The 72,089-nt window shown below is 38.1% G+C and overlaps 1 pseudogene; it reads right to left on the bottom strand.

The window, feature by feature from the left end:
- Positions 1–48,096: 48,096 nt before the first annotated feature.
- LOC114892666 lies at positions 48,097–63,306 on the bottom strand (annotated as a pseudogene).
- Between the last annotated feature and the right edge of the window lie 8,783 nt (positions 63,307–72,089).

Below are 72,089 nucleotides of genomic sequence, written 5' to 3'. Positions count from 1 at the left end.
GTGATAATGGCTCCTCTGTCTTGAAGACTATCCAACAGGGCCCCCTGAGGCTCCTGACTCTTACCCTCCATGGGTTGAGACTGCAGGTGGGAAGATTGATAGGGTTAGCTATGAGGTGGGCAATGGAGCTGGGGAAAGCAGGGGCATTAAAGAAAAGAGAGCTAAAAACAAACAGAAAATCACACAATGCATGGGTATCAGAGACCAGCTCTTGGGAAGGCAAGTTGGTCCTCCTCTGGTGGGCATATGAATATATATACACTGAACAACCCTTACTGTGAGAAGGTTAAGGGAGGGGACAGCATAGTGAAAAACAACCAAATAAATAAAAGTCAACAAAATAAAGAGTCATAAATATTTTCTGAATTTCTTATAGTCTCCACACTATTGTTTCCTTGAAAAATTGAATTATGATTCTTGAAAATCACAACCTTATTGTATTTTTCCATGGCCTTGCCTCAATGGATGATGAATCATTAAGTAGCACATCACAAAAAAAAAGCTCCTTTGCCGTCACAGCCCATTTTCATCCTGCTCACTGCAATTAAACCCTTATTTTTCTTCCCAATTGATCTCATTAGCACAGATTCAGAAAATAACAACACAAAGTTTCACATTTGCATATAAAGACTTAAAAATGTACCTTTCCTGATGTGGAAATAGGAATTTGTGAGTGGGAAGAATATGATTCATGAAATCAGAAGGCCTGGATTTCAGGGCCATCCCTGCCGCTCTGGTTTGGTTTGGTTTCTTTAACTTGAACAACTGGATTGCCTTGTCCACTTCTGCAAAATGGAGTTAATATTAACCAGGTCACAGTGTTGCAAGAGTAAAATAAAATACATGAACATTCTCCTAGTATCTGAACCACACAGTTGCACACACAGTGCTTACATATACCATTCATGTGATGTTTTGAAGATTCCTCTAGTGGCAGATACTCAGTGTCTCCTGCATCTCTTTGGTGTGCTTGCTATCAGTTCTCAGTCAGTACTAAGTTTTATGATTTCAGACTCAGCTAGTTCCATGATCCAAAAGGACATCACATAGCCCTGTACTACTAAGAAGGCAGCCTCCCAGAAGTCACCTTAATCTCTCTTCTACCCCTGGAAACTCAAACTCAACAACTCCAAGTTACTCTCACTGAATCTCCGCTTCTAACATAATACGCCTCTGCTGAAAAAACTTCCATTACTTCCTATTTTCTATAGCTTAAGGTTCAGACAGAGATCTCAGTCCTTCCATGAAATTATCTCGAATACCCCACACACATATTATTTTATTAGACTCTGACTTCATATTTGTACGACTCCTGTGATGCTATCACACTTTCTTCTTTACTCTAGCTGTGTCTTCCTGTGTAGTTTTCTTGGGGAGCTAGAAGGGAAGAAGAGCGTTTGTGTCTTTCTCTCATGCATCTCGACAGCACCTACTCTATTGCTCTGCCAAAAAAAATTCCTCTCCCATTTTTATTGATGTTAATATTAATGATAATTTCATGGAAATCTGAAACTACACCTAGCTCTGTGCACCTGTCTCAGGTGCTTAATTAATCCTATGATATCACTGAATGAGTCATTTAGGTAGATTGTCCATAGAGCAAACACAGATCATTTTCTTTTACTTCCAAACATAGTTTCGTAGGTACTTTACATTTATTTCAGAGAGACAGAGATAGAAAAAGATATAGATGTATATATAATGATACACGTATGTATATATGTATATATATATATATATAGAGAGAGAGAGAGAGAGAGAGAGAGAGAGAGAGGGAGAGAGAGAGAGAAAGGCAGACACAAAGAAACAGAGACAGAAAGAAAGAGAGAAAGAGAGAGGAGAGAGAGAGAGACTATACCTTAACAAAGTTTCCTGCTGTGCTGGCCTTATCATCTGTAAAATGAAGGGATACCATTTCAGCTAATAAAGGTTTTTCTTTTTTAATTTAGTGTCATCGTTACCAGCTTATACTCTGTAAGACTTTCTTATTCACAGCGAAATGAGGGAAACAGGTAACCAATGATCTCTCAAACCCACATACATCGATGCCTAAAATTTTCCACCCTGGAATCAGCAAAATGGTCTGAATATATAACCCAAAAAGGTCAAATTGCCCAAGAATATAATTGGACCCACCATCACATTGTAATTAAAGCCACAGAAGGTTCTTACATGCCACCTTTCTGTCTCTCAAATGCAGAGAGAAACACAAGCTTCACAGACCACAGGAAAATGCACTGATTAATTACACAGTGATGTGATATTATTCCTGCCAGGATAGTCCCTCTGAAATGTCAGAAGGATTAGAAGTGCCACATCTTCCTCCTAGACTCTAATCTTAAAGGGCCCTAGGATGAAAACACAGCAATTACGTTCATAGACTGTGTCAATTTTACAATAGAAAAAAGAGTGTTCCCAACAGCAAATAATTATAGCACTGCTTAATGATTGATTTAACATAGAAAACCCATCTAATTCCTTTTGTCATTACAATCTACAATACTAACAATCTAACAATGCTGCCTTCGTGGATAGACATTACATTAGCATTAAGAATAATGCTAATACAACACGCAGTTTAGCTTGTTATATTGTGAGTCGGCACTGCTACCCTATACACAATTATTAGTGTAGCACACCTTCTGAATGAAACCGACCAGCTGAGAATTTGCTTTTCAGCATCTGTGCTAATGCAAAAGAGTATTGTAACCTAAAGTCGTCTCCTGCATATTTCATACAGCAGGAGAGAATGTGTTCTCTGTTTTCCTAGGATTCCAAAGTCTGAAAAAAGCATGAGCTCCAGCAAATAGGTTCATGATGATTCTAAATGGATCCCTATGTGGATGATATGCAAATGCAACTCTTACAAAAGATTACCTATGGAAATCTAGCTAGTCTACAAGTTAATAAGCACACTATAGTCTAAAAAAAAACACAACAAACAAAACAATCCTAGGAGCTCTGAGGTTTTCTTGTGCTGAGCAATAGTTGACAATAAGATCATTTCAGAACACTTAGAATAAAATTAGGAAAAATAAAGAGAAGAGAATATGGAAAGTTAGCTTTCTTTATGATATTTCACAGGAAATTATATGGGTGATTAAGGAGTTTCCAAACCCCTTTTCTGTCACTACTTCAGGGAATAGCTTCACGTACACTCAGCTACCTAAAGATTTGATTCAGTCAGTGGCATTACTGATTCATCTACTCCAGAAACTACAAATATTTCCTGAAGGCCTACTTGTGCTAGGTGATGGACAAAGACAGACACAAGAAACAGGCTTCCTGTTTGACAAGACAGCAATGGTGAGTGGGCACGTGTCCAGTGGACACTGATACACACATCATTGTGTTGGCTCTGCAAGAAATATCTCAACTTGGAACATACAAGAAGATGTGGAGTTCCAGGTTTCATTTTGTCAAGTAGAGGCTCAGTTTCTCAGTTGGTAGAAAGATGAGTGTTCATGTAGAATGTTTAGGTAGCCAGACTATCTACGTTTAAATCCAGGCTCACCCACCTATTAGATGTGTCTCATTCCACAAGTGAGCTATCTCTTTATACCTCATTTACCCATGTGTAAAATGGGGATAACGATTGAGCTCCCAAGTGGGCTGTTTATGAAATATAAGTGAGTTAGTTCACGGAAAGACCTTAGACAAGTGTCTAGCACACTCAGTACTCACTGCTATTCCTATCACCCTTGGTAAGTCTAATCTGGTAGTGATTTAATGTACTTGAATCTATTTATTCTGACTTTATTTAGCAAGAGTCTCTGACTTTCAGTATATCAATTCTTTATCTTTCCTTTGAGAAGAGAATGAATAGATGTATAAATGTATTTACTGATTCCATTAGACTTACAACTTTTATTGAAAGTATATAATTCAGAATTCTCTTTTCCATTTTGTGTTTCAGTAAAAATAGTTTGTGATAGTCTGTTCCAAATAAATTGATAGTCTCTGGATGTATCCAGATTTGAATCTCTTGAATATGGAACATGAATACAGACCTATCAAGTCATGACCACTGAAAAAGAGTGACTCGGTTTTCAACAAAATCTCTTAGTGCTACTCTCAAATTACAACCTCACCTTTAGTATTGTTAATAAAAATAGAAATAATAACTTATGTTTAAGTATGTGGGCTCATTGAGGTAGGGCCTTCCTCTCCTGTCTCGGGGGAACTCCTTGGTAGCTTGGGGAGGTATTGCTGATGGAATCTGGAAATCAAACCCTCCTCAGGCTGCCTTATGTTAAGCAGTTATCTCAGACTGCAGAAATCCACATGGGTTTATCTTCTTTATTTTACCTGCCTGTCTGTCTATCTGTCTCTTTCTCTTTCCCTCTTTCAATTTCTCTTTCTTTTTCACATGAACATTTTTTCTGAATCAACACAATCTCCTCCTGAGAAATTTCATATCTTCTCACAGGGGAGGAGGGAGCTAGTTCTTAGGTACGTCTCTGTATCTTAAAAACTTGGTCTCAAATTTTTGTAAAAAACTAATGGAGCAATTTGGAAGATTGTGGAATTAGGCTCTGTATCCTGGAGATTCTTATGCAGGAGAGTGGTGTAGACGTTACAATGTCAGCTTTGTCTCTACATAAGAAAAATCAATGGGTTATTTAATTTACTCAAGATGTAAGCATTGCTTTTTTTCCTCAGAATATATTATATTTGATTTAAATATAGTCACCTATTAACATAATTTTTCTATTGCCCCTTTCAATAAATTAAGAAAGATAAGAAAAAAAAAAGAACTCCATGATATGGAGAATTTGACTCTTTGTGTCTTTAAAGCTAGTTTTATTTTCCCTCTATGAGTGGTGATGCCACTTTGATTACCTTATATTATTTAGAAACCAAAATTCTCTCATTTCCTTGAAGAGAACTAGGAGTACGATTCCCAGTTCATGCTCTTATTCTTTCTACATTGAAATTTGTAATGTAATTTCACACATATAATTATATTGTAATACTTACCTCAATCCTGTAACAGAGTTTGGACAGGGCTAGTTACTGTCATTTTATGGAACCTACCTCCCATTTCCACCTTCACCATCTTAGTTGGATTATTTTGAAAATTGTTGTATTAGATTTTAGGCCAGATAGAACTAGAATAGGGACCAAGGGAGTTTTCTGATTGGTAACCTTCTCTTCCCTCTATGCACACATGCTGTGTCAACCCTGTGAGACACAGCTATCAACTAATGATGTGGATTGTGGGATTATGTGGAGATTTTCAGAATGAACTATGCACTTGTGCCTGTTTCTGGTCTAGAACAATTCTGTTGTTAAGATGGGGGTAATAATCTGACTGTCTAGAGTATTACCTTACCATGTGATTTTTCTTTCCTCTCTAATCTAATACTCTAACTGGAGTATTAGTTTCCAAGTTTGGCCATCTGTACTTGGTCCCAAGTCTGTGTAAACAAAGGTGACTTTCTTTGTCTCTCCCCTCCCACCATCCAAATAAGCTAGTTACTTTCCCAAGGTTTATTCAGATGACAAGATGAGATAATGCACTGACAACCCTTTGAGAGAGTAAAGGTGCTACATGTATCATTATCAACAATTATTATTAATAATACCATCATTATGTCACTTCAGATCACTGAGGTAAAGGCAAAGTGAGCACAAAGTCAACTTCAGAGAAGATTCTGATAAGATAAATGCAGGATTTCAATGGGAAAAGTACCAAATCTAAGGAGATCTTCTACAATATGACTCTGACCTCTTATAAATGTACCTCTTGTTCACCTCAACCATGAATTCTCCAGCGAGGCAATTCTCCAAGTCTATCTCACTGATTGATTTCCACATGTGTGACCTGCTTCCTTGGTTCTGTTCACCTGGAAAGCCCTCCTCATCCTCTTACCAGTTAACCAAGTGATACCCATCTTTCAAGGCCCAGTATACACATCCACTTTCATTCTTGAAGACTTGCACTGCATCTCTTCTTATTGCTACCACTACAGTGCCTAACACACTACCTGGAGCATGGAATTATAACACATTCTCCTCAAATAGATGAAGAAAAACCTAGTTTCCAAGGCTCTTGGTATCTTGGAGTACACGAAGAACTTATTTTTCATACTGTCCATTTAATGATTAATTTAGTTATTTTATTATGTTCAAGTCTTCTTTCCTGAACTATAGTATGTGCATTAATTCATCAAGATATGAAAATATGGATGTTGTTCTGAGACTTTCCAGGATTTTTTATTGAAAATCTTTGCCTAAAATGTTCAAGGATGGAATTTCATAGATTGCTAGTTTTTTTTTTTAAATTTCCTACTTCAATTTAAAGTTAGTATAAATTAAAGATTAAGTATTTCCAGAGGAATTGAGGAATAGTAGTGTGTATGTATGTGTGTGTGTGTGTTTATGTATGACTTGAAGACTAGTCCCTTAGATACCATCTGTATGCCTAAGTTGCTCATTTCTTCAATTTATTCTTGTGATAGGAAATGTCTAAGAAATATTTGATTCTTTCTGTGCTTTGTCAATCACTCCATTTCACTTATAAAGCAGCCAAAACTTTCAGGAGAGTTAGGCTGTAGTTGTTGTATACAGATTTGATTATTTCAAAAACTTCAATCTAGTCGGAACATACTTTAGCTGTATTTCTCAGACATAACACTCTGCATACAGGCTAAGCATAGAGGTGCAAAATCATGAGGTTTTATATCTCAGCATGGCCAGAAGGCTTGGCTTGTTTTTTTTCCTGAAGTTGCTACTACTTCCTATTTCACACAGCAACTTGGGTATTTGGCTCTTGACAGCACAATTGTATTTTTGCTGAATTTTATGCTTCAGGAGGGACACTAAGTAGTACATATTCCCCTGGGCTGAACCCTTCTACAGACTCAAATTTACTGTAAACTTTAGGAACATGGGAACCCCATAACAAAACTTGTAATCAATTCTACTTTTTCTGTCAGTACATGGCCATATACATTTTGGTAATGAATTATCCTTAAAAGATGTTAATATCAAAAAGAATTTCTGTGATGAGAAACACAAAGTCATTTCAATGAAAAGGGAGAGAGAATAGGAGAAGAGAGGGAGGAAACAAAGGAAGCTTTCAGTCAGGACCACGCCCAACTATGGGAAGAGAACTATTTCCTAAGAGGACTGAATTCCAAGGTGTGCACATTGTTAGATCCCAGGGCAAATGTGGCCCACGACCAACAAAATGTCATTTTGATTTGTTTTTGTGTTTATAATGGACTGTGTGTACTAAAATGAGGGGCTCCCACTCTTCACTCCATCCCCTGTCTTTTATATTTTGAGAAACACATTTACATCACTTGGCTGGCCCTGTTGGCTAAGGCCTGTACTCCAGTAACCTGTTAGGGATGGAAGTGAAATGGGAAATCTGAAGGTGGTTCAGTACAAAGAGTCTAAGCATAGTCTCCAAGTTCTTGTCCCAGGTTTCTATTAATAGAGTCAATTTAGGTTAAACTCCTCGAGCTTTACTTTCTTCTTCTGATACACAGTATGTATTTAATAAATGTCTAGGATTGAGTTACTATCCCATCTGACAAAGAGAGAGTCTGGGGCCTGCCTGACTCATATGGATCTCTCTTCATACACTAAATACACGGGCTTCCTAGGTTAGGTCCAGTTATGTTACCTCTTAGTTGACAACGTTTTTCTGTGAATCAATAGGAGAAAGGATTAAGACTGCTCTTTGAGGTCACTGCTATGGGGCTAACTTGAACGGTGTCCATATGTTTCAATCAGAGATAGTCATCAAATTCAGGGTAACTAAGTTTCTTTTTTACATTTAACTGTCTTAGCCAGTGGAAATAGATGAAAGGTGCTCATTACTTTAATCAAAGGCCAGCTAAGAACAATTTTCTCTTATCTTTAATATCTCAATGTGTTTTAAATAAAGCAAATTTTGCATGAGAAAAAACAGTTAACATGAAAATTATAACTGGGAAAGGTGCTATGAAACCATCCGATCTATTCATCTCCACAGCGATCTCTTTCAAAAGTGCTTATCTCTGCTGCTATTATTACAATTGCAGAACATCACAGCAGCTGCCAATCAGAGATAAAACCCAAGGCTTCAGAGGCAGCTGGAATAACACAGCTTATAGTGTCACGGTCTCTATCCACTTTCCCCTGGCCTAGCATCATCCAGCTCTAGAAAACATTGCGAGCAGAGAAAATTATGTTTGCTTTTGGTTTCTCTTTCCATTCTTTCATATTCCTCAATGCCACCTTTCAGCCCCTAGCTCCCTTCTGCCCAGTGATCGTAGATTCAGTTTCCTCCTCTCCATCAGAATCCACATCCTTCCTATTACACGCAGGATAACATCTGCATTGTAAGTATCATAGGTAGTGTTTTGAATGCTACATGCTTTACTCCTTATTTGCACTGGATATTTTCCATTTATCCTTCTTATCTACTCTCTTTCACTTTTCTCTGTCCAGGGCTCCCTTGCCTACTGGTTTCTAGTGGGTTATACCAGTGGGAGGCACCAGCAAAAGATCAGAGCATAAAAAAAAAAAGGACGGGATGTCTGTTTGTTCCCTGGCTCCCTTCTTGCTGTGTTACTAGCTGGCAATAGTTCCATCCTTGTACCGAAGGCCATGACCCCTTAAACAGCAGTCCCCTTTCTTTCCCAGTTTTAATAATTTCTCCCCTTCCTAGACCCTGCAGATCTGAGGGTGGTGTGGCTTCTGCTGTTACCTATCCTGTGGTAGTCAATGCCTTGTTGACTGTCATTAATCTATTCTACACATTTATTAACAGTGTCTTCATTGAAACAGCTTTCAGTACACTTTTAAGGATGTCATGTTCTTCCTGCCAGGATAATGACACATATAACTTCACATCTCTTAACTGGTTCTGAATTTGGATGGGGTGAAAATTCGTGTATGCTAGGCTCTCTTGAATACCAGAAATTGGTGCCCCCTTTTTATTCAGTTCTTTGCACAAATGTCGCTTCCTCTGAGGAGGCATCTCTGACCACCCTCACCAGTTCTTATCTACTCACCCTGCTGTGGTTTCCTTGTAGCACTTACTATCAACTGTCTCCCACTAGCAGACACAACACAAGAGGGCAATTCTGTGTCCGCTTGCTGTTCATCTTCAGTGTCTGAAACAAGATCCAGAATACAGTAAGCACTTAATTATGAACTTCTGGTGCTTCCTTCTTCCACAAGCAATATTTACTCCCTTGAAAATCACCCTTTTCAAGAGAAGCAAGTATTGTCTAAGTGGGGCAGTGCCATGCTTCTGGCCGTGCTGGGTAAAAGCTGGTGTCCTAGCATCCCAGCTCCATGTATACAACTCCCAGACCTGGGACTGTCACTTCCTATAAATGCTACAACCTTAACCTCCACAATCCTGAAGAAAATCAGTTTTCCATTAATTCACCTTGAAATTGACTCTTCAAAATGAATGTGAGTGTAAAATGGGAAAGAAAAAACAATTCAAATATATTTCAAAAAGTAAGGTGGGAAGTGGCAGTGTTTCACATGTAGTCACCTTTACTGAGACTGGTTCACTCTCCCCTGTCCCCAAATCCTCTTACATTGTCATATGTATCACCAGAGCTACCCATTTGCCTTCATTGTCTTCTCTTCTGCCTCTGACTCCTCCCCCACCTTGCCCCTCTTGACCCACCTTCTACTCCTCATAAATGTGATTCTTCCTTTGCCTGTCGTAAGCTGTGTGAGGCTAATGGTAGGTCTCCTACGTTTTATTTCCTTCTGGCTTTTTCTTATATTTCCTATGCAGTCAGAGAAAGAACAGTAAAGTCTGTAATCTGAGAACAATATCCTCAAGGTAAGGCAGGGACACGTCTAGATAATAGCCCTGTGAGTGACCAGAGGCAGTGTCTGTGTATTGATAAGAGTCCCATGTATTTTTAACCAGAAGACATCAGGTCTATAATCACATTTTTCTAGGGGCTGTACTCAGCTCTGTGCCAGCCACACTAAAAAGCTCATAAATAACTTGGATCAGAGGAAATCGGAAAATGATGACTACAAAAATACAAAGAAAATTTTTATGTTTTCCAAAACCCAGATGGCATTGACAGTTATTTTCTCCTTGGCCATAAGCGAGCTATTTGAAATTTCTGATGGGAGTAAGAGTCATCAGATTTGGGTAGGGCAAGTCTTACATAGCAGACCAAAGAGATGCAATTTCTTTTGCCTCTCCTTTATCTCTTTTTTGCAGTACGCGGGCCGCTCACTGTTGTGGCCTCTCGCGTTGCGGAGCACAGGCTCCGGACACGCAGGCTCAGCGGCCATGGCTCACGGGCCCAGGCGCTCCGTGGCATGTGGGATCTTCCCGGATCGGGGAACGAACCCGTGTCCCCTGCATCGGCAGGCGGACTCTCAACCACTGCGCCACCAGGGAAGCCCTATCTCATTTTTAATTCTCCTCTTATAAGCCAACATTTTTCTCCCCCACCCTTCAGTTCTTTGATGCTAAGTTCTCTTGGCCTGCAGGAGGGCTCTGTCCGTGGACTTCACCCTGGCATACCTGGGTGGCATCCAGAAGTGTCGAAGTATTCAAAGTAAATTCTCTTTCCTGATTCCACCAGCAATGCACTAATTGCTTCCCTGGTATTTAACAAACAGGTGATCAGGTGAATTCTCAGTATGATTACAGTGACTAATGGATGCCCTGCGTCAGCCTACAAAGGTTAATGATTTAAAAGTCAGCCTAGTAAAACAAATACATCTCTAATTCACATTTCATGCAGGTAGAAAGAGTGAAATGTATGCTTTTAGGAAGAAGGAAATGTTCCCATGAGGGAGTGTATTTGACATCATGAAGGCAGGCACCTATTTCCCTCCATGTGCTGGAGGGATGATGTTACAATGTGCATGTAAAAAATGATGAACGGTCCCAGTGGATGGAATTCCTGATTTGGTGGAGGTTGAAGAATTCAGAAATATATTCCTTAAAATGGAGAAACCAGCCATTTTGAAAACAAACCAACAGATATGGGCTCTGGAGCCCTTAGCTGGATCATGTTTTCTCCCCCTCACCTCACCCCATACTAACTTTGTCATTGCAAGCATCCTGACCAATGGCTACAAATGACAGAACCATCTTATCATGTGGTTTCAAATATTTTGAAAACAACATTAGGGCAGTCCTTTGAATAGAGATTCTTTTTTTCTTTCTCATAGATTTATAGGAGCTCCATGAATATTTAGCATATTAACCTGTTTGTCATCTGTGTTTTTCCTAAACTGATATTTGTATTTTGCTGTCATTTATGGTATATTGGAATACACAGAAATTTTAGTTGTTATTTAGTCCAATGTGTTATTTTTCTTCCTTATAGTTTTGGGTTCACTTTCTGTGTCAGAGTTTCAATCCATCTAGATATTACTTTTATAATGACCTTCTCTCTATTAAAATTTGGAATTATTTAAGTTGTTAAGTACTTTTGTGAGACTTTCCTTTTCTACTTTGTAGTGTTTACCTCTTTTAGTAGCTGTTACCAGACCAAATGTGTGCTGAGAATGAATGAATTAATAAAGGAAGGAATGAATGCACTACTGAAAACATGGTAGGGGATCCATGGAGACGTAGGGACTAAAACCAGGACACTGACATTTATCTGTGGTAATTTTTTAAGGTATATGATGAAAAGTTTGACAGTTTCCTCTGTTAAGAACACTATACTTTCTTTGTTCCAGAAAAAAAGCTAAAAAGCCAGGATTAACCTCAGTCAAAATTGTTTCTTTAAATTTTGAAACAAAATGAGTGCAGTCATGTGTGACTAAATCTGAGCGATATTCTCAGGATTAAACATATTCATTAATATTGGGAAAAAGGCTTCCTTGCATAAGAATGAATTAGTGCCCCATCCTGAGATGTAGAGCCTGCCTTCTGTAATATGCCTTTTATATAGTCTAACGCTGCTCAAAGCTGGGGCGAGGCTATGATTTCTGAACAACCACATTCTCGAATCACACTTAAAACTGCTTTCAAGTAGGGATTAAAAATAAATCAATCTTAGATACTGGATCCATTAGTAAACTTAAATACCAACAGAATATGTTATAATTTGATGACCCCTCCCCCCAGAAAAAGAAAAACTCAAAAAACAAAAACTTCAATCTCCAGCCCCCCAAGCTTTCTAAGGTGTTTGGAATTCCACTATTAAAATACAGTATTTGGGGGTCCAAGAACTGAAATCCTTTTAACTTCCCTTGAACGATGCCACATTTTACACCAGTATCATTTAATAAAAATAATAATGATAGCTAACATTTATTGAGGGCTTAAGATGTGCAAGAAACTCTACTAAGCATTAGCATTGTCTCCTTTAATCCTTACAATAGCCGAACGAGGTAGGTAATACTATCATCCTATTTTATAGATAAGGAAATGGAAATTTTCTTCTTGTGGTTCAGTAACTGCCCAGTGTCACAGCTGGAGTGTGATGGAGCAAGGACTCTGTCCTGACGTTTTACTCACTTAAATGCCTATGTTGGTATAACCAAGAGTTCATTCTGTGGGCATAGTATAGTGGGCACTCTTAACCTGCTCAACATGGGCCAACTGTGAAAGCAGAGGCTGAAGAGAGGTCATAGCCAGGAAGTGGAGCCCAGATGAAAGACTCTGGGCAGTTCCAGGTCCAGAAATGGAAGAGATGGGGATACAAAACATGGTTTCTACCATCTGGTTGGTTTTATTCCGACATAGCCTTAGCAGGTCCAGCAGAATCTCCAGAAGGTATGTCTCATCTATAGCTGTCTCTTGCACATATTACTTTTCATCTCCTTAAATACTCAGGATTTTCTCTGCAGCTCTTTGTTCTGCCCACAGGAGACAAAGGGTGTTCATTAGTGGGAAACTGCACTTTTTCTTCCCCCTGTTTTTGGTTTTAAATTTGGGTCATGGTGACGACCTCAGAGCCTTTCCAGCTTGGAGAATGTTCTAGGCTGTGCAAGCAACTTTTCTGTCAAGCAAGATGGCACTGGTTATGTATCAAAGTATCAGTGACTTCAGACCTCAGGAGCCACAAAGAGATTAGAATGTAGCCAAATGGGTCTAGTTGATTTGCCCTCAGAAATTTTAGAAAAATAGCTAAAAAATAATTTTGGGAAAAAATAGTTAACGAAGTTCATTTTCATAGCATTTTCTCTCCTCGTCTCTGTGGATAAAGCAACTTGCATGGCTTATTTTCTCCTTCATTGCAGAATGAGGTGGAGGTGGGGGTCCTGCAGGGTGGAGGCTGGTGTTTCCCAGGCTGGACTTGGGCAAGACCCACAGACCTGTCCCTGATCCCGGTGCAGCTGTGCAGCTGGTATTTCCTGAGAGGACACAGCTCCTGGTCAAGCACACCAGAACCTGGCCTCAAGATTTATATTAAGTGCCAATTATTTTGTTGGTAGTGGTAAAAGAACTCCTAGGTTTTCTATGGGCTTGACAAGTTTACAGAAGGAGGTATCAGCAAGGACTTGAAGGTCATCCTAAAAAATTTCCTGATGGAGCAAAAAGAATCCTTCATAATTGATTGTTAGAGAGAGAGAAGGGGGCGGCATTGCATCAAAGGAAACCTCTGACCTCACAGGGATAGGAAGGGATGTAGAAGTTGAGTACCAGAGAGTCCTGGGCACTCAAACTCCCACATTGAGGGGGTCAGTCTAGAGTATAGGTATAATTGGGGCTAGGTCCTAAGAGCAAAGCTTGTGTCACCTTCTACTACTTGGTACAGTGTATGGAAGTTGTGTCTTATTGCTTTTGTTCAGGTGTGGAGTAATATAGAAAAACAAGGAAAGAGTTTGCCTATGACTTGATTTATGTGCTGTCTGCATCCAAAACATGGCCCAGATTAGTTGGCAGTTAAGAGCATATCCTATAGTCAAATACATTCTTTTGTTTGCACAGAGAAACAGAAGCTTGAAATGACTCATTAAAATAGCTCAGGGCTTCAGGAGCCCTAAACAACTCCCACCAAACAACAATTTGATGGGTTAAGGGTAAATGAATCTACGATGAATAGATTATATTGCCCCTAAAGAAGATGCAAGTTTACAGAAGTTCACTGGGCAGTGATGTTTTGGGGCACCCCTAAGCCCTGGAATCAGGATATTTAGAAATAAAAAGCTTATCTAAGTGTCTGCAGCAGCCATGCAAAGAAGCCCTTCTTTTGTTTGGAGGGCCTTGGATGTGAAGACTGGAGTCTGTTTATTATATTTTGCTATTTGCCATGTCTATCCAATGACCCAATTGCTCCATTTCATGCCATTTAATCTCAGACCAAATGCCGTTAGCTATCTGAGAATGACTTCTGATTTTTCCACAGTTTCCAATTGAAACTATAATAGCTCCTTATTCTAAGTCTCTGACCAGGTACTGTGAGAAATCACCAGGCTTCACTGTGGGAGAGAGAATTGAGGGAAGGGCTGAAGCAGTGAAACTTAGAAACTTCCATCAATGAAAAGAGATGATAAAAATGAGCAGTAATGGGAACAGCATAAAATGCATTAGAAAAGAAACAGTGGTCATTGCAATTCAATAGCCAAACCCATAGAAAAAAAGGAGAATAACGAAAAGCTTATCTTCAGTGTTCAGAGCGAGTTTCTTTATGGCTTTGTAGATGACTTCTCCCTTAGAACATTCCAACACACAACAAAGCCCAAATTCAGGACTATGTGTGTGCTGGGCTCTACTGTAAAGGGACTGACTTTTATTTTAGGGAAATGAAGTTACTGATGATAACGTAAAAGAAGATTTTATGATTTCTATTTGCTCTGAGTGACTTTAAAGCTACATCAGGAAATTAAACAGTCAAACAAAATAAAAAGGGTCATCAGGTTTTTTGTGTTTTGTTTTGTTTTTTATTTTTTTTCATTTGAAGAGGAATTTATGGTTTTACAAACAATAGGAAGGTCACAGGTCCCAAGCAATTGGAAACCAAGGATGCAGTTTTCAGAGAGTAATATATAATATCAACAATTTAGCATGGTCCTCTGTACAAATCTCAAGATGGGTGATGTTATTTGTTACTGGCTCCTGCATGTGGGTCCATTCACCCACATAGGGATAAGAAAGGTTGAGTGGTGAGCTAGACCTCCTGACTCTTGACTTGTTCTAAATAAACATCTGCTTGATGCTCAGGATCAGCTATGGAATCTTACTTTCCCAAAGCTGCCCAAACTCCTTTTTCTTATTTCTGGCTTAGATGCAGTAGGCCACTGCATTAAAGGTAAGATCTGGTTGTCCCTCCTCCTCTTCCCTCCTCATAGTCAGCTCAGTGGTCCCCCAGTGATTAGCTTGACCTCTTACAGCTTGAGATTCTACCCAAAATAGGACTTGACTAGCTACATAGAGATACAACTGTCTTCCTACCCCAACTCTTGGTGACATTAGAACACAGAGAATATGAGTAGCTGAATAAATTCCTTACTTTACCCAAAACTGACAGGGTCATCTATGGTCAACTCAGGTAGAGGTGAGTCCTAAGGTATGTCTAACCATATATGTAAGTTTTCCACTTCATACGCTAGAGACCTCAGCCATTGCAACTCTTCTTTGCCATGGAGCTCCCAGTAATTCTGAAGCTCCCAAGGTGTTCATGGATAGAACTAAATTTCAAAGATAACAGATTTCCTTGGTAATTCTATACATTTATTTCAGGCATTTTGAGGCATTATTTTGAGAAGAGGTCACAGACTGCCAGAGGATGAATGCTGAGACTCGACATGGGCCTTCCTGGTTTGGGGTCTGCTGGACAGCTTTTCCATGGAAGCTGCTGCATGAGGTCATGCGGTGCAAGGTGTAGGGGACTTTGCTTCTGCCCCAGTGAAGCTGATGAATCCCTGTGTTGGAAAAACCCTGGTGGCTGGACTGTGAGCTGGGTTATACAAGGCATCCAAAGAATCAGCTGTAATTCTGATTATTAAGGGGCCTTTCTCAGAAGTAAAACGGTGTCTTGTCATTGCTTGACTGTGCTGACCTCTAGAGACAGGGACTTCTGCTTCCTCCTGTTGGTAGATTCTTCCATGGACTGTAGACTCTCGTCTCATTGTATAACTAACTACGTTTGTGGAGGGAAACTGGCTATGTGTCAAGTTCACCTGTCTTTCAGGAGCCAGAAGAGCAGGTCCAAGGTAAGGCTTAAGCCTGGGGTGAGTGTTTGCAAATACAGCATCAGAGCCTCTTCCTAGTCTCTGCTAGCATCCCTCAGCCCTGAGCTCAGGTGTTCTAACATCACCTCTTTCAGCCATTCTCTTTTTCCATTCTTTGAATATCTGAGTTGTTGCAGTCTATACAGTTCAACTGTTGTTTGCCTCATGGACTACCTGTGTTGTTTTGCATTCTCCTCAACCTCAAGTGCTACATTGGAACTCAGCAAGCAAATAATAACCGGAGAGGAAGAAAAGCTCCACTTGGTGTTTCTTATTGTGATATGAACTCCCAAACTCCATCACCTCTGAGATACAAGGGGCTCACACTAACCTTTAATTGGGTTGAGGGTTCAAAATCCCTTATATAATTTCCTGTTTACAAACATTTTTACAAATCTTAGAGGCAACAGAAATGTTTGATCAATTTTTAATTGATCTTCAAGTCTCTGTTTTTCTTGTATTATTTCAGAAGCCTAATGTGTTTATCAAGGCTGGCTCACCCAAGCAAGTATGGTCTTTGTAGAGACAACATTCTATAATGTTGTGAATCTGAACCCAGCTGACCATGTTGGGTACATTATTAGAAACATACATGGAGCTTCTTCAAACTTTATTTCTTGCCCTGATTCCATCATTTCCCCTTTTTTGTGGTAGATAATAGATTTGTAAGACATTGAGAAGGTCTGATCACCAGGACAGGTGGTCAGGGGAACATAGGTAAAAGGGAGAGAGAGAAATGAGGGTGACACTCAGGTGTCTGATTGGGGAGCTATATGAAAGATAATGCCAGTGACTGAGATATGGAAAGCTGAAGAGGAAGCCAGCTCCAGGGCACATGTATGAAAGGGTTTGGTAGTGTCCACCTGAAGAATATTCAAGTTCATCTGCCAGTTGGGCAGTCTGTTTACTTTCTTATGTCTGAGCTGATATACTCAGCAGGGACAGTCTCATTCAGTTAGTAATCATTGAAATGTCCATTCCCTCATTCAGAAAATGTGTTTCTGGTACCATTTCTACTCCTAACTGCTACTATGTAGCTCCCAGTAACACTGGCACTCCAGGCTGTGACCTTTTTGAAACACACTTCAAATAACAATTCAATCTGCAAATTATAAAGTGATGAGGATGTTGAACAGGTCAAGGCCAAGGGCAGAACTCATTGTCAGGCCACTAGAGATATACCTTCAGGTTAATGCTGATATGTTGATTAGCTGCCCTTGTGTGTGGTCATTTAGCTGGCTACAAGCCAGTTCACATTTATACAAAATAATCTAAGAAGTCTAGCCAAATACTGAGTTGAAATCCAGGTACTGTGTGTTTAAAACATCCCCCTTTTGATATACCTATCTAGTATCTATGTCCAAAACCACATCACAGGGCAGTATTTCAGGCTAAAATAGGATTTTCATGGCAAAGGCAAAATGACAGGGAAGTTGGAGAGGCATGGGAGGATATGAAGCTGAAACCAAGCGTAGTGTACATGTTTCTGTAGCATCGAGAATAAGAGAGGCAGGAAGTTCCCTGAAACACCCCTCTAGGAACCGAATACAAGCACATTGGGGTAGTGAAGGAACTGACAGTGATCAGGGGAGTTCATGCTGAGTCCACAGTGGAAAGTGGAAGTCTCATTTCCCTAGACTCCTAATCAGTGTCAGTCAAACCACACCAGGATTGAACTTTCCTGTGTGAGGCGCACTGTGAGCATCGCTGTGGAGAGAAGAGTCTTGTTCTCAGCACTTCCTGTCCAACCAGTGGAGGAGAAGGAAGGCCACTGTTCCCTGACATGCGGGAAGTCTACATGCATGAGTGCCTGGGAAAAATTTCATTAGAGCCTCTCTAATGGGGAAGGGGTTCATGGGATGTCCTGCCTAGAGAAGGGACACTTTCAATGGGCAAGTTAAGAGACAGGGCAGATGAAACAAATTGTGGTTTTCTTCAATCTATTGACTAATTAAATCCTATTAAATTTCTATGTCTTTCCCCAATCCACAAATATTTCAAATATGATTACAAAGATGCAGTATAAAAAAATCGAAAGGCTGGAAACAATGTCCCCAGGGACCTTCTAGTCCCATGTACTCCCTTGAGTAAGTTGCTAAACTTCTTTGAACTCAAGTTTCCTTATTTGTCAATAGGTGTACTGGGTCCCACCATGTTTATATAAAAGGAATGTTAGTGCTATCCAGCTTCTTATTTAATTGGTAGCGCCACACAAAGTTGAAAGTATGTATGATTACAAAGTATTTGATCATCCCTCTTAGCTGCCTGAAATTCCGCAATTTCCAATGAATATACAGCTCCTGTGTTTAGATTCATAGGCAAGCACTGAATGTTACTATTTTCTTACCAAGGATCCCGCAAAAAATTCTGTCTCCCAATGGACTATCTAAAAGCATCTACGTAACTTCACTTCTTGCAATTGCTTCCTGTTTGCACATTCAAAAAAAAAACATTTGTTGATGCCTCATGAACTGAGAGGTCTCTAAGGATTTGGTAATACTTTTAAACCTCTCTGCCATTCATGGGAAAATCTGAGGTGTGTGTGTGCATGTGTGTGTGCACATGTGTGACAGAGAGAGAGAGAGGTTTATTGTTCAATATAGTAGAAGATACATTTTCATTTGCTTTTCTTCTATTCTGGAAACATTTGGTATCTGCTATTGTTCCAATCCTTGGTTAAAGTGGGGATGGGAAAGAATATAAAAGGGACAGTTACAGAGATATTCACACTAAAGGAAAAATGACTGAACCAGTGATGTGCTGATGAAACCTCAGAATTGGTTCAATATGTAAAACAAGTAGGTTAAACAAAGCAAATTAAAAAAAAAAATACAACAAATAAGTAAACAAATCAGATGCCAGCCTTTCTTCCATTAGAAGCTATCATCTGAAACTGTGCTGTCCAGTAGAGTAGCAATGGGCCCCAAGAGGCTGTGGACCACATGGAAAGAAGAAGGTCCCAAGTATAAGTGTAAAAGAACGCTTGATTTTGAAGACTTTGTATTAAAAAGAATGTAATATCTTTCACTGATTTTTCTTTTTACTAATTACACATTGACATTAAAATATTTTATATATACCGAACTGAATAAGATATATTAACATTAATTTTACCTTTTGTTACTTTTTAAATGTGGCTATGAGAAAACGTGAAATTACATATAGGGCTGACTTTATATTACTATTGAGCAGAGCTGATCTAAAACATCCTAAATATGACCTTCAAAGCTCGAATAGTACAAATGACCTTCTTATTACAAGTGAGATACAAAGGTCAGAGATGTGACCTCAAATCACTAGCTGCTTTAAAAACCTTGCAGGCAGAGCTGGGGCCTTGAAGAATAAAGGTAGTTTAGTAGTAAAGAAAAACTATGCAAAACTACTAAAAGAGCCATTTCAAAAAACCACTTCGTCATGAGATATAGTATGATGGAGGACACTTTTACATATAGGGTGAAATTTTAAATTTTATAAAAAAATAAGTGTGCTTGCCTTGGAGAATTGAAACACTCTTTTTTTTATAATAGAAGTTAAAATTATATTTTAAATTGCATCATTATTTTTACTTTCTAAAATAGAACTGGTAAGATAAACAGCTATTTTAATTGCATTCTGCTCCAGTGACATCCAGGACTTAAATATATATATATATTTTTTTCTTTTTTTTTAAAGGCATAGCTCTAGCATTTTTATTGGTCTGACTAGTGAAAAATGATGTTTCTGCTGTTTGCAGGAATATCTTGGGCAGAGCAATAATGATCAATCCCTGATGAATATAACAATGGCTCCAGGCGGTTACTGGGGAATGGCAAGAACCTCATTTTTATAACTATGTTTAAACACAATGTAGGAGGTTTTGTTTGTTTGTCAGCTTTTCATAAAAATAACTCCAGTAAGCCTAATGAAAAATTGGGGCAGATTCATCAAATGTGTATTTCAGACTGAGGGTCAGGATACTATGGCCCTTATTTTCTATGAAACTTCCTCGTCCACTAACTCAACAAAAATTTCTTGAACACCTCTCTGTCTGGCTTATACTAGATAGGGAAGACATCAAAGTGCAGAAGTTATGGACTGTAAATTTTAGGAAGAGTGAATTTCTATCCCTAAACAAATTTAAGGACCTTAAAAAACATGTCTAATTTTATTACCTTACTTTACCTATGGAAGAGCAGAGATCCAGAGTGTGAAATGACTTGCTCGGGGTCTCAGAGGTTGTTTTAGGAAAAGCCAGTGCTAGAAGCCATGTATTTTTGATTCCCAGTCTAACACTCGTCTATTAAAATATGTTGCTTTATTTTAGAAAATCACTTCTACAAACACCAGCTTTCTTTTCTTTTCTTTCTTTCTTTTTTTTTCTATCTCATGCTCTTTTGATGCATATCACTTACTTTTTTTTCCAAGAAATGCCTCTTTGCAGTGAAGGCAATAGTTGTATTTGGAGGAATACTCTAAACAGGACAAATCCAAGCAGAGAGCAGCCCTGGGCCCTCTCCATAGATCACAGCTTATGGCAGCTCCCCCAGGGAACACAGAAGTGCTTGGACCAGCTTTAAGTTTAAGTGCATGTCACCATGATGTACGGTGTCTTTGGTGTTCGTATATCATGGAGTGGAAGGGGTGTCACCCATGGACGGAGAGCATCCATTCTCCTCTCCTGACACTGTGCCTTTTCCCCAAACAAGACATATCTGTGCGATTATAATCTTATCCAGGCTGGCTTTCCCTCTCCAGAGCTCATCTGCCGTGAGGAGCAGAGTCAGTCAGCAGTTGGTGGAGATAAGTTTTAGGGGGCATGCTTTGGGAAACAATGAAAGAGAGGTAGCACTGAGGATATAGAAGGGCCTCCTGTGTGCATCACTTTCAGCTTCTTGTTAGCAACCCAAATGGCCTAGTTTTTATGTGCAAAGGAATGTAGCAATTAAAAGCAAGTCCTCAAAAGTCATTCTTCTCTGGGTTCAAATCCCTGATCAACCACTTAGGTGTGTGACTCAGGCAAGTTACTGAACACTTCTTTGCTTTAGTTTCCCTACTGTAAAAATGGGGATTAGATGAAAATATTACTTACCTTGTGTAATTATTGGGAAGAATAAGTGAATATATACAAATGAAACCCTAGTCTAGAGCATGGAAATTGCATTGCCATCAATACATGGTAATTGTCATTATCGTAATTTCTTCCTTAGGACTTGGTCTAAGATATCTTCAGTAAAGGCATAAAGTTGAAGAATTATCCTTTAGGTAACTAAAGAGCTTTTTAAGCAAGAGGTACTTCAGGACTCCCATTTCCATATTAACTGGAGAAGAGAGAGTGAAGTTCTGAAAGAGACAATCCATGAAGAAGTTAATCCATTTAGTCCTTTTTCCCATCCATACATCCATACATCTATCCATATAGCCATCCATCCATCTACCAATTGTTTTACTGCCTTGGAGTTTAATTGAATGTGTTTTAGGTCATCCTGTTTTGTTGACCTAATAATAGATTTGCTTCTTCCTCATGGTCAAGGCTTAAAGGCAAAGGCAAGGCTGGCTTGTTCCCAAAGGTATAACTTGTGAATGAGCAGCCTAAGTGCTGAGTGGGCATCTGAACTGAACTTGTGTTTCATCTAACCTTTACTGTATTATACATACATGTATATATATATATATATATATATATATATATATATATATATATAGTATAATTTTATACGTACATAATATAATTATAGCCTGTATGGGTCTTGCTTTCACCCAGGAAGAGTATAATCATGTGGATATCAAAGTGTTTGAAGGATAGTTCAGGACAGAAGGGGATCTCTTCTCCAGCCATGCCAGGTTTCAGAAGGAGCACCTTGAACACTACCCTAAGTTTCCTGCAAAGGTCTCAGAAAGTTTGACACTGTCTCCTCTCCACTGTCCCTTTGTCAAACAAAGCCTTTGACAATATGGCTGTTGCCCAGAAACAACCATGTAAGACTTCTTGGGGGGGCTCTAAGTGAACAAAGCCCTTGAGTCCCCTCTCCTCTCTGGTTTGCCACAATGAGACTTTCTGAAGATAAGGTATCATCCTCTCTCGGCAGTGGGACAGACACATCTTAGATGACCCTGGTCCTTCTTTCTTTATACAATGTTCAAAATCACAATATTTATGATTTCTATACCACTCTGAATGGAACAATACTCTTCAGCTATAGTGGTCTTCTCTGCCTGGCAGGAACTGTAAATCCCAAGGTTGGAATACTACTTCTTCCTAATTTTCTGTTTAATCAAATGACTAGCACAGACTGAGTATACAATAGAGATTTACTCAATGGTAGGTGAATAGATTAAATGTTGAAGTCAGAAATTTTTAAAAGTTGGAAAAGCTTACTGATTCTTTATCCTAGGTCCAATTTATATGGTGTAACTATGATTCTCATTCCCAAAATAATCAGCACAACAGCCTCTCCTCCTAGCATGTGGAAATGGTACTCTGTGGTGGAATCTGCCAGTGCCTTTCTTGGAGATTACTAAATCACTTCCTTGTGACTTCATCCACCTGCAAACATTCTGAATAACAAATACAGCACATAAACCTAAGCTACCACATATAGTAAAATGCCAACTGTTCTCTGCAGGATAGACTCAAGGGAGTGAACCAACAATTACTGATGCTATAAAGTCACCCAAACAATCCTTCAACTACTTTGCTCCTTTTGTAAGAGAGAGAAAAAAGATGGTTCCTCTCAACATGCTGATGCTGAAAAGAGCACTGATGTTTGTCTTCTGAATGTTGTCTGACTGTGAGTGCTCAACAATTAGAAATATTTAATGCAGGCAAACATCAGCAAGTTAAAATTGTTTTCTGCTTAAGTCTTGTCATTTGCCAGAAAAGAAATGATATGTTAGGCATGTTGCACTCATTCTCAGTATGATAACAACTAAAGTGGCTTAAAATTGGATTCATTTAGAAAGCTGGACACTATTAATATCATTCCCTGCATGATAGTAATTCATTTTACTCTACTTTGTCTCAGAAGCAGTAGGGGCTCCATTCCTTATATCCAGTTTGCAGTGTTAATTAAGTATCCATTATAGAATACATATTTTTTTTCATTTAGGACTGAATATCAAACATTTATGTGCTTTATTATACTTGTTTACTATTAGGTCAATGTAGTGAGGTGTTGCACGTCTACTAGTTATACGTCTTCAACCTGTAAAATTAAGCTTGGAAGGAACTCTGTTGCAGCAACGTTGTGTCTCTCTCAGGGTACTTACTTCACTGGCATTGCACCAATAAGCTGAAAACGTAACTAAATGTAACTACTGGTCCCCCGATTGAGAATAAAAAGATGTTCCATGGATTCAGTGTAAAGTTGCCATGATACATGCAGAAATTTCATGTGAGATTTTGTAGGACCATGGTCCTGCAAACTTTTACTATTGGCAGTTGAAGGGGTTAGACACCAAAAGAGAAAAATAGTACGGAGAGGTTTAATTGAATAAAATTAAGCCAAATAAAATATAACGAGTTAGAAACTGTCATCTAGTGAGATCTGTTAAATTGTGGTGGCATGTTATAAAATAACTGTTGTAGCAAAAAGCGAGTTTACAACCATCATAATCTAACCCTTGACTTGATAAGCAATGGAATATACATACATAATAACAGTGCAAATATGGCATTTACATTATGCTTTCTCTTTGGAGCTCAAATGACCCTAGATAATTTGCTTTATTCAAAATCACATTCTCATTATAAGTAGGGAGAACTACCACTTTCAAAGGCATAGTTTAAAATGTCCACATAAATTAAAACAACCACAGCCACGAACAAATGATCAAATCAGGATCACTCAAAAACTGTGATTCTCCTTCAAATTCATATGGAAATGGCCCAGATGAAATCAGGATGGGAACTTGATCCCATAACACTTCTTAATCAATTGTCAGTTATTTCCCGAGTGTCCATTATGTACAAAGCTCTTTGTTTGTAGTTGTGAATAAAGAAGGAGGAGGGAAAGGAGGAAAAGAAGTAGTCATTCTTAGTTTTAAGTTAATCATAATCTTATTGGAGGGATAAGTTATAAACATAAGGTTAATTAAATAATAATAGAGGATGTCTGTATATGATTCCACAAGGCAAGGTGTGTTCCATTGGTAAGGACAATGGTTCATATAGTTCCATTGGTGGAAGAGATTACAGTTATCGAGAGTGAACTGAGAGAGCTGCTTAGAAGAAGGGAGTTATTTGCCTGGGCCTTAAGGATTAGTTGAAATGAGAGCAAATGCATTTAGGCAAGAAAGGTAAGTTTGAAGAAAGGAAGGGCAGTAAAATAATGCAGTGATTGTTGGGGCACCAAATCTAGATTGGCTTGCTAGCTGCAAAGGGCACAAGACAAGTAAAGGGAAGATGGGTTCATTGATTGTAGAACATGCTAGAATTTATCTTCTAGGACACAAAAAGAAATTGATAGTTTTGCAACCAGAATTAAAGTGTTATACTCAAAAGACTTAGCTTGCTGCAGATGTAATTAATTTGATAAGGAAGCGATGGAAGGAAAGGAGATGCAAGACTACTGCTGTAGCACTGAATGGGATGGTGAGGTCCAAGGTGAATTTGTGGCAAAGCGAAAAGAAAGAACCAGTGCATTACAGAGAAGGAGTAACCTACTGGGCTTAGAGACCTAAGAAGTTCTGATGGGTCAAGACACCAAAAGTCCCAAACTGATACTCAAAGGACAATAATTGGGCAATATGTATTTATTTACATTTTTAATAAAATGTTTATTGACATAGTTTTTCCAATTAGAATATATCATGTGGCCAATATATGGGGCTAAAAATATGAATACTTCCACACCAAATCTTATAGTTTTCCTATTGACTAATAACTGAGCATAGTCATTGAAAATTCCCGGTATGTGTGAGTGTATATATATATATATATATATATATATATATATATATATATATACACTCATATAGATAAATAGATAGATAGATAGATAGATAGATAGATACCAATTTACCAAATTAATCCATGTAGCACAGCAAGGTTTCTATGTCTGAAAACGCTTTTTATAGTTGGGGTCATCTACTTTAGGACTTCTAACATTCCTTTCCTCTCTCCAGAATTGAGTAAATATACAGATATTTCAAAGGCTTGCAATATCTTCTAATGGGACTTTTTATTATTTTAGTTTGTTTGTTTCAAGGTTTCTGATTTTCTTCTAGCTTTAAAATATTTTAAAATTTTAAATGAGTAAATATGGGTCATTGCAGAAGTATCTCATATGAACAACTGTTTGACATCACATATGTTGCCAAGTAACTATCTTAGAAAGCCTCTTCCTCTCTTGGTCATGTAAGAAATTCTCCTGTTTAATTCATGGAATATTCCACAAAACTTCCTAGAAAGTCCCTCTGGCATCAGTGACTATCCTGCCCTATTTTTCACCTTTGGAGGTCTTTACACACATCAGCTAAATTCATTCTCCAGGGCCTCTGTGAATATGGTGACTTTACAAATTCCTCCTTTGACAAATTCCTCCCCACTCAGAATGTGGAGCCGAAGAGTTTGGAAGATCAGCAGTGCCTTTTAGTGTAGAGATTTACTTAAGATTCAACAGCAAATGGTTAGCTAATGTTTACAGGAGGGATACACAATTAATAAATGCAAAAACTGTGCATCACTTCTATTTCCAAAGTGACTAGCATGTTTGTCAAAGCAAGAAACTTTGCTTTGACTATAAGCTACAGATAGTGAAAATGTGTTTGTGTTTCACAAATACATTTGATTTTAGTGGATTTTATTTCCCATCAGGGAATCAGGTTCAGTAAATATTTTCACAACCTAACTCCTCAAATCAGGCAGAAGGTTTTAGTGGCTTAGAAATACAATAAGCTTAGAGAATAGAGATTTGAACAGAAACTAAGTAATAGACTTTATAATTGTTCTTCACTGGAATTTATAAGGGCCCAGCATTAGGTTGCTAACTGTAGAATATGCATATCACCTACATTTAGGGGGATAATTTCATGAAAATATAATCTCTATCTCCTTTTAACCTTCTTAACATATCATAGTAATTTCTCTAAAGTTATCAGCCCTTTATATCAGTCATGAGTGACCCATATTAAAATATTTTGTATTAAAAATATAAACTGCAAATAGAATGCATATATATAGAATAGGGAGGGCTTAGAACATGTTTTTAGGAACAGAGGCTCTGCAAAGGAATTATAGCTAGAAATTCAGGCACATAGGAGTTAAAGGCTTGTTACTCAGCCCCTTGGAGCATATCTTTCTACAGAGTCAAGAAGAAATTGGCTACCAGAACTAGCAAGATATATTTTACCCTTGATCAGGGGAGTGAGATGAATTTTCCAGGGTTAGTTTCCAGAATGAGCTAAAATATCCTGCTTATATAAACCAGAGAGAGAGAGGGTCTGCCTGGAAGAAGGCTGAATAAAAATGAGGGCTACTTTTTCAGCAAAGGCAAGGTGTGTTACAGGCAAAATTTAGCACTAATGGTCAGTCTTAATATATGACAATCTGATACTGAATATTCTCACATTGTGAAGGTTGTAATTAAAACAAAGAAAGCAGAAACATTATTGTATATTTTGATTATCTCATTGCTTTTTAAAACTTTCCTTGAACTGATTCATTAAAGAAGAAGGAATAAGCTAGAAAGCAAAACTCCTAGTAGTACTTTCTCTCAACCATAAAGTGATTGAGGGGATGATAACAGATGATAAACTGGGTTGGTTGATGTACACTGAGCTTAAGTCTGAGGAATGTTTCTCTTCTGCTTCCTTTGCTGTTGCTTATTTGTTCTCCTGGTCCTGTTAAGCAGAATTGTAATAAATTTCTCCACTTCTTATGAAATTTCAGCTCAACTTTGTACTTGACCAGAGAAAGTTGTCTAAGATTTTGATTTACGAATTCTCAAATAAATAAATAAATAAATAAGCTCAATTGAAAAAAAAAAAAAAAAAGAAGGAAGCTGTTTGTCCACTTGCTTCTCACACATGCTGCTTTGTCAACACCTGAAGATCGTGCCTCGTAACTGACACAAAAAACACCTCATTTCCTTTATAAGTATAAGTGCAGTCAGGGATCTTGAGTAAATTCTGTCTTTATTAATGTGTTGGGACAAAGAAGGAACAATTTCTGTTAATCCATGTCTCTCCCCTGAGACTCCCAGATTCATAGGCTGTTTGCTTATAAGCTGTTGCTTATCAGCATTATTATTCATATATTCTCATAAAACATAGTCTGAAAGGTTGAAAGACATGGTTTTCTATAATTTTTACTCGTTACCTCAAAGGTATTTCTTCCTAAATCTCTGTCTTTCTCTTCTTATATTGCTCTGCCAAAACTAATGTATTATTTATTCCTACGTATTCTTTCAACTTTTCTCTTTTCTGGATTCCCGTATTCCATGGTTGGATACAATCATTTCTTGAATTTCGTTCCCATGACTATTTTAAGACCCTTCCCAAATTCTCTAACAGTTTTATTATTTTAATCCAGAGCATGGATCATTGCAGGTACCTTCCAAATACGTGTTGCAAAAGTTAATCTTCCTTGAACTCATCTTGGCTCTAAAGAAGGAGACAATGGTGCCTGCCATTCAGGAGACCTGAGAGCACTAGTCTAGAAGCTTTCCCAGAACTTGCTGTTGATAGTTAATTCCTTCTCCATTCACCAGGCAAAGTGGAATTCTGGAAATATTTGTCAAAAAAAAAAAAAAAAAAAGCACAAACAGGACAGTTTAGTAGAGTCTCTCTCCCTCATTAGTATACTGGAAGCATAGGACTCTGAGACAGTAGCATCTCATGCTGCTTCTCAGAGTCTATATTTGGGGAGAAACCACTCAGGAGGGCCTCTAAACCAACATTTACCATCTACCTATGAAGTAAGTGAGAAATAAGCTTTTACTGTGTTAAATGTGTGTTGATTTGTTATCACAGCAAAGCCTAGCCCAGCCTCACTAATACAGATTTTAAATGAATGGTTGGAAACTGGGAAATGTTTCTAAAACATGATATGTTGTCTATGTATAGATGAATATATGTGTGTCTATGTGTGTGTATGTGTGTGCTTACACACCACTGACCTACACTTTGACCCCTTCCCACAGTCTCAGTATCTTCATCTCTAAGATAAGGGTGGGGTTAGAAGTTTCTTTAGCTTGAAATTTCTTTGGAAGATTGCCCGATGCTTATCCAAAACAGTCTTGCATTTATTCATGTCTTAACATTTTCTGAAGTCTTTTTAACCCAAGAACAAAGCTCAGGGCTTGGACAGACTCTGATTTTAAGTTCATCCAAACCATCTCTTTGCTGCCTTTGCCCCCTTTAAGAAAATTCCAGATGAAAGCATAAATCTGCCACATGAACTGATTTGCTGCACAGCAAGATAATTCTTTTAAGTAGTTTCTATTATAGGAAAATTAATTTCAAGACACTTCATACAGTTCTGGTAAAATCCTTCCACTCCATGGGGGTCCATGAGCAACATTAACTGTGTAGCATTTGCTGTATGCCTCGTTATGACTTGGTGCAGTGAAGGATGTTTTTAAAATTTCTTTTTTTTTAAGTTGAGCTCTTTGCAAATGCATTATTTTTGTTCTTGTCCCTGCATGAACATTTAAAGAAAACTAGAATTTGAGATATTTTTAACAAGGACAAAATATTTTTTCCTGTTTCATGTACGGGAACAGAAATAAATTCTCCTGATAAAATTTTGTATCTTATTTATTTTTATTTTGGTATTGTTGTGAGAGTGTGGTATAACACTGATTCATTTGAGGAGGTTATGAAAAACAAATACAGACTCCCATGTGCCAATGAGCACACTTAAAGTTTGAATTGTTGAGAACAAAGAACATCATCATCATCCAGCTCTCACTTGTCCAGCTTCGTTCATTCTGTCAGAGAACTACATACATTGTCTGCACACAAGTTTCTGTCTCAGAGTCTGTTTCCTGGAGAATCTGACCTAGGAGATGTAACATGCAAAATCATATGGCATGCAAAGGGTTTTGTGGACTGGTCCCTTTAGATTTATTCTCCATTCCAGCATCCTGCTTAACTCACTCTCATCCAAATGCTTTTGGCTCCACCTCCTCCTGTCCTTCTTGCTTTTCTCACAATATTCCCTCAGCTCAAAGCATCCTCCTTTGACTCTTCCTCTAGCTCACAGGTAGAACTGTGAACTGCATCTCCATCTTTCAAGGACCAGTTAATATCCCATATGTTATGTTTCCTATCTCCAGGATAACTTCTTATCATATCAACTCTGAATCCTATTAGAACTGGTATTGGTATTATTTCACTTTATCTTAAGTTGCCTGTGGTACGGACTATAACTCCTTAGAGCAGAGTCTCTGAACTTTTTCTTGTTTTTCTCCCCCACAACAACTTTCAGAGTGCTGAAATATAGTGACATTTCAATACATGGTTTTGCTTGTGTCCACAGGGCTTATTAAACTCTGCCGTAGCTCATGAGGTGCTATACTTTCATTAAATGACCAAAGTCAGATGTAGTTTTCAGTGAGAGGTAATTATAATGGGCATATGTGAACAGAAGATACATTCCCATATTGTGCATTATTTACATTAACAAGCCATGTATTTATGTTCTACAAACCAATTAATACACTATAAATACTGCAGTAATGTTTACACAGTCGATGGCATTAGACATTCAACAACAGTCCCCTGTTGTGCTGAATCTCCCAGTGAAGTTATGTAATCTCAGGTGGCCTTCCATAGGCTATGGTGCCTGGAAGATGTGAGATTTTACACCTCTAGACTTCTTTAATATCAAATCCAAATCTCTATGGGATACACTGATTTTACTTTCTTATGAAATATGAAGTAATAGTAAATATTTGATTAAAAATATAGCATTTAGAAAGTACTTCCACAATCTTTTTTACATGTGATTTAGTTTAGCAGAAACCAAAAAAAAATCTTTTTTCGTGTGTTCCATTGAGAAACCAAAGTAAGGGCAAGAGAGCATCATTGTTATTGGAAGAACCCCTAATGTTTCAAATATACCCCATTTACCATCCCATCTGTAACCTAGAAATCATCAGTTAGTTTGAACCAATGACTGTTCTTTTCTTTATGGCCAAGATTTTCCCATCTCACCCAGCATTTTTTTTTCACTGCCAATATCTCCCTCCCATTGACTAATAACAGAGAAGATATTTCTAGTCCTCTTTAAATATAACAAATACTTGTTCTAGTTGGAGGTATTGCCTCTGACTCTTGGGCTCTTCTGACCTGAGAAATATTTTAAATAGCACTGGCTGCTGCAGGATCATGAAAATCTTTACAAAATAGATCATGTTGTTAGAACCGTGTGATTAATATAAGAAGTTGGGAACCCAGATTTTATGAACTAAGTCCCAAATACCAACCTTCAGCATAGCTGGAGACATTTACAAACAGCCTGTCTTTGTGTCAAGTCAAAGTGGAGCCAGTAATTATAACTTGGAGATCAAACCTCATTTGCTCCACAGCAAATCCATAGAGTGGCCAAAAGTTGCCCTTTTTCTAGGGATTTGAATCCAGATTGGCTTATTGAGACAATACTATTGCTATGTATCAAGTGGAACTGTGATATTTACCAGATTGCTTGGGCCACTTGACCAGGCTTCTGATTTCTATGTTAGATAAAAGCCTGATTTAGACTTTTAATAAGAACTCTTTCAATTTATGCTTCATTTTTCTATATCTGAGGGGTAAAGAAGAGGGAAATCATGTGACCCAAGTGGGACATTGGTCTTAATCTATTAATCTGCACTGATATATTATCCCCACTCCACTCCCACATTTTGTCTTTTCCCTCCCAATAATCGAGTCAGACAAAAAGAAATTGTCTCCTCTTGTTTGTAGAATTGAATTCTGATTAGGTTTTTCAGTTGGTTCTACCACATGCAAATGTATGTCTTCCAGTGCTGTGCAGTTTGTTGAATGAAGATAATCTGATATTCTTTGCAGGTCATCTAAGAACAGGTCATGCTTTTCACCTCCCTCCTCCTGCCTCTTACCTATTCAACCTTCTTAAGGAAAAAGAAAATGAATTTTTTAAAGGATTAACTTACATAAATAGCGAGGTTCTGTGCTAGGAAGGCAGGTAAACTTCCAAACCAGGAAAAGTGACCCAGAAACAAGAAAAAATCAAAAAGATGAGTGGAAGCTTTTCAGTTTTAGGTGATCGTATAGGATTTTTCTCTTTCATTTTTCTCATTCCTATGGGCTGTGAGCTAAAAGCTGCTTGAGAAAACAAAACAAAACTGTAATCTCATGAAGTATATGGGAATTTATTTAATTTTTAAAAGAGGAAAACAGTAATAAAAATTATTTTTTCAGAACTTTTATTTTCATCACCCAAGGTTCAATCTAAGATCATGAGCACTTTTAAGGAAGCAATCATGATTAAAGCAAAGAGCAATGAAGCAGAAGTCAAAGACAAGAAATCTAGATTTAGGGGTCACCAATCAAGTATAGCCAGGGCAAACCATTCCCCATTTCTTCTCTTGGCCTCAAATTCCCTAACTGTACCAAGAAGGGCTTTGGGTCTGGAACTCTTTCCAGCTTTTACTATGCTGTATTTGTGGTCTCATCCCAGTTCTTCAGACTGACATAATGAATGGTCAGCAGAATTGCTGAGTTTGTGGTGCTCAACCTTGACATTCTCTGCCTCTGGTTTCTCATTGCATCCCTTCTTCACTCATATGTCTCTTTCCATATCTTGAATACAGAGCCCTCACTTCAGCTTCTGGATTCAGGAAAGTATGTGACATCCAATCATTCCACCTGAGATGGTTCTTGGGCACCTTGTTCCTTCCCACTGGGTTCTCTGCCTTTTTTACTCCCTCAGTGTAATGAGAAAAAAAAAAAAAAAAGATTAATTTAATTTTGTGGTGATTCTAGGTATAAGGAAGCTGTGAGAGGCACTCATATAAGGATGTCTTTCTGTGCTTTGGGATGGGTCCTTCCCTCTTGGCTCCTGACAATATTCTGTTCATACAGGCTCATAGGTTACCTCTGATATGTTTGTAGTTCTACTAACAGCCCAGGTTTCCTGCAGCTACATCTATCTGACATTCCAAATCTGAAAAAATGGAACATTCAACTAGGACTCACGTTCTTAAAATCTTTGATATTTGCAGTTGTGTCTATCAAAACAATGAATCATTCACCAATTGTAGATATTTCTCTCCTCTCTCACACTGCCCGTGCTGCTGCTGAAGTTGATGATTCTCATTCCACTTTAGGTTAGATGTGGAATTAAGAGAGTGGTAAGGGATACAGAGATAGAGGATCACACTCTCTACAACCTTGGGAGGCCCTGACAGCACTGTGGAGGAGGAGAGTTATCCCCTACTACAGCCGCATTTGCTAATGCCCTGCTACCACCCCCCATTTTTGACATTTATAAATCCATCATACAACCACTTCCAATCAGGATGTCCTTAGTTATTCAGGATCATTCTTTCAGACAATATGCTATATTTAGGATCTCTCTCCTCACCTTCCTGTACATCAGAAACAGCTCCACTGCTCTCTGGAGTATTTGGAAATGTTCATTCGCGTGACTCATACACAGCACAAAGGCAGCAGCTAAATACATTTTTCTGTGCAAGATTCCTTCCTCCCTCCTTCCCATTTTTCTTCTATCACTGGTCTCTCTTTCGCTTTTTAAATTTTTCTTCTTCTTTTCCCTCTCTTTTCCTTTATTTGTTTCCTCTCTTCTGTAATCATAACTTGACCACCTACTTTGAGTAAGGTGCTATATGGAACTGGTCACTGTGGCAGCAGCATGAGAAGATCCTGAGCTTCCTCCTTTAGGAAATGACAGTGCAGTGGAGACATGAATGTGGTACAGGGCATCATACTGTAGGATGGTGCCAGGTGATGAGACCTTTAGTGGCAGCCAGGAGGAAGCAGATCCTTAGGTGGGAAATTAGGTAAAGATTCCCAGAAGTCACACTTGGACCAACTCCTGGAACAGCAGAGTTTTACTAGGGGTACAAGTAGAGAAGATGGTCCCCAAAGGAGGAAATGTCGGGTGTAGAGAAGCAAGAGGGAAAATATCATGATCTAGGAGAACAGGTGGTTTGGCATTGCTAGAACAAAATTATAGTAGATACAAGGGCAGAAAATGAGATTGAAGGACTCTACTTAGGGCACACATTTGTTTTGAACAGGTACTTGTGATAGGTTATCATGAAGCAATGAGCAGAAAATCCTTGCAGCAAAGCATTCAAATTAGGAACCCCAGAGGAGCTTCAAGATGGCAGAAGAGTAAGACGTGGAGATCACCTTCCTCCTCACAAATACATCAGAAATACATCTACATGTGGAAAAACTCCTACAGAACACTTACTGAATGCTGGCAGAAGACCTCAGACCTCCCCAAAGGCAAGAAACTCCCCACGTACCTGGGTAGGGCAAAAAAAAAAGAAAGAAAAACAGAGACAAAATAATAGGGATGGACCTGCACCAGTGAGAGGGAACTGTGAAGGAGGAAAGGTTTCTACACAATAGGAAGCCCCTTCGAGGGTGGAGACTGTGGGTGGTGGAGGGGGGGCAACTTCGGAGCCACAGAGGAGAGCACAGCAACAGGCGTGTGGACAGCAAAGCAGAGATATTCCGGGCTTCCCTGGTGGCACAGTGGTTGAGAGTCCGCCTGCCAATGCAGGGGACGCGAGTTCGTGCCCCGGTCCAGGAAGATCCCACATGCCACAGAGCGGCTGGGCCTGTGAGCCATGGCTGCTGAGCCTGCACATCCGGAGCTTGTGCTCCACAACGGGAGAGGCCACAACAGTGAGAGGCCCACATACCACACACACAAAAATATAAATAAAAAGCAGAGAGATTCCCACACAGAGGATCGGTTCCGACCAGCACTCACCAGCCCAAGAGGCTTGTCTGCTCAGCCACTGGGGCGGGTTGGGGCTGAGAGCTGAGGCTCGGGATTTGGTAGGATCCCAGGGACAGCACTATGTTTGGCTGCGTGAACACACCCTGAAAGGGGCTAGTGCACCACAGCTAGCCAGGAAGGACTCCAGGAAAAGGTCTGGAACTGCCGAAGAGACAAGAGACGTTTTCTTGCCTCTTTGTTTCCTTTTGCGTGAGGAGAGGGGATTAAGAGTGCCACTTAAAGGAGTGCAGAGATGGGCATGAGCTGTGTCTATCTGCGTGGACCCCAGAGATGGGCATGAGACACTGAGGCTACTGCTGCAGCCACCAAGAAGTCTCTGTGCAAACACAGGTCACTCTCCACACCTCCCCTCCCAGGAGCCTGTGCAGCCCACCACTGCCAGGGTCCCATATCCAGGGACAACTTCCCTGGGAGAACGCACGGCATGCCTCAGGCTGGTGCAACGTCACACCGGCCTCTGCAACTGCAGACACACCATGCATCCGTACCCCTCCCTCCCCCCCGGCCTGAGTGAACCAGAGCCCCCTAATCAGCTGCTCCTTTAACCCCATCCGGTCTGAGCAAAGAACAGACGCCCTCAGGCGATCTACTTGCAGAGGCAGGTCCAAATCCAAAGCTGAAGCCTGGGAGCTGTGCGAAAAAAGAAGAAAAAGGGAAATTTCTCCCAGCAGCCTCAGGAGCAGCAGATTAAATCTCCACAATCAACTTCATGTACCCTGCATCTGTGGAATACCTGAATAGACAATGAGTCATCCCAAATTGAGGAGGTGGATTTTGGGAGCAATGATATATATATTGTTTCCCTTTTTCTCTTTGTGTGAGTGTGTATGTGTATGCTTCTGAATGTGATTTTGTCTGTATAGCTATGCTTTTACCATCTGTCCTAGGGTTCTGTCTGTCTGTTTTATTTTGCTTTTTAATTACTTAATTTTTTTGCTTAATAATTATTTCTTATTTTTTATTTTAATAACTTTATTTTATTTTATCTTATTCTTTCTTTCTTTCTTTCTTTCTTTCTTTCTTTCTTTCTTTCTTTCTTTCTTTCTTTCTTTCTTTCTTTCTTCCCTTTTATTCTGAGCTGTGTGGATGAAAGGCTCTTGGTGCTCCAGCCAGGCATCAGGGCTGTGCCACTGAGGTGGGAGAGCAAAGTTCAGGACACTGGTCCATGAGAGACATCCCAGCTCCACGTAATATCAAATGGAGAAAATCACCCAGAGAGCTCCATCTCAATGCCAAGACCCAGATCCACTCAATGACCAGCAAGCTACAGTACAGGACACCCAGTACCAAACAACTAGCAAGACAGGAACACAACTCCATCCATTACCACAGAGGTTGCCTAATATCATAATAAGGTCACAGACACACCAAAACACACCACCAGACGTGGACCTGCCCACCAGAAAGGCAAGATCCAGCATCATCCACCAGAGCACAGGCGCCAGTTCCCTCCATCAGGAAGCATACACAATCCACTGTACCAACTTTAGCCACTGGGGGCAGACACTAAAAACAACCAGAACTAAGAATCTGCAGTCTGTAAAAGAAGGCCCCAAACACAGTAAGTTAAGCAAAATGAGAAGACAGAGAAACACACAGCAGATGAAGGAGCAGGGCAAAAACCCAACAGACCTAACAAATGAAGAGGAAATAGGTAGTATACCTAAAAAAATTCAGAATAATGATAGTAAAGATGATCCAAAATCCTGGAAATAGAACGGAGAAAGTAAAAGAAATGTTTACAAGGACCTAGAAGAACTAAAGGCAAACAAACAGAGATGAACAACACATAAATGAAATTAAAAATTTTCTAGAAGGGATCAAAATCAGAATAACTGAGACAGAAGAACGGATAAGTGACCTGGAAGATAAAATGGTGGAAATAACGACTGCAGAACAAAAAAAAGAAAAAAAGAATGAAAAGAATTAAAGACAGTCTCAGATATCTCTGGGACAACATTACACGCACCAACATAAAAATTATATGGGTTCCAGAAGAAGAAGAGAAACAGAAAGGGACTGAGAAAATATTTGAAGAGATTATAGATAAAAACATCCCTAATATGGGAAAGGAAATAGTTAATCAAGTTCAGGAAGCACAGAGAGTCCCATACAGGATAAATCCAAGGAGAAACAGGACATAACACATATTAATCAAACTATCAAAAATTAAATAGAAAGAAAAAAAAATTAAAAGCAACAAGGGAAAAACAATGAGTAACATATAAGGGAATCCCCATAAAGTTAACAGCTGATCTATCAGCAGAAACTCTGCAAGCCAGAAGGGAGTGGCAGGACATATTTAAAGTGATGAAGGAGAAAAACCTACAACCAAGATTACTCTACCCAGCAAGGATCTCATTCAGATTTGCTGGAGAAATTAAAAGCTTTACAGACAAGCAAAAGCTAAGAGAATTCTGCACCATCAAACCAGCCTTAGAACAAATGGTAAAGGAACTTCTTTAGGCAGGAAACACAAGAAAAGGAAAAGAGCTGCAATAATAAACCCAGAACAATTTAAAAAATGGTCATAGGAACATACATATCGATAATTACCTTAAATATAAATGGATTAAATGTTCCAACCAAAAGACATAGACTGGCTGAATGGATACAAAACCAGGACCCATATATATGCTGTCTACAAGAGACCCACTTCAGACCTAGGGACACATACAGACTGAAAATGAGGGGATGGAAAAAGATATTCCATGCAAATGGAAATCAAAAGAAAGCTCTAGTAGCAATTTTCATATCAGCCAAAATACACTTTAAAACAAAGAGTATTAAAAGCAACAAAGAAGAACACTACAAAATGATCAAGGGATCAATCCAAGAAGAAGATTTAACAATTGTAAATATTTATGCACCCAACACAGGAGTACCTAAATACGTAAGGAAAATATTAACAGCCATCAAAGAAAAACTGACACAAACAAACACAAAAACAAACACAATCACAGTAGGGGACTTTAACACCCCACTTTCACCAATGGACAGAGCATCCAAAATGAAAATAAATAAGGAAACAGGAGCTTTAAATGATACATTAAACAAGATGGACTCAATAGATATTTATAGGACTTTCAATCCAAAAAAAAAAACAAAACAGAATACATATTATTTTCAAGTGTTCATGGAACATTATCCAGGGGAGATCATATCTTGGGTCACAGACCAAGCCTTGGTAAATTGAAGAAAATTGAAATCGTATCAACTGTCTTTTCCAACCACAACACTATGAGACTAGATATCAATTACAGGAAAAAAATCTGTAAGAAATACAAACATGTGGAAGCTAAACAGCACACTACTTAATAACCAAGAGATCACTGAAGAAATCAAAGAGGATATCAAAAAATAACTAGAAACAAATGACAAAGAAAACATGATGACCCAAAACCTATGGGATGCAGCAAAAGCAGTTCTAAGAGGGAAGTTTATAGCAATACAGTCCTACCTTAAGAAACAAGAAATATCTCAAATAAACAACCTAACCTTACATTTAAAGGAATTAGAGTAAGAAGAACAAAAAAATCCAAAGTTAGCAGAAGAAAAGAAATCATAAAGATCAGATCAAAAATAAATGAAGGAAACAATAGCAAACATCAATAAAACTAAAAGCTGGTTCTTTTAGAATATAAAAGAAATTGATAAACCATTAGCCAGACTTATCAAGAAAAAAGGGAGAAGACTCAAATCAATAGAATTAGAAATGAAAAAGGAGAAGTAACAACTGGCACTGCAGAAATACAAAGGATCATGAGAGATTACTACAAGCAACTCTATTCCAAGAAAATGGACAACCTGGAAGAAATGGACAAATTCTTAGGAAAGCACAACCTTTTGACACTGAACCAGGAAGAAATAGAAAATATGAACAGACCAATCACAAACTGTGAAATTGAAACTGTGATTAAAAATCTTCCACAAAAAAAAAAAAACCAGGACCAGATGGTTTCACAGGCAAATTCTATCAAACATTTAGAGAAGAGCTAACACCTATCATTCTCAGACTCTTCCACAATATAACAGAGGCTCTGGAAAGGCTCAGGCCAAGAATACTTCCCAGAACTTCTGCTGCCAGTGTCCTTGTCCTCATGGTGAGACAGAGCCACGCCCAGCCTCTGCAGGAGATCTTCCAACACTAGCATGGGGCTTCCGGGAAGATGGCAAAAGAATAACATGCGGAGATCACCTTCCTCACCACAGATACACCAGAAATACATCTACACGTGGAACAACTCTTACTGAACACCTACTGAACGCTGGCAGAAGACCTCAGACCTCCCAAAAGTCAAGAAACTCCAACCGTACCGGGGTAGGGCAAAAGAAAAAAGAATAAACAGAGACAAAAGGATAGGGATGGGACCTCCACCAGTGGGAGGGAGCCGTGGAGGAGGAAAGGTTTCCACATACTAGGAAGCCCCTTCACGGGTGGAGATTGTGGGTGGCGGAGGGGGAAAGCTTTGGGGCCATGGAGGAGAATGCAGCAACAAGGGTGCAGAAGGCAAAGCAGAGAGATTCCCGCACAAAGGATCGGTGCTGACCGGCACTCACCAGCCCAAGAGGCTTGTCTGCTCACCTGCCAGGGCGGGCTGGTCTGGGAGCTGAGGCTCGGGCTTCGGTTGGAGCGCAGGGAGAGGACTGGGGTTGGCGGTGTGAACACAGCCTGCAGGGGGTTAGTGTACCACGGCTAGCCGGGAGGGAGTCCGGGCAAAAGTCTGGACCTGCCGAAGAGGCAAGAGACTTTTTCTTCCCTCTTTGTTTCCTGGTGCGCGAGGTGAGGGGATTAAGAGTGCTGCTTAAAGGAGCTCCAGAGACGGGCGCGAGCCGTGGCTAAAAGCACTGACCACAGAGATGGGCATAAGACTCTAAGACTGTTGCTGTCTCCACCAAGAAACCTGTGTGCGAGCACAGGTCACTCTCCACCCCCCTTCAGGGGAGCCTGTGCAGCCTGCCACTGCCAGGGTCCCGGGATCCAGGGACAACTTCTGTGGGAGAACGCACAGCGCGCCTCAGGCTGGTGCAACGTCCCGCCGGCCTCTGCCACTGCAGGTTTGCCCCACACTCCGTGTCCATCCCTCCCCCCGGCCAGAGTGAGCCAGAGTCTCCGAAGCAGCTGCTCCTTTAACCCCATCCTATCTGAATGAAGAACAGATGCCCTCTGGTGACCTACACACAGAGGCAGGGCCAAATCCAAAGCTGAGACCCAGGAGCTGAGAGAACAAAGAAGAGAAAGGGAAATCTCTCCCAGCAGCCTCAGAAGCAGCGGATTAAAGCTCCACAATCAACTCGAAGTACCCTGCATCTGTGGAATACATGAATAGACAACGAATCACCCCAAATTGAGGAGGTGGACATTGAGAGCAAGATTTATGATTTTTTTCCCCTTTTCCTCTTTTTGTGAGTGTGTATGTGTATGCTTCTGAGTGAGATTTTGTCTGTATAGCTTTGCTTCCACAATTTGTCCTAGGGTTCTATCCATCCACTTTTTTTCCCTAATAATTATTTTTATTTTAATTATTTTATTTTATTTTATCTTTATTTTATTTTACTTTATCTTCTTTCTTTCTTTCTTTTCTTCCTTCCTTCCTTCCTTCCTTCCTTCCTCCCTCCCTCCCTCCCTCCCTCCCTTCTTTCTTTCTTTCTACTTCTACCAATTCTGTCTTTCTACTTTTTCTCCCTTTTATTCTGAGCCGTGTGGATGAAAGGCTCTTGGTGCTGCAGCCAGGAGTCTGTGCTGTGCCTCTGAGGTGGGAGAGCCAACTTCAGGACACTGGTCCACAAAAGACGTCCCACCTCCACATAATATCAAATGACAAAAATCTCCCAGAGATCTCCATCTCAACACAAGCACCCAACTTCACTCAATGACCAGCAAGCTACAGTGCTGGACATCCTATGCCAAACAACTAGCAAGACAGGAACACAGCCCCATGCATTAGCAGAGAGGCTGCCTAAAATCATAATAAGTCCACAGACACCCCAAAACACACCAACAGACGTGGACCTGCCCACCAGAAAGATAAGATCCAGCCTCATCCACCAGAACACAGGCACTAGTCCTCTCCACCAAGAAGCCTACACAACCCACTGAAGCAACCTTAGCCACTGGGGACATACACAAAAAACAACGGGAACAATGAACCAGCAGCCTGCAAAATGGAGACCGCATACACAGTAAGATAAGCAAAATGGGAAGACAGAAAAACACACAGCAGTTGAAGGAGCAAGATAAAAACCCACCAGACTTAACAAGCCAGAAAGAAGAAATAGGCAGTCTACCTGAAAAAGAATACAGAATAATGATAGTAAAGATGATCCAAAATCTGGGAAATAGAATAGACAAAATGCAAGAAACATTTACCAAGGACCTAGAAGAACTCAAGATGAAACAAGCAATGATGAACAACACAATAAATGAAATTAAACATACTCTAGATGGGATCAATAGCAGAATAACTGAGGCCGAAGAACGGATAAGTGACCTGGAAGATAAAATGGTGGAAATAACGACTGCAGAACAAAAAAAAGAAAAAAAGAATGAAAAGAATTGAGGACAGTCTCAGATATCTCTGGGACAACATTACATGCACCAACATAAAAATTATACAGGTTCCAGAAGAAGAAGAGAAAAAGAAAGGGACTGAGAAAATAGTTGAAGAGATTATAGTTGAAAATTTCCCTAATATGGGAAAGGAAGTACTTAATCAAGTTCAGAAGGCACAGAGAGTCCCATACAGGATAAATCCAAGGAGAAATACGCCAAGACACATATTAATTAGCCTGTCAAAAATTAAATACAAAGAAAACATATTAAAAGCAGCAAGGGAAAAACAACAAATAACACACAAGGGAATCCTAATAAGGTTAACCACTGATCTTACAGCAGAAACTCTGCAAGCCAGACGGGACTGACAGGACATATTTAAAGTGATGAAGGAGAGAAACCTGCAATACTCTACTCAGCAAGGATCTCTTTCAGGTTTGATGGAGAAATTAAAACCTTTACAGACAAGTACAAGCTGAGAGAGTTCAACACCACCAAACCAGCTTTAAAACAAATACTAAAGGAACTTCTCTAGGCAAGAAACACAAGAGAAGGAAAAGACCTGCAATAACGAACCCAAAACAATTAAGAAAATGAAAATAGGAACATACATATCGATAATTACCTTAAATGTAAATGGACTAAATGCTCCCACCAAAAGACACAGATTCTCTGAATGGATACAAAAACAAGACCCACATATATGCTGTCTACAAGAGACCCACTTCAGACCTAGAGACACATACAAACTGAAAGTAAGGGGATGGAAAAAGATATTCCATGCAAATGGAAACCAAAAGAAAGCTGGAGTAGCAATTCTCATATCAGACAAAATAGATTTTAAAACAAAGAATATTAGAAGAGACAAAGAAAGACACTACATAATGATCAAGGGATCGATCCTAGAAGAAGATATAACAATTGTAAATATTTATGCACCCAACATAGGAGCACCTCAATACGTAAGGCAAAGACTAACAGCCATAAAATGGGAAATCGACAGTAACACACTCATAGTAGGGGACTTCAGCAACCCACTTTCACCAATGGACAGATCATCCAAAATGAAAATAAATAAGGAAACAGAAGCTTTAAATGATACATTAAACAAGATGGACTTAATTGATATTTATAGGACATTCCATCCACAAACAACAGAATATACATTTTTCTCAAGTGCTCATGGAACAGTCTCCAGGATAGATCATATCTTGGGTCACAAGTAAAGCCTTGGTAAATTTAAGAAAATTGAAATTTTATCAAGTATCTTTTTGGAACACAATTCTATGAGACTAGATATCAATTACAGCAAAAGATATGTAAAAAATACAAACACATGGAGACTAAACAATACACTACGTAATAATGAAGTGATCACTGAAGAAATCAAAGAGGAAATCAAAAAGTACCTAGAAACAAATGACAACGGAGACACGATGACCCAAAACCTATGGGATGCAGCAAAAGCAGTTCTAAGAGGGAAGTTTATAGCGATACGATCTTACCTTAAGAAACAGGAAACATCTCGAATAAACAATCTAAACTTGCACCTAAAGCAATTAGTGAAAGAAGAACAAAAAAACCCCAAAGTTAGCAGAAGGAAAGAAATCATAAAAACCAGATCAGAAATACATGAAAAAGAAATGAAGGAAACAATAGCTAAGATCAATAAAACTAAAAGCTGGTTCTTTGAGAAGATAAACAAAATTGACAAACCATTAGCCACACTCATCAAGAAAAAAAGGGAAAAGACTCAAATCAATAGAATTAGAAATGAAAAAGGAGAAGTAACAACTGACACTGCAGAAATACAAAAGTTCATGAGAGATTAGTACAAGCAACACTATGCCAATAAAATAGACAACCTGGAAGAAATTGACAAATTCTTAGAAATGCACAACCTGCCAAGACTGAACCACGAAGAAATAGAAAATATGAACAGACCAATCACAAGCACTGAAATTGAAACTGTGATTAAAAGTCTTCCAACAAACAAAAGCCCAGGACCTGATGGCTTCACAGGCGAATTCTATCAAACATTTAGAGAAGAGCTAACACCCATCCTTCTCAAACTCTTCCAAAATATAGCAGAGAGAGGAACACTCCCAAACTCATTCTATGAGGCCACCATCACCCTGATACCAAAACCAGACAATGATGTCACAAAGAAAGAAAACTACAGGCCAATATCAATGATGAACATAGGTGCAAATATCCTTAACAAAATACTAGCAAACAGAATCCAACAGCACATTAAAAGTATCATACACCATGATCAAGTGAGGTTTCTTCCAGGAATGCAAGAATTCTTCAATATTCACAAATCAATCAACGTGATACACCATATCAACAAACTGAAGGAGAGAAACCATATGATCTTCTCAATAGATGCAGAGAAAGCTTTCAACAAAATTCAACACCCATATATTATAAAAACCCTGCAGAAGGCAGGCAAATAAACTTTCCTCAACATAATAAAGGTCATATATGACAAACCCACAGCCAACATCGTCCTCAATGGTGAAAAACTGAAAGCATTTCCACTAAGATCAGGAACAAGATAAGGTGGCCCACTCTCACCACTCTTATTCAACATAGTTTTGGAAGTTTTAACCACAAAAATCAGAGAAGAAAAGGAAGTAAAAGGAATCTGAATCCGAAGAGAAGAAGTAAAGCTGTCACTCTTTGCAGATAACATGATACTATACATAGAGAATCCTAGAGATGTCACCAGAAAACTATTAGAGCTAATCAATGAATTTCATAAAGTAACAGGATACAAAATTAATGTACAGAAATATCTGGCATTCCTACACACTAATGATGAAAAATCTGAAAGTGAAATCAAGAAAACTTTCCCATTCACCATTGCAACAAAAATAATAAAATATCTAGGAATAAACCTACCTAAGGAGACAAAAGACCTATATGCATAAAATTATGACACTGATGAAAGAAATTAAAGATGATACAAATAGATGGAGAGATATACCATGTTCTTGGATTCGAAGAATCAACCTTGTGAAAATGACTATACTACCGAAAGCAACCTACAGTTTCAATACAATCCCTATCAAACTACCGCTGGCACTTTTCACAGAAATAGAACAAAAAAATTCACAATTTGTATGGAAACACAAAAGACCCTGAATAGCCAAAGCAATCTTGAGAAAGAAAAATGGAGCTAGAGGAATCAGGCTCCCTGACTTCAGACTATACTACTAAGCTACAGTAATCAAGACAGTATGGTACTGACACAAAAACAGAAATATAGATCAATGGAACAGGATAGAAAGTCCAGAGAAATACCCATGCACATATGGTCACCTTATCTTTGATAAAGGAGGCAAGAATATACAGTGGAGAAAAGACAGCCTGTTCAATAAGTGGTGCTTGGAAAACTGGAAAGCTACATGTAAAAGAATGAAATTATAACACTCTGTAAGACCATACACAAAATAAACTCAAATTGGATTAAAGACCTAAATGTAAGTCCAGGCACCATCAAACTCTTAGAGGAAAACATAAACAGAACTATGACATATAAACTATATATAAACATATAAACTATGACATAAATCACAGCAAGATCCTTTTTGATCCACCTGCTAGGAAATGGAAATAAAAACAAAAATAAACAAATGGAACCTAAGGAAACTTGAAAGCTTTTGCACAGCAAAGGAAACCATAAACAAGATGAAAAGACAACCCGTAGAATGGGAGAAAATATTTACAAATTAAGAAACAGACAAAGGATTAATCTATAAAACATACAAGCAGCTCATGCAGCTCAATATCAAAAAAACAGACAACCCAATCCACAAATGGACAGAACACCTAAATAGACATTTCTCCAAAGAAGATATACAGATTGCCAACAAACACATGAAAGAATGCTCAACATTATTAATCATTATAGAAATGCAAATCAAAACTACAATGAGATATCATCTCACACCAGTCAGAATGGCCATCATTAAAAAATCTAGAAACAATAAGCATGGGAGATGGTGTGGAGAAAAGGGAACCCTCTTGCACTGTTGGTGGGAATGTAAACTGATACAGCCACTATGGAGAACAGTACGGAGGTTCCTTAAAAAACTAAAAATAGAACTACCATATGACCCAGCAATCCCACTACTGGGCATATACCCTGAGAAAACCATAATTCAAAAAGAGTCATGTACCACAGTGTTCATTGCAGCTCTATTTACAATAGCCAGGACATGGAAGCAACCTATGTGTCCATCAACAGATGAAAGGGTAAAGAAGATATGGCACATATATACAATGGAATATTACTCCGCCATAAAAAGGAAAAAAACTGAGTTATTTGTAGTGAAGTGGATTGACCTAGAGACTGTCATACAGAGTGAAGTAAGTCAGAAAGAGAAAAACAAAAACAGTATGCTAACACATATATATGAAATCTAAAAAAAAAAAAAAAAAGAAGATAAATGGTCAGAAGAAGCTAGGGGCAAGATATGAATAAAGATACAGACCTACTAGAGAAAGGACTTGAGGATACGGGGAGGGGGAAGGGTAAGCTGGGACAAAGTGAGAGAGTGGCATGGACATATATACACTACAAAATATAAAATAGATAGCTAGTGGGAAACAGCCAGATAGAAGAGGGAGATCAGCCCAGTGCTTTGTGATCATCTAGAGGGGTGGGATAGGGAGGGTTGGAGGGAGGGAGATGCAAGAGGGAAGAGACATGGGGACATATGTATATGTATAACTGATTCACTTTGTTGTAAAGCAGAAACTAATACACCATTGTAAGGCAACTATACTCTCGTAAAGATGTTAAAAAACAGAAGGAATACTTATACTAGAATAAAGTATTAGTTGTTTATCTGAAATGCCAAAAAAAAAAATTAGGATCCTCTTTGCTTTTCCATTCACCCCACAGCAATGACTACCTAGTAAGTCCAAACAAAAGGACAATTGTGATAAAAGGACACTCTTAATCATCTTATTTATGACAGATGTCTCCATTTAACACAAACTAGACCCAGGCTGACCATTACATGCCAGCTCATTTCTGTTTTAGGAAATATAGAATCTGTGTGTGTGTGTTCATGTTTACAAAATATATCATTTCTACAAAAGATTTTACATAATGATTTATATGTTTCATAAAAAAAGTACAGTGAACATCCATGTGGCCAGTACCAATGTAGTTTAACACCATATTATTATTATTTAGCAAAGGTTGCTTTTAAACCATCTTTCACAAAGAAGTCATTAATGAGAACAGAGTTCCAGATGAAAAAAAAAATCACATTGCTGACACTGTGCATCCACAGAGTACTTAATCAGGACTGGAAATCAGTAACTCAGCAGCAATAAGCATCCATTCATCAACACGTATATAAGGAATGAGTGTTAAAAGTCTTGTATCATGTACAGTATTGGGCTTTCCAGGGTGGTTAAGACATTCAGAAACCCATACTTGTGGCATCCATGGGTAGAATTTATGTAATAATGTGCTCTTGCAGAAACCAGTCAAGTCTTTTGCTTTCTCCAAGATTTTTTATTAATCTCAGTCAAATAATATTCTGTTAGGATTGAGCATGCATAGACAATATAAACATACATCTTTGAAACAATAAAATTTCACTTCACCTCTCTCCTTGCCAAGGTGTTTGAACAAGCAAAGAATATATTTTATAACTTTAATTTCATTGGGAAGGTAGTGAAATAATTGGGTTCATAGAATTGTTCTGCCCTGAAAAAATTTCAACCTTATTTGACATTAAGGATAACAAAATTGAAGCAACAAATAGAAACCCCACTACATTGACTTTGCTCTAGTAACAACTATAATAAATCACCAGAAAATTAAACACTTCCTTCATAAGGACATAGCAGTATAGAATGCACTAGGAAAAAAGCTTTTTTTTTTTTTCTTCCAAATAGTATTTAGCAGTAGAATCATTTCACCAAGTGAAAATGAAAATAGAAGTCGAGTTTTTAAGACAAAATCATGGTTGCTCATTTGAGGTGGAAAAATGAATCAGGAACCTCAGTAGGTCACCCAACATTTCTATAGCCTGGAATGTTGTATCTCAGGGAAACCTCTAGGGCTACACTTTTGTTAAAATGTCTGTATTAGATCACTGACCATTCCATTTGTGTTTAACTGTAGCTATAGGAAAACTTGCCTTTATTTAACCAAATCAAGCTCTGTAACTTCTTATGCATCATTTACATCCAGTTTTTTGCTATGTTATGTCTTCACTCTGAATTACATGGATTTCTAATGAATTTCTAAGGGAACAAACAAGTTTCTGGATTAGACACAGTATTTAGGAGAGGTTGTCTGGTATTATGAAATCACATCATAGAGACAGCTACATCTTCTGCCTTCATGTAACACTAACTGGAAATTAGACAACAAGAGAACAACGTGAGGAATCAAATGTGATTTGAAGAAACAAAAATGTTGAGAAGAGCAGCCACATAACACAGGGAGATCAGCTCAGTGCTTTGTGGCCACCTAGAGGAGTGGGATAGGGAGGGGGGGAGGGAGACACAAAAGGGCAGAGATATGGGGATATATGCATATATATAGCTGATCCACTTTGTTATACAGAAGAAACTAACACACAAGTGTAAAGCAATTATACTGCAATAAGATGTTAAAAAAAAGAGTTACTTAATAAAAGGAGAATACAATTGTAATTTAATGTTTGCAGTCTTGTCCTTCAGCTTTCTCTAACACTTAGAAATGGAGGAGGTCTCCTCATTAATTTGTCTCCAGTCTGGTTGCCTCCCGCAAGGGGGCTGGGGAGAAGCAACTTCTGACAAGTTAGAGGTAAGAGACTCCTTCCCCAGATCCAACTTACTGAGACACAAATGAGACACTCAGTTCCCCAACCACCAACTTCTGGATGCAACAGCGCACTATGCATAAGGAGCAGAGAACATTTCCCTTAATCACTCCTTATCAAACTGAAGCCAAGTTTATTGGCAGGTCTATCAGGGGTGATTTGGTAACCTGTCTCCCCTCTTAGAATAGTGAGTGGACATCAAACCACACTGTGTACTTTATAGGAACCGAATGTGGCATCAACTACACTGACTGGGTAAATTTCCAAACGTGACTCTAAGCCTTCCAGTTAAGAGAGCATAGGTGTTATTTCTCTCCAGCTTAAGGAAGAGATATCTCAATCGTACTCTATAAAGTGTGTCAACTTGAGGTCCACACCTTGTTCCTTAATTCTGGTTCTTGTTGGGAAAACCCCGATAATTACCTCCCAAAGAGAAGGCAGCATAAGAACATGGACGGATATATACGCACTCTTCATCATGGAAGAAACTTTTAAAAATCTCATCTTATTGTGGAATGGCTACTTCATCATTTATTTATTTATTTATTTTTATTTAACATGCTGACAGCCAGCGAGATCCAATCCATTTCTTCAAAAGTCTGCTGTGCGCGAGTTTCACGTCCTCGCCGCCGCCTGGGCTAGAACTTCTCCGGAAAAGCCTCCATTTCGTCCTTGATCCTGTTTTCTACCAGTGACGCGAAGCTGCTTGTCAGTGTTTGGAAGGCTATAGCTGACAAACACCTGCTTGCTGGTCTTCCTGGCTAAGCGCTGGGTGAGGCCGGTGGACGTCGTGTCAGACGTGCCTCCGAGGAGGGCTGTGGACACGGGGATGGGGTCGTAGCGGGTGCACATGACCATGGCAAGGTTGCGCAGGTGTGGCGTGTTACCCACCCACAGGAAGGGCGAGTGCGTCAGCAGCAGCGTCTTTAAATGGTGAGTCTCTATGTCAAAAGGTATGTGTGTGAATCCTGTCACAGTGCCCACTCTTCACATTTCTCTGTGGGCATGCACCGTGTTTCCCACGGTGTATTATGACAGAATTTGTGACAGTGGGAGCAGTGGCAGCAAGAGTGCAGGGATCAGCATACGACTGTCAGTGCTAGGGGAGCCAGCAGTGTGGAACCCAGTGTTAGAGCAGAAGAGTCTGGCATGAAATGTCAACCAGTTATCAGAGTAGGTGGACCATAAAGCAAAAGTTTCCTTGTAATGCCCATTTGCATAAAGGGTTAACACAGGTAGAGCTATAGAAAAATTTACTTCAGTCCCCAGAAACAGAAGAAAAAAATTCTATATTTTTTTCCCGCATAAAATGATGCCTCATATGAATTTTCTTGACTCTAAATGTGTAGTGCTCTCCATGCCCAAATCCTCATGAGAATGACTGGGGAAGAGGAAATGTTAGCTACAAACTTCTATTTCAAGGAGCAGCTTCCCTTGGAACTAGATTGTTGTTATTAATGCTGATGATTTTCGTTTACAACACAGTGCTGGACTGTAATTATTTCCTGATATGAATTGCTTACTCACTTCTTCCTCCCAATTAGTTGACCTATTGCTTCCTACATACTTTTGTTATTACTTCAATATTCTGGATAAATAGCTTTCTTGTGGATAGAAGTGTTCTTTAGCAGTTCTGATAGATTTTTTTCTTTCTCTTATAAATTGCTCAGTAAAATTCAGGAACATAAAAAGGGCACCAGAAGTTATTACGTGTGATATTTTCTCAAACTAATATATATATATATTTTGTGGTATGTGGACCTCTCACTGTTGTGGCCTCTCCCGTTGCGGAGCACAGGCTCCGGATGCGCAGACTCAGCGGCCATGGCTCATGGGCCCAGCCGCTCCGCGGCATGTGGGATCTTCCTGGACCGGGGCACGAACCCAATTCCCCTGCATCAGCAGACAGACTCTCAACCACTAGGCCACCAGGGAAGCCCTCAAAGTATATTTGATTGACTAGTGGTTCACATTAAGATAAAGGTTTTGTACTAGCTTAATAAACAGCAAGCTTGATTGCTTGCTGTTTTGAGAAACTGGATGAGGGCATGCTCAGTGGCTTAATATGGAATCTGTTATTGGTAAGACAGTGAAGGTAACCATCCTGTACTCTCCCTAGGTGATTATTGGTGCATTCCTTAAAATTAGGGAAATATGTTTTCAGAGTTCCCTTCTCTAGCTTCTACATGTACACCTGTAGGGAGCATGGGTAGAGAGAGAGATGCTAAAGCAATGAGGCCACAAATGTCCATCAGACAAGCTATAAAGCATAAGTAATGAGCCTTTACCAACACACCTGCTGTTTGCTCCATTTTTTGCCAGTCTCTGTGTAAACAATTGAAGAAAGATGCAAAATCCTATCAAAGAGGAGATATCACAGTATATGACAGGCTGCTATAAAACAATATAGGGCATTGTAATTTAGAACCAGGCTGTTTCATATTTAAAGTGCTAAGTTAGTTTGGACAAGCACAAAGGAAGAAAAAAGGTCTTCCTGGAGGAGAGGGTCCATGAAAGATGGGTGGAATTTAGTTACACAAAGAAGAAAGGAAAGTCAATGCAAGCTGGCAGGAAAGCATGAGTGAACCTGTACCACCTACTTCTGACTGATGGCACTGACATAATTAAATCATATCTCCATTACTTTCTCCTTGTTCTTACTTCAACTCCTCCTTTTGCTAGGTGAGTGAACAGGTTTCTATTTGCTGAATTCGTTCTATGTAATAATAAAATAATCTTGACCCTTAATGTGAACTTAAGAAAAAAGAAATTGATTTTTAGCTTCTGAAATCTCGATTAATTGATACCACTTACAACTACCTGGCAGTCTGAGATTTAAAAAGCCCTCAGGCAAAAATGTGCAGGAACATTAGAAGGTGGCATTGCATCCATTCCTCCATCTCTTTCTTTCTTGAGAAAGAGACAGAGGAATAACCTTTCTCCTTAACCCACCCACCCAATTCTACCACTTGTCAAAATCAATCAATGCTTCCTTGAATTGTGCATTAATAGAGAAGGAGAAAATAAAAACTCAAAGGGCAGGAAATAAGTCAGGGTATCATTGAAGCCCTGAGCTAAGAATAAACAAACAAATCATGAAAACAAACAAACAATAAACAGACAAATAAAAGAACAGAAACCATGGAATAGACTGTGAAATTAAGTTTATCCTAATTATTTTTTTTTAGGTTTTGATCATAGTTACAGGTGGAAATAAAACTCTTATTGGAAAGAAGATGGAGCATGATTTTGATCTGACAGATCGCAGTGCATACAAACTCTCACATACTTGCTACTATTTACTCATGCATATGTGCTATCATTCATTCAAGAAAATTTTATTGAATATTGACTATGCATTAGCTAATGTTCAGATATATTTGGAATATAAAAATAAATCTGGCAGAGATATTATGTAACAAAGAGATTATAACTGCAGTGCATTTTTTAAGATCTAAGAAAGTCATGGGTACAGGGATACAGAGAGAGCATAAAGAAAACAGTGACGCATCCTACTACTGTTTACAGGAAGTTAATGACTGTGCAGGTCCTAGAAACTTTAGGGTGTTCAAATGAGTAGGCTTTCAACAGAATGGGAGAAGGTAGGAGAAAAGGACTACAAAATAAATCTCACATAAGGATATATCATGAACAGAGGCAAAGAAGCCTGAAACAGAAAAAATGTACTGGGAACAATGCAAGTGATCAGGGTGGCTGAGCTCTCTGTTGTGCTCCAACTTACAAAATCAAGTCGAAGCAGATAATTAAAGGCAGTTAATATCATACTAAAAGAGCCAGTTATTTTCAAACCATTTCAGAATAATTATTTGATGAGTTCCAGTGAATAAAAGAGATAATGGAAAACATAACAGGGCTTAGGCTGGAGAAGTATAAGAAGACTCTTCTCTACTCATCCCTGTGTTCCCTGCCTCATGGCTGCTGTAGAAGTATTAGCATGTTTTAAGAATAACAGATTTACACCCATTTATATGTAGGTCTATCTTTCTGTCTGTCCATTCACCGTTCTATTATTATGGGTTTTGAAAGGTCTTTATATTTTTAAACAATGATAATTTTCTAATAATAATGCTTAACATTGGCAAATTTTCCCTCTGTGCAGATGCAGAAAAAGGGACTAGATTTAGCCTAATACATGAAACAACCAAAAAAAAAAAAAAGAAAAAAAAAAAGAAAAGAGAAAATATATGCAACAACAGTGTTCAAGCCACTGGACATTAGGCAGCAAAGAATAGTGATCCCTGAACACTGGAAACAAAGAAGTGAGCCCTACAATCGTCCTAGTTTACTGACTTTAGAGAGTTTTCAAGTTATGACACTAGGGAAAGAGAAATGAAGCAGATCCCAGAAACAATTCTGAGATATGCAGAGAGAATTGAGAAGCTGGGGAGGCCAATGTAGCTAAAATTCATAGAAGAGAGTGCTGGAAAGGACATAGTTCAGAGAGAATCCTGGAGGTCTGTAAGGGATTGCCTGCGAGTAGTCAGCTAAGTACTGACAAGTAAATGCATGTGGGGAAACTGCTTGAGACAAGGGGAATAATCATCCAGAAGAATCAGAGAGCCTAGCTAGCACTTACATAGAACAGAGAATAGTCTATCTCCACTGATTAAACTGAAAAACTCTTAATTCATTGGCTATATTAAGGAAAATACTCATAAAGTGCTTGGCTCACTACTCTAGACTCACCTAAAAACCCACTGAAACAAGAACTGAAGGGATCAAAATGTTTTGAGTGATATAATTTAATCCCAGATCAAAATTCAAGTATTTATAGAAATATATAATGTCCAGCACCTAACAAGATAAGATTCACAATGCCTGGTAGACAACCAAAACTACCCAGGCATGCAAAGGGGCATGACTATAGAACATATGATGAGAAAAATCAATCAACTAAAATCAACCCAGAACTGACATAAATGTAATAATTAGCAGACATTAAGATAATTATATTCAAAAGTTAAAGACATGGATGATATTACAAAATGTTCCAAATAAAATTTCTGTACATTAAAACTTCAGTATCTGAGATGGAAACTGCATTGGATGGGCCTTATGGGCTATTACATAGGAAAAACATTGTGAACAGCTGTGGAAAATATCCAAAATGAATCATAAAAAATAATTTTAAAAATGAAGACAGTTTATCATGTCTAATAGAAATCCTCAAAGAAGAGGAAAAATAGAGGGAACAGAAAAACAGTTTCTGAGAAAATGATAGTAAAAAATTTCCAGAGCTGATAAAAAGTATTAACCCACAGATCCAAAAAGCTCAAAAACTCCCAAGCAAAAGAAGCATGAAGAAAATGACACCAAAGCACATTATAATCAAATTGTTCAAAATCAGGAATGAAGATAAAATCTTTAGCCGGAAGAAGAAGACATGTTGCATATAGAATAGTAAATATAAGGGTGACACAGATGTCTCATCAAAAACAATACAGTGGAAGAGACCTTGGAGAAAAACATTAAATCATGAAAAGGAAAAATAAATCAACCTTGAATTCTATACCAAGTGCAAAATATCTTCCAAAACTGAAGGTGAAATAAAGACTTTTTAAGATATGCAAATGCTTAAACAATTCATCAACACGAGACCCATATTACAAAACATGTTAAAGGAAGTCCTTCAAGAAGGCTGAAAATAATACTACAAGGAAATATAGACCTGTACAAAAAATAAAAAGCACCTGAAATAATAACTACATATTAATCATAATTTTCCTTTTATTTAAGTCTTTAAAAATAATTGACTCATGTGGATGTAGATGGCATTACTTTTTTAGAAAGCAGTTTAGCAGTTTCTTAAAAAGTAAGACATATATCTATTATACGATCCTGCCATTCCACCCCCAAGTATTTACCTAAGAGAAAATAAAGCTTATGCGCTACCCTGTACACAAACATTTGTACACTAGCACTCAGAACAGTTTTCTTTATAATATCTAAAACCTGGAAACAACCCAAATGACCTTCAACAAAAGAATGAATAAACAATTTGTGGAGTATATAGAATATTACTTAGCAAAAAAAATGAATGAACTAAAAGTGAATGAACACAATAACATGGAAGAATCTTAAAATAATTACCCTGAATGAAATAAGCCAGACCAAAAAAAACCAAGAGCGCATTCTGTGTGCTTCCATTTATAGAAAACTCTAGAAAATACAAACTAATCTATGGTGACAGAATGCAGATTAGTGGCTGCCTGGGGAGGTGTGTGGAGGGAAAGACAAGAAAGAGGAATTACAAAGGGGCACAAGGAGACCTTGGGATGTGATAAATATGTTCACTACCTTGATGGAGTTGATGGATTCATGGGTGTATATGTCAAAACATATCAAATTGTACTTTTTAAATACATACAGTTGATTTTATGTCAACTATAATTCAATAAACTGTTAAAAATAATACCTGAATGTGACTTTTTACTTAATTATTCAAAAGTGCTTTCATATACAGTATCTCATCTAATCATTTCATGGACTTTTGATAGCATTTAGAATTTTTACTATTATTTTGGCTTTACAAAAAAGGAAACAAAGTCAGAATGGTATTAGTTGACAAAGACCACACAGCCTGCAAGTACCAGGCAGAGAAAGATCCTTACATCCTGACCTCTGGTGTTCACCATTATGTTTCTAGTCTGGTTTCGGCCTGAAGTGCCCTCAGAAAACCCAGTCCAGTGAGCTGGTGTTACTGGTCTTTTCTCACATCCGTCTTTCTGTACAGTTTGGGAAGATTAGCAAATTACATCAGATTAATTCCAAATTGCATATGCTACCTAACTTTAACAGAATTTGTCTTTTTTGCTGCTGCATATTTTCATGATATTTGTACCAGGCCAAATATCTAGGGTTTGTTAGAGATGGCATCTGGCTTGAGTTTCCTCAGACCTCCCCAGGCCTCTAAACTTATAGCTTTTGTCACTGCTTTTCATTTAACAATGAATTATCTATTTCCCTCGATGCATCTCATGTCACCACTTTTATGATTATGTTACTCCTTTTGTTTGTTTTGATTTTTTAATGCCCTACGTCATCAACTCAGTTTTACATTCCTTGAACATAGAGATAGTGGATATGTTGGTTTGCTTCCCTGCAAAATATGTCAATGGGCCCCAATGCATTTGTTTACTTTTAATATATAAGCAAATAATTTTTGTTGATGTGGACACTGATTTTTTTTAGTTTCTATGCAGATATTTCATGAACCTTTTTTATATTCTTCCATTTTTTCCTTGCCTCATTCCTGCCCTATAAATTCCCAAGCTGCTACTTACTTATATTTTCAGTTGTAAGTTTAATTTTTATCTCATGCTCCATTTTTTTAAATTAGAAATTTAAAGGAAACTCACAAAAATAAGAGCAAGATGAAATAATTTCCTGTAATAAGGTTAAACTGATATCTATAAGAAAGGGATAAGAAGGGAATAAATACACTGACCAATTCTAATCAAAACAAGGATAATGGAAATTAAGTTTGTAGAGGTTATTATGAGGAAAAAAAGAAAACTGGAAATTTTTGTCCACCCAGCTTTGGTCCTCCTACTAAATAACTTTTATCTTTATCTGGAATTTCGGAATGTCTTCCAAAATATTTACCATGAGGAAATGGAAGGGTTTGTTTAGGTTAAGTTTTCAAAATGGGTAGTTGATAGCATGCGCAATAGCACAAGCAAGTCAGAATGATTGGTTCACTAATCAAGATGATCAACTAGGAGTCAAGATTAGGAGGGATGAGCAAAGTCCCTTTCTCACGTCATTAAATCCTGGGCCAGCAGCGGGGAGAGACCATGTCAGTCTCCCTCTGCCTTCATTAACCCTTTCACACTTAGGAACTGAGCTCCATTGCTCGTCTCTTAGCTCAAGTCCTTTAGAGAAAGCGCTATGAAGGAACAATGCAGATTTATAATTTATGTATTATTCATTGTTATCATTATTAGCTCTCATAATTCCAGGCACACTGCTCATGTGGCTCTTTTTTTTTTGCTTAAGTCATATAAAACTCAGCTGACAAAACTAGTAGGCATACCATGGGGAATTTTGGGGACCTGGTTTGGCTGATTATAGCTGCCTCCAATTCTACTTCCAGTGATTTTGTGTACATATAACTCTGCAATTAAAAAAACAAAAGTTTCCAAAACAGTGAAGAGTATCAAAGAAATAGCTTGAAGATGATGAGTGCTCTCCCTCGAAGACTGATATCTGGGCAGGGCCAGCTTCATAAGCAGCAATAATACCCACCCTTCATTGAGCCTGTAGTGCAGTGGAGACAGGGGTGGTGGCCAATGTATAGTAGGATGGTAGACCATTTCTTTTTTCTTATGACATCTCAAGCAGTCAGCTATTTATGGTATAAAATCATCTCTTCCTTTGATATCCTAAATGTCATTGATACTGATCCATTGGTTGAATTAGCCCTATCCTCATAAAAAATACAAATATTTAAGTAAGAGGTTACATTCCAGCCTCTGGCCCCTTATTGTAAGTGTTCATCAGATTATTTCCTCCAAATCAACTGGAAAGGGAATGGATTGAGAGCATAGCTTGGGAAGAAAGGAATTGACAGCCAAGGGATCCAGAAGAACTGGTCTGGCTGCAAGTGTGATACTAGCCACTCACTGCTCTATGTTCCCATCTCCAGGAGTCCTACTGGGATTCTTATAGATTTTGGAGCTGATCTGTCAGGCTACGGAGAGAAGCTAGTTTCTACACAATAATGTAAACTTAACCTTATGGCTATTTCTTTCTCTGCCATCAGTACATGCCAAAACTCTAGGAAGAGCTCTTTCCAGGGTACTATTAAATGGGAAAAATTGTCCCTCAGGCCTTCTGTTTTAGAAGATGGAGAAAGAAGGTTATACCTATTTATAGAACTTCATGTCTATTTTATCCCTTTCAACCACACAACAACCTTGTAAAGAGAATATTATTGAACTGTTTTTCTATGTGAAGTGTATGGGAGGTAAAAGTTTTTTAGACCCTCTTAGGGTCCGTGGCTGAGTCTGAAAATGAAACTGATGAAAACAATTTAACAGGAGAAAAGATACAATAGTATTTAATGTAAGTTTTACATAACACAGCTGATTTTAGAAGGAAATGAAGACCCAAATAAACAGACCTGAATATTTTATGAAGAGTGGGCAGTCGTGGAAGAACGTGACAGGTTAAGGAGTATGAGGTAATTGTAGTAAACTGTAGTAAACTTGTAGCAAGCCCTGTTTGTTAGAATTCTCCTTGGTGTCTCTTTGCTTTCAGAGATAAGGATGCTCTTTCCTCTGGGTACAGAGAAGACACCTCCCACAGGAGGGTTCTATGACTTGTTCCACGGGAGAACAGCAATTGGGTGGGAGAGTGAAAGACAGGGAGATAATCAGAGTGGTGTTCTTGCATTTGCTGTTTTCTCAAAATTTTTCAGCTTCAATATGCCAGGAGCCATATTTTGAGGTAACATATCCTAAAACCCATCAGAAGAAACAGAGACTCAGAAAGTTTAATGGTCCATTTATTCATTCATTAGACAAACATTTATTGTGTCCTTACTAAGTCCCAGGCACTGTTAAATGTGATGGGGATACACCAGTGGGGAAAAAAAATAAAAAAGAAAAATATTAAATTCTGTGTTGTAAGCAGCTTGCAATATCATGGAGAAAGCCTCCAATTACAGTCAGTGGCAGAGATATGCTTTCAGCACAGTTCTGTACCCCAAGTTTTCTCATTATATACAGTTACCAATCAGCGAGGTTAAGTCAGGAAGTTCATTTACTATAAAGGCTCAGGGTCTTTCTACAAAAATGGCCCAAAGGTCCATAATTCTAGTAATGCAGGATGAGGAGGAACTACATTCATCTGTTTTCTCTAGCTCTGTAGGTCTCTTTCCTTCAGCCTGGGTTTCCTCTGGAAGATGATAGTTCTAGATATTCAGGCTAACTTGTAACACCTTAAGTGCAGGGGGCTGCAAGGTCAAAAAGCATATGTTGATGGTCCAGGTCCTACAGTTTTTTGGGCTGATGTGAGGACTCTGCTTTGGAAGGGTCTGGTTTCCCCAACTCAAAGGATGCCCCAGCCTTGAACTTCATTATGTCTGATGTGTTGCAGAGACTGTATTTTCCTCTGCTTCTGATCAGCAGCACTGTATGTCCTCCTGCATGACTGCCATACCAGGGAAAGGGAAAACTGTGTCCTGCCCCTTTTTAAGGCTTTCTTGAGGACCTTCCAAAGCCCAGATTTTCTCTGAATTGAGGTGAAGCTGAATGGGGATTGCTAGTAAATCAGGGAGGGGTGGGAGCCTTGGAGCTGAATATCCATGAGACTGCTGGTGGGATTTACAGACACAGGTGTGCCCACACTCACTCACACCTACACACACACACACACATACAGTCACACACACAACCCCAGGTGGAGCAGGGAATTAGTCAGCAGAGGCCTAACAAAGTACTTCCTACACATGCTGCTCTGTCAGACGGCACAGCTTCTTGGGCTTCAGAGGTAATTACATGGATTTTCTGTCTTGTACTTGCAAAAACACAGCCCAGCACAGCGCTGCTGCTGCTGGCTCATCACTGACGAGGCCTTCGGCACTGGCAGGCAGCAGGCTGCAGGAGAATGTTTACATGCTCTCTTTTAAGAATTCAAACCCCAAGAAAATACAGGAGGTACCAGTGGAAGGAAGAGGGATGAGAGTCAACATGGGGGAGAAGGGTGTGAAGTTTCTCTTGGATAACCAAGCAAGACATTCCAGAGGAAGTGGGGGTATACAAAAGGGGAAATTGCTGCAGAGAAGGCTGCAATCATGCTTGTATTGATGAGTTTTACTTTCTTTCCCTTCATCCATCAGCATAATCAGTTGGCCAGTAATAATCATTTTGCTTTCAAAGGATCCATCCATCAGTCAACACTTATTAGACCCTGAATACCCCAAATTCCAGGCCAGACACTCTGTGTTTCCCTGGGGTGGGTATCAGGCATAAATCACAGCCTCTGTGCACAAGGAGCTTACATGTGAGGTGGGAAGAGTCACTCATTTCAGGAAAACTGAAGAGAAGGTGGTTAGTGAATTGTGAGCAATTGGGTATGGAGTGCAGACCTGATATCAAGTCTCTACCCACCATTTGGGGATGTTTCCTTTTCTAGTCTTTATCTTAACATGGATTATAACCAATAAATGGAGTCCAGAAACAGGGATAAATAGAAGACAAATGTACTGGGGTATTTCACATTTTCATGAGTAAAAAGGAAGAAGGTGTAGACCACAGTAAGGAGAAAAACATCCTGGGGACCTATTGTGTGCCTGAGAGGTGGCCAGTGTAATGCCATGAGGAGTGTCGGAACCAGTGTGCAGTCTTCCATATGCACCTTCCATGTATATTGCATGGGGGGGTGGGGCTGATGCATAAGCTCTGTGAATGGAAAACTGCAGATCTGAAGCAGACCCATCTTCAGGCTGCAGAAATGACCCTGGCTGTTATATCAGGACAATGTCATAGCTACCCATGTTGACCGTGCATGGGTTTCTGAATTTCCTATTCCTATTGATTAAGTTTGAGGGCTTCTATGTATCTGCACTGATAGAATGCTGACCCAGACCCTGTGGGGACCTTGAAATCATTCATAGCATAAAGAATTAAAGACACAGACATACAGAACAAATATATGGATACCAAGGGAGAAGGGGGGTGTGGGAGGAATTGGGAGATTGAGATTGACACATATACACTATTGATACTATGTGTAAAATAAACAACTAATGAGAACATACTGTAGAGCACAGGGAACTCTACTTAATGCACTGTGGTTACCTGAATGGGAAGGAAATCCAAAAGAGTGGGGATATATATATGTATAGCTGATTCATTTTGCTGTATAGTAGAAACTAACACACATTGTAAAGCAACTATACTCCAATAAAAGTTAATTAAAAAAAAAAGAATTAGAAAGAGGTCTGGACTAAAGGATGGGTTTATGATTTTGCTAGTAATTGGCTCTGTGATCTTGAACATAGCTGAAGTTCTTTTATATCCTCAAATCATTTGCACATTCTTAGGTCCACTTCAGGTGTCCACCATGGTTGGTGGATTCCTCCAGCATTAACAGCCAGTCAGTCTCCTGCATTTCCAAGTTCATGTTCCTCTCTGGATCTTCACTCAAAATATTCTCTGTCTCAAATGCTTCCTACTCCCTCTCAGTCTATCAAAACCCGGACATCTTTCTGGGCATGACTTAAGGCCACTCCCTAACTGCAGCCTCACCATCCCTTCAAGTCTGCATTTCCCTTCCTCCTCTGAAACCATAGAGCAATGCATTAGTCCAAGTAGTTAAGCCCTAGAGGCCACATGAAGTTATTCTTTAATAGTTGTATTTGTGTTTTCCCTCCATGCTTCTAATAATACATGGCACATTAAGGCACTGGATAGATATTGACAAAATTGTTACTGGTATTTTTTATTACACTTCTCAGGGGGCTTAACATGATTAGGAAAAGCAACCAGATTCAGATTAGGTGATGTTTGTCCTGAATCATGAAAAAAAAAAAAAAAAAAAGAAACAAACAAAGACAAGAGTTAATAAGGATACTTGTTAAATGATTCATCTCCAACCAGGCCTAACAAGTTCAGACTTCCTTTCCATTCTGTTTCTCTGCTGATTATCTTCTCTTTCTCCTTAGGGATTTCTCAGCTTTATCAGTTACATAAATAAAAAAAAAAAATTGAACCTCAAGGTTCATCAAAAGGTAGATATATTTTCTACCTTTTGATAGATACCTTCTATCTATCTACCCTTGCAAACTGATTCCTAGGAAACAGACTACTAACTATTTCAGTTTATCAAATGTTATGGCTCATGATTACTTCATGAGATAGATTCTATTTTACTCCCATTTTAAGGATTACAGAGCTGAAGCTCAGGGAGATTAGGTAATAGGTTCTAGGTCATATGGCTAGTAGGGTATGCTGAATTCAAATCTAGGTCTGTCTGATTTCAGATTCTTTTCATCACTCAAACTTCATAAATTTAATAAATGTAACAAACAGTGTTAATTCCTGAAATGTGCAAAAATATGAGTAAAGGAATTAGTGGTTCAGAGTTTAGAAAATGAATTGAAGTAGAAAGAATGATTTGGGTAATTGGAGAAGGCTTTTGCAGAAGTTAGATGTAGGTTTCTATAATACCTAAACAATTCTATAAGCAGTGCATTTTTGTAATATAATGATGTTTACTATATTTAAGTTATAAAGGAAAAGTCCCTCAAGTTAAAAAACAACAGAAAAGAAGCAGCAGAAAGTTTCAAGTGGACACAGTGAATGTAAAGTTTTACAAAGAGGAAAAGATTCCCTCTGGGTGCTGTGATCATTCTTCCTACTCACTAGAGTCCCGTTTGTAGTACTGAAGTAACCTTAAATAGACGGCAATAGTAAATGACTCTGCTACAGAACAACAATTTACAGGTGTGTTCATTGCTTGCAATAGTAGTGTTCTAAGCAATGGTCGTGTTTCAGATTCTCTCTCTCCCTCTCCCTCTCCCTCTCCCTCTCCCTCTCTCTCTGTCTCCTTCTGTTTATAAGAATTTCTCTGTAAAGTTGGTAACTAAAACACAAACATTTATTTCTCCTCTTTGTTGAAACCCCATTAAAATGACAATTCAGGAATAAAGAATAAGCCCACAAAAACAAAGAAAATTAGATGGGAGAAAACATCAGACTAGAACTGTCAACAAAATTTTTGAATAAACAGATTGATTGATAATAGCTGATTTAATAGATTAGAGAATGAGTAAGCCTGATTGCTCGTATAGGAAAAAAAACATAGAAAGAAGTTTGATTCACTCTGCAAAGCCAGTTAGAAACTGGGGGTACCAGATACTTTTGAGGTTGAGGGTTTCAGGCTGGATTTGAAAATCGAGTGGATCTTTTGGAATTTATAAAATGAATAGTTAGAAACCAAGGTTCCATTTCAAACTCCATGCTGTCAAGAAAATTCCCTTCCTCCATCCAGAAGAATAAATATGCACAACAATATCCTTGACCCAGAGATCACAAATCTGAAAGATATGATAGCAGCCTATCCTGAAAATGAATTTTTTTTTTTTTAATCTCAGAAGTACTGTGGTATTTCCCACTTCTACAGCTCTCTTCCTTTAACAATCTTCCCAAATTGTCTAAGCCAGGCTTCTAGCCCATAGACAGAAAACTGGAATGTTATTCTTAAAAAAGAATGTTATCCTAAAGGAATATTATTATAAAGAGACTCTCCAGCCCAGGAGAAAACATTTACAGATGCTGATAAAGACAAAGAGAATGAGACAACAAGCTCCCCATCATATCACACTGTGGTGATGTCCACTATGCAACAAGTCCTGCTCATGTCACAGATAGTTCTGGTCAGCTTATTTTGGCCTCACTCTTGAGTATAGATATCCAAGTTTCACCATTTACTTGTTTTATTTTGTTTTTAAGTAAAATATCTTACATGAAATATGAGGACAAAAGGAGAAAACAAACAATGTGACAAACTAAATGAGATAGAGACAAAGTAGGAATAAGCTGAAAACTTCAATAAAACTATAACTGAGTCTTCCAGGAAACATCATTTATTTATGCATTCAACAAATATTTATTAAGCAGAGCATAAAACATCTATGCTGGTCACTGTTCTCGGTACTTGGTATATGTGTAGAATAGCTCTTGCATTTTTGTACCTTATATTTGGTGGATGAGAGACAATATTTCACCCATGAAAACCTGAATAGAATATTATAAACAGAATTATTTAGAAAATGTTTAAACGTTTTAAAAAATGCATAGGTTATTATACAATAAAAATAAATAGAAGAGTTGAAATTTAAAATAATTTCTTAGACACTTAAAATCATAAAGAGATAGAAAATATAGAAGAAAATATAAAATAATTAAGTACTTAAACCAGAAAGCCCAGTATTCGGTGGAAATACAGAAAGAGAGAGAAGAGTAAAGAAATAATAGGTGTGAAAGAGGAGTTATCAAAACGATAATAAATTAAAACATCCCAGAGTGGAGGGACATGTTTCCAGATTGGAAGGAGTCATAAAATCCAAGCCAGGGCACATCTTAATGAACTTTCTGAATACTGGTGATTTGTCCCACACAAAGGATCAGGGATTAGAAGGTATGAGATTTTGCATTTGCAACATCAGAATTGGGAAGACAAGGAGATAAGCTTTCAAAAGTCTGAGGGAAAACTATGAATAATTGGAATTTACTCTTGGCCAAGCAATCCATCAAAACTGAGGATTGAATGAAGATTCAAATGTGAAGGACCTCAAGTAATTTATTTCCCATGCACCCTTTCCCAAGAGGCAACTGAGGTATGTGATCGTTCAAAATAAATAAATAAAAACAGATGGAAGAAGATTTGAGGACTGTTAAAAATAGGCAATTAACAATCTAAAAATATTTTTAAAAATTTAATTATAAAATAATGGAATACATTTATTCTATAAGACATGCCTCAGGTAAAACCGTGGTTTTAATATTATAAATACTCTAAGGTTCTGTCAAACTAATCCCCTACTCAAAATTCTTGCTGGTACACTGTTTGGGGATAAATCTAAACTCATCAACATGATTTAAAAAAAACAATTTATGATTATAAAAGTTCATGGGTCATCTCTCTCTTTCCATCTCATCAGCCAGTGACTACCTTTTGTATGGAATTCCTTGTGACTTCTGAAAATCACTATGATTTCTCTGTTTATTTCCTTGCACTTGCTCGTCCTTCTGCCTGGAATGACTTCTCTCCTTCCTGAGTGGCATCTTTGTATCTGTCAGGTTTGATACAAACATCATCTCTCGAGGAAGCCCTTTCTCACCCTCAACCTTACTTTGCCCTGACACTAGCAGGTGTTCCTCCTTGGCTCTTATAACACATGTGTTTCTTTTATCAAGGAATGCACTCACTTGATGTTAGTATATTTTTCTTCCTCTTCCCCAAAAATGTGATCTTCTGAAAGGTGAGAACTATATTTTATTAATTGATGTATTCTCAGTTCTTAGTATAATACTTAAGCTCCTAATAGTTTCTTATTTAATCTTCAAAATTATCTTGAGAAGGAAGGATTCTTTACTACACAAAGAGCCTGAAGCTCAGAGAAAATTAGTGACTTGCATGAGATCAAACCTTTAATAACTGATAAGATCAGCTTCAAATCCAGGCCATTGGGACCCTATGGTTTTTCCTACACCATACTGGGACACACTGGATGCTCAAGCAATGAGCCTTTACCAAAGAGGCCTGGGGGTAGGATACCTCAGGCCTAGTTTTAATCTGACAACAGCCAGCTATATCATTTTCAGCAGATCATTTTGTTTTTCTTTTACAGGGATTCCCCCTGGTTCTGAGGGCCACTTTTCTCCATCACAGGCACCCATGTATTGTCAGTGGCATGCTACTTGATATAATGAGTATGAAAGTTCTGTGAAGTATCCAAAGCACATAAGATGATGTGGTGAGTTTTAATTGCAACCTGATCTATACTTAGATCTTTGAAAATGGATTTTCTTAAATATGGGCCTTCATGCTTACATTCTTCTAAACGAGTCATACTTTCTCTCTCTCGACATCTGCCTTCTAGCCTGCTACATACTTCAATTGCACAAAGATAATGTTATGTTCATATATTATTACTTCTTGACAGTTTGGATGAAAATAAAGGAAGGCTACTATTAATATTATTAAAGCCATTTAAATTACATCTCCACCTTAAACACTGCACAGAGTTAGTAGAGACAATCAATATTAGAAAATGGCAAGAAACAAAATTAGTCAGGCAAGATGTTTTATTTGAAAACTTTTAGCAAAAGATCCTTAATAGGTGGGAACTGAAAAAGATTAAATCTTGTTTTGACAGTATCCATTTAATACAGAAAAATATGTTGGAGTATGTAAAAAAGTCATTTTTTAAAGACAGGAAATTTGATACAATATAGTTTTAAAAGATTTATTTTTGTTGAAAAATAGAATTCTCTCTATATTATAGCTCTATATCCTATTACTTCCATTTGATACTGAAAAATAGAAAAAAGATAACTCATATCTAAAGAAATATTTATTCCAATGCATTTTCAATTCAAATTACCCATCTTCTCTTAACAGTGAAATTCATATAAAAAAGTGCATTTTTAAAAAATTTTCCTCCTTTTATTTATATATCCACAATCAGACATGTCATAACACTATCTAAACAACTGTATGCATTAATGAACAAACATAGATCAATAGCTATAATTTGACATACATGCACCGTTCTCTATGAAAAACATCAATAGTCTAAAAGCTGAGTGGGCATAGCTGGAAAAAATATGCTTCACAGACACAATGTTGGCAGAAGCTTAAATAACCAGATGTCAGGGAGGAAAAAATTCAATGAAACTAAGCACATATTGTAAATGTACAGGTATTCTATAGAGCTAAACTGTTCAGGATTAATAATAAGAAAATTATCTTCCACTTGCAGTCATTCAATTACTATGTGTGCAAATATTTTGGATTGCATGTTTTCTATTCAAATATTTTATTATCTACCTAAAGAGCCCTGTTGGGAGTCAAGGCAGAACTAGAATATGAGTTGCACAATACAGTCCAATCTGAAAACAATATCTTAAGTTACTATACAGCCTTTCGTAAGAGAAACCACAGATGACTTGTGTCATTCAAATCTATAGCAGTGTGATAGAGCAATGAAAAGGGAATATATAACTTAGTAATGGGCTCAGGCAGCTGAGAGAAGCCAAGTTTATGAAGAGCATTTGATTGAAAATAGATGAAATTCAAGAGTATGTCAACTCAGCCAGCACTTACACAAACCAAAAAGCAAATAGGCCATTTGCCATTTTATTATAAGGCAATGTGGATGTGGATAGGGCAGTGCACCAGGGACAGGGGCCATATGACATTTTTATCATTTTCCAATGTTATAATATGGAATAATTCATTGTAATTACATGCAATAAAAGGCAGTGTTATCTCCTACAATGAATATTTTTTAAGGGTTGACTCTGGGCTTTCCAGCATGCTCAAATTGTCGAAAGTGACCACATCAAGAGGAAATACCTGTTTATCTTAGAAAACATTTAACTCACTTTTTAAAAATTGTGGTATTGTAGGTCCACAAGCATTGACTTACACACATCCATAGTTCTGTAGTTCCTGAAAATGCTTGAAAAGTGCAACCTCATTGTTTTTATAAATTTCATGCATATAAGAAGGGAAGAGAATACATTAAACCAAGCTACTTGCTTATGTAAATGTTATATGTCACAGTCTGTTTAGAAAATAACAGAATGAGGAGAGGAAATAGACTGTGCAATGAGGTTTTAATACTGGATGAAATTACATAGGTGGAAGACGACACAAATAGAGAGGTTATCTTACCAGGGAAAAACAACTGAGAGAAGAAAAAACCCATCATTTAGAACAGAGATATCAAGACAGATATGAAGGCTTCTGTCACAGATTCAAGAGTGGAGATCAAGACAAAAAAAAAAAAAAAAAAGGCCAAGGCCATTGGGATAGGCATGATATAAAGGGCTATATAAAGACTAGTCTGCATTTTAAAAGTTACCCAAACATGTATTTTCATTTTGCCTAAATAATATCATTAGCAAAAGATTGATAGATATAGGTAGATAATTGATGATGATGATGAAGAAGAAGAAAGATAGATATAAAATTTTTTAACATAAATCAGTAAGAAAAGCATACCAATAAAATTAATTGACAAAGGACAGGTTAAGACATACAGCTAACCAATAACCATACATAACAATATTCAGTCTCACTAGTAAGAAAAGAAATCCTAAATAAACTAAGCTAACCTGTAATCCATAAAATTGGCTAATGTTCTATAAAGACACACCACCACAGCAAGACTGTGATGATATAGGCACTCTTGCTTTTAATACTATGCTGCTTCAGGATATTTTAGGAGAAAAAGCGTAAGAATTTTGCATCCCTATTAACTAGTTCAAGAAATTCATTCTATGTAAAAAATAGTGTGCTTATGCAAAGATTTAACTGTACACATTAATTTTAACATATATGCCTAAACATACCCTAACATATCAACCATTCACATATATTTAGCAGAGTCTTTCAGGGAAGCCTAAACTGAGATTTGTCTCTTTCCAGGGAATTGGTGAAGTGACAACTGCTTCTGGTCCTCTTCATCTTCTTTGCAGGTTTTAAAGTACATGAATTGGTCTGTTCATATTTTCTATTTCTTCCTGATTCAGTCTTGGCAGGTTGTGCATTTCTAAGAATTTGTCCATTTCTTCCAGGTTGTCCATTTTATTGGCATAGAGTTGCTTGTAGTAATCTCTCATGATCTTTTGTGTTTCTGCAGTGTCAGTTGTTACTTCTCCTTTTTCATTTCTAATTCTATTGATTTGAGTCTTCTCCCTTTTTTTCTTGATGAGTCTGGCTTATTAATTTTGTTTATCTTCTCAAGAACCAGCTTTTAGTTTTATTGATCTTTGCTATCGTTTTCTTCATTTCTTTTTCATTTATTTCTGATCTGATTTTTATGATTCCTTTACTTCTGCTAACTTTGGGAGTTTTTTGTTATTCTTTCTCTAATTGATTTAGGTGCAAGGTTAGGTTGTTTATTTGAGATGTTTCCCGTTTCTTAAGGTAGGATTGTATTGCTATAAACTTCCCTCTTAGAACTGCTTTTGCTGCATCCCATAGGCTTTAGGTCATCGTGTCTCCATTGTCATTTTTTTCTAGGTATTTTTTTTTGTCCTCTTTGATTTCTTCAATGATCACTTCGTTAATAAGTAGTGTATTGTTTAGCCTCCATGTGTTTGTATTTTTTACAGATCTTTTCCTGTAATTGATCCTAGTCTCATAGTGTTGTGGTCGGAAAAGATACTTTATACAATTTCAATTTTCTTAAATTTACCAAGGCTTGATTTGTGACCCAAGATATGATCTATCCTGGAGAATGTTCCATGACCACTTGAGAAAAATGTATATTCTATTGTTTTTGGATGGAATGTCCTATAAATATCAATTAAGTCCATCTTGTTTAATGTATCATTTAAAGCTTCTGTTTCCTTATTTATTTTCATTTTGGATGATCTGTCCATTGGTGAAAGTAGGGTGTTAAAGTCCCCTACTATGAATGTGTTACTGTTGATTTCCCCTTTTACGGCTGTTAGTATTTGCCTTATGTATTGAGGTGCTCCTATGTTGGGTGCATAAATATTTACAATTGTTATATCTTCTTCTTGGATCGATCCCTTGTAGTGTCCTTCTTTGTCTCTTCTAATAGTCTTTATTTTAAAGTCTATTTTGTCTGATATGAGAATTGCTACTCCAGCTTTCTTTTGGTTTCCATTTGCATGGACTACCTTTTTTCATCCCCTTACTTTCAGTCTGTATGTGTCTCTAGGTCTGAAGTGGGTCTCTTGTAAACAACATATATATGGGTCTTGTTTTTGTATCCATTCAGCCAATCTGTGTATTTTAGTGGGAGCATTTAGTCCATTTACATTTAAGGTAATTATCGATATATATGCTCCTATTCCCTTTTTCTTAATTGTTTTGGGTTCGTTATTGTAGGTCTTTTCTTTCTCTTGTGTTTCTTGCCTAGAGAAGTTTCTTTAGCATTTGTTGTAAAGCTGGTTTGGTGGTGCTGAGCTCTCTCAGTTTTTGCTTGTCTGTAAACGTTTTAATTTCTCCATCAAATCTGAATGAGGTCCTTGCTGGGTAGAGTAATCTTGGTTACAGGTTCTTCTCCTTCATCACTTTAAATATGCCCTGCCAGTCCCTGCTGAGTTGCAGAGTTTCTGCTGAAAGATCAGCTGTTAACCTTATGGGGATTCCCTTGTGAGTTATTTGTTGTTTGTCCCTTGCTGCTTTTAATATGTTTTCTTTGTATTTAATTTTTGACAGTTTGATTAATATGTGTCTTATCCTGTATGGGACTCTCTGTGCTTCCTCGACTTGATTAACTATTTCCTTTCCCATATTAGGGAAGTTTTCAACTATAATCTCTTCAACTATTTTCTCAGTCCCTTTCTTTTTCTCTTCTTCTTCTGGAACACTTATAATTCGAATGTTGGTGTGTTTAATGTTGTCCCTGAAGTCTCTGAGACTGTCCTCAGTTCTTTTCATTCTTTTTTCTTTATTCTGCTCTGCAGTAGTTATTTCCACTATTTTATCTTCTAGGTCACTTACCCGTTCTTCTGCCTCAGTAAGGTTAGAGGTAGGCCTCCACAGAACAGGTCTGAGTGCTTGGAGAAAGAAGGCTGTAAAGAAATGTCAAGACATTGATTTGAAGAAGGATTTTATGAGACCCTGACTACAAACTGCACTGCTTTAAGTCCCTAGAGACAAAGTTCAAAAAGCTTTGAGATCAGATGTGAGGTTTGAATATAGCATAGTGATGCTTTTACACAGCTTGAGGTTTTAGAAATGTTGAGGGAACTGGGAGAAAGGCAGCCCCCAGGAAATGGGAGCTACGTTGACAGGCAAAGGCTTGTAGCAGTGGCAGCAATAAGGCGTTACCCCCATGAGGCCTTCACAAAATAGGCATCACCTGAGGCTGAAATGATGAAAGCATGGAAGAAGTTTCCGGGTGGACATGCATGACACAGCTGGGAATCTAGAGACAATTGAGGACACTCTTGCAGGTAATAATGGTAAAAAACCACTGACCAAAAACACTGTCAAAATCAGCAAACCCTAAATAAGGCATACAGCTAAATGCCATGCAATTCCCAAGGTGAAGCCAAAAAGAAAAAGAAAACATAGAACTTTCTGGAATAGGGTAGAAGCAGTAACTTTGAGAATTCTCACGAATGTCCTTCAATATGGAGCAAACTGACTATATGCTATTTGTTTCCCTTTTTTAACTGATATGTTGTAGAAAACAGGGAATATGAATGACAGGTGTGTGTCTCTGATGAAAATGAATGCTCTGGATCCAAACATTCAGTGGGAGAAACAACTCAGTCTACAGAAAGTGTGAGTACCCACCAACTAGATGAAGTGAACCTACCTATAGAACCTACAACATCTCAAAGGCAGAGGAGGAGATGAATGAGGGAATGCTGATAAACCCACTGGGCCCAGCAGACTGGAATGGGGCCAGGGCTAGAATAAAAACCCTACACAGTTTTTTAGCTAGCTCACTCTTGCTGGTATTTGCAAACATTTTTTTCCCCACTTATAGGAATCAGAACCTGGTCTTTTAAAGAGTATACTAAACATCATTTTATCTGAACTCATGCCCATCCCAGGTATGTCCTCAAGGTATAAAAATGATAGGTAAAATAAATACCCAAATCTCAAGTTATAGCTCAGACGAGAAAGCAACCACTTCAGATATTTTGGGAAGTGGTAAATCTTTATCTCTCTCTGTCTCTGTCTCTGTCTCTGTCTCTGTCTCTCTCTCTCTCTCTCTCTCACACACACACACACACACACACACACACACACATATACTATATGAGAGAAAATAGAAAGTATTGACAAGCTGCCCAAGTAAGACGTTACAAAAGAACAGAGGGAAAAGAACGGGGAGATTGTGGGATTAAGAAATAATATAAAAGCAGGAAGGAGATGAATACACATTTTAAAAATTCAGATTACAAACATGGAAAGAAAGCTTGAGAAATTCCTAGTGATGACAAGCTAGAAAAACAAAACACAAGATTAAAGCAGTTGGAGAGCAGGGCTATCTGACTTACATGTGAGAGAGATGAGGATACTGGGTATCCTTGAAGTAGGTGCTTAACAAACAAAACAAAGGACACTCAAAAATAATATAAAATCATTTCCTTAACATAAGAAATAAATGAATCTTTAAATAAAAATATGCAGAGTTAGAAATAATTAAAACAGAATATTCAACAATGTGAAATACCTTGGATTGGTAATTCTTGAAATTCAAGGGTAAAGGTAAAAGTATTTTAACTCTCCAGAGAGGAGAAGCAAATTACAGGCAAAGAAGACAATACTGGACTGGCCTCACTCACCATGATAGTAAATATTTGCGATGAGAAACCAGTGAAAAAATGCTGCCAAATTTTGAAAAAAAAGAAGTAATATTATACACCAAGATTTAGTCCAGGTAGGAAAGCAACAGGCAGTTTTTCAAACGTGAAGGAATTCAGAGAGTTTAATAGAAATTATCCCTTCCTGAAAACAAAAACAATGACAGCAACAAAAAGAAAATGTCCTAAATATTAATTCCAGCATGTTGAAAGATTAATCAAAGTAAAGATTTCAGTAATTAGAGAAAGCATAATTTAAAAAATATCATGGTTTCATTAAAGTTTTTATACTAGAAGCTTTTTTTAATTGAAAAAATCTAAAAAAGTTAGAAAGTAATTACCCTAAATCTCAGTAAATATAAAATAATCAAAATTAAAATATCACATTAATACATAGAAGCTGGAGAGGGGAAGTATGATAAGTGAGAATGTTACTGCCCCTTTTTTTCTTGATGTGGAGCAAATCAGTACTAACATAATTTGAAACATGTACTTTAAAAATCACTGTTTTTCTTAACCTTAACAGCATTTTTTAGAAAATCAGTATCTCTTTCATCAAATATTTTTCTTACTTAGCCATGGTTGCAGTTTCAACTATATGTGTTTTCCTTCTGCTAAATTCATGTGAAAGGAGATTGATACTTTTCATTTTTAAATTTTCATGTACTTAATGAAACCAGCACTCTCTCATCCATTTTCTCCATGTCTTTCTCCTTCTCTGTCTTTGTCTCTCTTGTCTCCTTCATTTCTTCCTCCCTCCACATATTTGGTGAGTATTTTTAGGACATTTACTGTTATTTAGTTCCTCTTTTTTTATTATTTTACTTTTGTAATATGTATGTACATCTGTGTATATGTATGCATGATGTGTGTGTGTGTGTGTGTGTGTGTGTGTGTGTGTTTGTAATTATAACAATCAAACCTGGACTTATTAAGGAAAGACTTTATTGGAAAGGATTATGGGAGGAGGGCTGTTGTCATGGGGGATGGAGACTATTTCAATGGGGAGAGCTCTGACCATGAGATCTGAAAGTGTCCCAAGCGGTCACCAAAAAGAGAGTTTTTCTTTTTTAAATAAGTGTAAACAAGGCTAGAAAGAACTGGATGTAGGGAAGCAGAATAAATGGGTGACGTGATTGGGCACTAACCCTGAGGCCAGTCCATTCTCTGGAGGAGTTGTATTTGCTGCTCATTTTGAGAGTGGGTTAAATTCAGGGACACAGGGAAGGAGAAAGTTTTAACCAGAGTTTGGTTAAGAAGCATGTGTTCAGATTGATTGGGGAACAAGCAGTTCAATCAATCTTTTATGAATCAAAGAATGGCAATTTGGATGGTCTCTACCTGACCTTGTCATAGGTAAACAAGGGGGCATCCATTAGTCTTATCAGCTCACATAAGGAAGAGTTGTATGTTGCCATTTTTCTGCAACACAGAAGGATGGGGGTATTTCTTAATCTTCTCTGTTTTCCAGGATCACAGGGTTCAGATAAAAGGCAACATTGTCTATATGTGGTGAGTATGTGTGTATGTGTGTGTGTGTGTTGTGTGTGTGTGTATATATATAAACAATA

Source organism: Monodon monoceros, unplaced genomic scaffold, assembly GCF_005190385.1.
Source record: "Monodon monoceros isolate NGI ecotype Baffin Bay Population unplaced genomic scaffold, NGI_Narwhal_1 Super_Scaffold_1, whole genome shotgun sequence".
NCBI lineage: Eukaryota > Metazoa > Chordata > Mammalia > Artiodactyla > Monodontidae > Monodon > Monodon monoceros.
This window is presented reverse-complemented; position numbering and strand designations above follow the sequence as displayed.